Raw genomic sequence first — 72,089 nt, 5'->3', positions numbered from 1 at the left:
ATTCGTTCGCCTATAGGAACAAGACGATTATGGGATTCAAGAAGGGCACCAACCAAAGCGGTGTCTCAGGGGGATTCATATGGAAGAGACTTTATGAACAATTTCACTTGTTCATGATCAGGCTGAGTTGTGTGGGGTAACCTGGGCGGCCAAATTTCTCCATCTGGTGGCATACTCTTTGAAGGACTCACTCTTTTTCTTCTCAGCGCGTTCCAGATCGTCACGAGTAAAGGTGACGTCGAGGTTGAATTGATAATGCTTGAGGAATGCATCAACGGCATCATCCCAAGACTTAAAAGTATCAACATCTTTCGACATATACCATATCAAGGTTGGCCCCATCAAACTTGTTTGAAAGGTCTGAATCATGAGGGGTTCGTTGTCAACGTACTGGGTCATCCGCACATGATACATGTGCAAATGATGTCTAGGGCATGAGGTATCGTTATACTTTTCGACCCGGCATCTTAAACTTTTTCGGTACTTTGACCCGTTTGTATATAGACAAAGTCAAGGAGGAAGACATGTTGCGGGCCTTGTAGTTGTTTCAAGATCTCTTCGACCTTTGCAAGACGTTTGTCATGTTCTCATAGAGTAGCAGCCCGGTTCAAGCCTCCTTACGCGAGGGAAGCGCATCGTCCTCAGCGAGGCATTTGGTCAAGGGCCGGCGAGGCTTTGTCTTTTCGCAGATCATGGTGATAACACCACCTCAACCGCCGTGTGCGTGGGCGTGAACTTGCCCCGAATGGATTCCACCCGCTTTGTGAGATTTTGGATCGCATTGAGGACCATCTTCATCTCGTCTTCCATGTTATTGAGACTGACGTTTTCTTCCGGCCATTTTTTTTTTGTAACTACACTGCGGAAAACGCTTTGATATGAATGAGTATAATGCTCTATAAAGAATCATTCTATGACCTAGTCATATTATTATTACATACTTTCTTTATTTGTAAAGAAAAAAATGAGAAAAAGGTTTTTATTATTATCAACATTACAAAGGCGGCGCCCCGGGGTTCGAACCCGTCGCCTCTGACCGTGATGCTACATCCCCGGATACAACCGGGCCGAAGGCCGCGGTGAGAAGTGTCATTAAGGGGGCAAAATTTTTTTATTTAAAGCATAAAAAAAACGGCCCGAGTTATATTAACATTTATACAACCCATAAACATTTTTACAGAGATAACCAAAACCCCTAAACATAAATATTAGGAAATATAAAAAGGCCGGGACTTTAACAAAAAAAGTCGCCCTTCCTGGATGCTCATCCTATAAAACGATGGGGAGGCTGGCCTCCAGCGGGGCTGTATTTTCACGGACAAGCTCCGCAATAAGCGTATCCCCTCGTCTCATGGGTTCCACCATGCCGAAACTCTTCTTAGGAGTGGGGACGGTCAGATATCGAGCTCTTCCCATCGTATATGAATGCAATCAACGTAGGTAGCCTAACAAGAATAAATCAATTGAATAAGTAGCCGATAAAAATGAGAAGGGATAGAATATATACCTTTTCTTGAACCATGGCAATCACAACAACATGCACATGAGGAGTGAGGTTCGATTTCTATCTAGACCGGCTCAAAGAAAATGAAATTAAAAGGGTGCCTCGACCGTCGCGCCTCGCGTTGGTGTCAAGTCCTTTAACCTCGGCCAAATCGAAAGGAATATCTTCAAGTCACGCGAATAGCGGCTAAAAATATTTCTTTATAATTTTTTGAAATAAATTTCGGAGAAAAGAAAGGCAACCTCTACATCGCGGGCTCGCTTCAAGGTCGTATCTTTCTTAACACCATCCTAAAATGTCCTATTGCGGCCCAGGTCCGGAAACAAGCGTGGTTGTGTGTGGGCACAATGTAGTACTAAATCATTAAAGCATGCACAACAATTTATAAACAATCAATTTGAACTCGCAAGAACAAATAACACCTTAATGTTAGGGTCATACCTAGAATCCCCGCTGCCAAACAAAAATTATTGTTAAAAAGATAAAATTTTGGCTTAAGTCCACTTTTAAAAAAAAACAAGTCTCCAGTTGAGCGCCGGGCCTGTCGCGACCAACTCCCAAGCTTTTTTATCGAACAACATGCAAAAGAAGGGGGCTCGCACGTACGTGTTAAGTCTCGGTTCAGACTTAACTCGACTCTCCCAAGCCCATACCATCGCGACTTAGGGTTTAAGTTTTTAACATGCAAATGGTTTATACCAAGGAGTCGCCACTAATCGATTTGAGGTGGGTCGATTAGAAACCCAAATAGGATGATGGGAGAATCACCCTATTCCTACGAACCAGAGATTAACTTGAGTTCGGGACTTGGTTACACTAGCTGGATAAACTAATGCCCTTTCGGTACCTTTCCTACCCCTGTTCATTTTGAAAACATTTGTCAGCAATTGGAATTGATTTAGCGACCTTTCTCCTAACATGTGAGGTGATCAAACGAAAGTGCGTAATCGAAACGACGGCAGTCAGGAACACAACACCATGCACCCTAAGGTTCTAACCTTAACTAAGTCGATGACATTCAAAACACAACTCATGCAATTGTATTAAAACATGCATAATAATTCGATGGTAATAAAAAAACATGCAAAATACTATCATGTAACCTCAAAGCTTATTTAATTTAAACAAGACAAAAAAACATGCATAATAATATCACATTAAATTAAAACAACAAATATATCACATAATTTAAAAAAACTTTTTAAAAAAAATTCTGAAAAATATATATAATACAAAAAAAAATTCTTTAAATTTTTTTTTATATTTTTTTCGGCAAAAAAAATACAGAAAAAAATTAATTTTTTTAAAATAAAATAATATTATATTATATTAAAATGGGTCGGGTCGGTCGTGTCCGACTGGTCAACGGATTCGACCCGGGCGTTGACCCGGGTCGACGCAGTTTGAACGGTCTGCTTGACCGACCCGGTCGAGCCCGGTGAACCGGTCACTAATCGACACAGGCACTGTCATGGCGAAACCAAGCGACCCTGCACCAAATGACCCAGGCCTACGCAGCCCCCAAATTGGCCACGGGAACACCACCGAAGCCTGGCCGCCACCCCGGGCTCAGCCGTCTGACTGCCAGCTCTCGCCATGGCGAGCAACAAAAAAGCCTCTTTGAGGCGCTTATCGAACACACGGTGAACGGCTCAAAAAAAAGGAATCCCGCCTGTTTCGAGACCTCGCCGTCCTGGACAATCATTCTTACCTTTATCGACAACACGCGGGACGGCGGGCGGGGGCCCATTTGCTGAAAGGGCTGGCGACTCGCGCGAAACGGCCGACGTTGGAGTCCAAAAACCCGGGAGCAAAAACAGGGAAAACATAGCGATTCGGGTCGGACGACTCACCGATCGAGGCTGCCGGATGGTTTTCCGACGGCTTTGCGGGCACGATACGGCTACGGTATCCGCAAAACATACCCAGCCAATCCTCATTCTCTCTTTTCTCTTGGTCTCTCTCTCTATTTCTCTTTGTTTTTCTCTTTAGTTGGCCGACCGGGTGCTTCCAAAGGGTCGCTTGGTCGGCTTGCTCGGCGACGAGGCCGGGCCCGGGACCCCTCAGACTCCTCCGAGGTCTCTCTTTCTCGGTTTCTCTCCGATTCTCTGGGACTCTGCGTGTCTCTGTCTCTCTCTCTCTCTCTCCCCCCACTTTCTCTCTCTCTCTCTCTCTCTCTCTCTAGCTTGTATAGGCCGACGACCACTCTCACTCTCTCCGCTCAGTGCTCTGCTTTGACACGGCCTACACCGGCCTACACCCCACTTGAAGACTTTTATGGCCATTTAGGCCGATGTGGGGGCCGCTGGCTACGACGAAACACAGAGGGGAGAAGGAGAGAGAGAGATAGCTGGCTTGAAACGGAAGACGTGGATGAGCCTTAATGGGGGCCACCCCATTGGCGTGTTTCTTCTTCGGCTTCCTCTGGACCCGGATGGGGATAGGCGCGCTGGATCTGCTCTCGCGCTCGTGCTCGACGTCGCCGCAAAGGAGAACGAGGGAGAGAAAAGGACCGTCAAGCAGCAGGGGAAGAAGGAAGAGAAGGAAAAAAAAGAAAAGCGGCCGGCCTTTGGGCAGGGAAAGGAAAAGGAAAAGAAAGAAGAGTGGGCTAGCCCATGCGGAAAAGAAAGGGCCGGGTCACCACCACCCAAATTTTCGACTGATTTTTTTTGGTTTTTTATTTTTTATTTTTTTGATTTTTTAAAAAAAAACATTCTAATGGATCCTATTAATGCAAATGTGCCTAATTTCTATATGCAATGCATTTAAATAGAAATATTTTTTATTTTAGGAATTAAAGAAATTTAACTCCCTAAATTTTGTGTAATTAATTTTTGGGCAAATTAAAAATAAACGTGTCACATAAGGGTACTTGATCTGAGGGGGGATGCGCGATTTTAGGATTGTCCGGTTATGGAAAGGGACAACGGTGATGGGAACACCTCGGGTGGCTTGGGCCCACGAGTTAATGAAGGTCATGGCTCTTGCACCGTCGGTTACGCAGTGGCTCATGGCGATCCCCAGGGTGAAACCTCCACATCACCTTATCGAGAAGCAAAGATCAAAGAAGAAAGAATCATTTAGGAAGTATCTACAGATACAAAAATTTAAATCAAGAGAGCAGAGATAAAAAGATTCGATATCCTATAAAAATTTATATTATATGCCTACTGTTTTAGTTATTGAAGTTTGACCTCGTGTAGGGTAAATTTCCCAGTTTGATTATTGAGCTTAGTTGACATGCAACGGCTTGCTAAATCGAGCTAGAAGCTCGCAAACTCATGCTCAATCGAATTTAAATTACATATAAGAGAAAAAATATTTACAAATAGACTCAATTTATGTAGATCAACACCATAATATTCATTGAACATGTGGAGCTCGCATGACTAATAGTTATGGTAACGTTAGGTCTATATGTACCTAAGTCTCTGTGTCTACGAGTCTCCATATTCGAGTCTAGGTGTCCATCACTGAGTTGTTTTGATGATACTAAGCCTAAACTCGTGCAATTATCATATCTGTATGGAATGGTGAGGGAGGAAACTCATAATTCCAATGATCTCTGACAAATTATTAGTTGACCTGTTACCTACAAAGGCACAAAAATCTCTGAGAGGACAAATACATAAGTCAAAATGTAGAAACTGTTGCAATTTCTCGATAGAATGTCACTTATCTTTAGGTATCCTGTCCCATGCCGGTTGAAACACAAGGCAAACGACAATTTTAATTGCAACGATTGCGGCACAATGGATCTTGGGGTGTGTCGCCTTCTCTTTGCCAGGGAGCATAAGATAATCAACCTAATTTTCTTAGATAACCATTGATTAATTAATGATGAACCTATATCACAAGTCTAGTTAAAGTAGATGCATACAAAACCAAGATTCTTCAATACCTGAGCAGTCAGAAGGGAACTTCTAATAAATCCGTGATGGAAGGATCCGTGTAAACGAGCTTTCTTGAAATGTCCGGATCGAGAACTCGAACATCACCCAACATGTTGATATCACAGTCGGCAATGGCCTCGACAAAGGTCGCACTCCCTTTTGGTGCATGGCACGGCGAACTTACTTCAGGAGTAGTAGCCAACTTCCGCAAGTGGGTAATAATGGACCAAGACTTTGGCTAAAGCTTTTCAGCAGATCTCCGATGTCATCTCCGCTTCTCTCGCAGCAATATATTGCATGCATGGTGATGGGAATGGTGTTGGAACCAAAAGAATAATAATAAACTTTGGAAACTTGGAATAAGAGCACAAATAATTATTGGAGGGAGAACTTTTGTTTAGAATGCTTTGTCTTTGTGGCTTCGTGTTTGGCTTGATTTACAACTCACGACTTTATCCCTTTATATAGGAATTGAAGTTCACAAACTCCAATGATTACATTTCATAAAGAAAACATAACAATTCACAATCATTAAGAAAGACAATAAAACAGCTTAATCTGTTGAAGAAAAACGAAGCCACGTTGAAGTTTTTATGACTCTTCTTTAACGCTTATAGCTTCCAGCAACTGACGTGCTCAATCACACCAATAATCAATTTTATGTTTCTCCAACAGCCTCCCTTAAAATTGATTTTGGAATTCAACAACACCGAGCATCATTTTTAATTTTTTGAACGTCTCCGTCTTCAATGGTTTCGTCAAAATATCTGCAATCTGATCTTCTGACCTACAGAAATTAAGTTCGATCTCGCCATCTTTGACTCTATCACGAATATAGTGATACTTGATGTCGATGTGTTTTGTTCCTGCCATGAAAAATTGGATTCTTAGGCTAAAGCCATAGCTTCGATTTATTATCACACAATATTTTGGTAGGACCTGTCTGTTCATGCATTAATTCACACAACATCCTACGAAGCCATATTGCTTGACATGCCGTCGAAGATAACGCTATGTATTCCGCTTCAGCTTGTCGAAAGTGCAACGACTTGTTGTTTTTCGAGGACCAAGAAATTACTCTGATCCAAGAAAGAAAGCATTTCCGAAGTACTCTTTCGAGTCTCAATATCACCTGCCCAATCACTATCCCGTGGTAGCCCACCAAACTGAAATTATCGGTATAAGAATATAAATTCCATGATTACGAGTTCCACCGACATACCGTAAAATTCTTTTGCTGCAAAATGTGATTGGTATGGTTTCTCCATAAACCCGACTAATAATTCCCACACCATAAGTAATATCCGGCCTAGTAGAAGCCAAATATCTTAAACTGCTAACGATGCTTTTAAAATAGAGTGGGATTTACTAGTTCACCGCTCCTTCTTTCTTTAGCTCCAATCGTTCGCTACGGGAGTTCGTATTGGTTTGAGTGATTCCATCTTCAATCGCTTCAAAATATCATTAGCATATTTCAAACGTGAAATAAATATGCCATTATTCGCTTGCTTCACTTCAAGTCCTAAAAATAGGACATCAATCCTAAACTGTCATCTCGAAATGGCTAGTCATAGCCTCCCCGAATTCAGCAAACATCTTTGGACAGGCTCCACAGTAAATATCAAGTCATCAACATAAAGGCACACAATTATTATGTCACCGTTAGTATTTGACTTGATATACGTCAGGTATGCTCATACGGACACTTTTGAAAATCATGCTCTAATAGGTAAGTGTCAATCCTCGTGTACCACGCTCGAGGTGCTGTTTTAGCCCATATAATGCCTTTTTAGTTTGTAAACTTGATTTTCATGCCCTTTCTTCTCACTAACCACGCGGTTGCTCCACATAGACTTCCTCTTCAAGAACACCATTGAGAAATGCTGATTTCACATCCATTTGATGGATCTTCCAAGGATTCTGAGCTGCGAGTGCTAAGATCATCCGAATGGTATCCATTCGAGCCACTGGTGCAAATACTTCAAAATAATCAATACCTGGCTTTTGTTTGTAGCCTTTTACAACCAACCTGGCTTTATGTCGGTCCACTTGACCGTTAGGCTTGTACTTCGTCTTATATAGCCACTTGACACCAATGGGCTTCTTACCAGGTGGTAAAGAAGTTAACTCCCATGTGTCATTCTTTTTTTCAATGGAGTGGATTTCTTCATCCATTGCTAGGATCCACTTCTCATCTCGCTCTTTGCATCATCATAGGACACGGGGGTCACATTCTGCAAATAAACAAAAATTTATCATAGTTTCATCAGTGATTCCATCACTATCACTATCATCATTTCTTGTGACAACATAATCCTTGAATCTTGATGGCGTCTCCCGCAATCACTGTGAACGACGTATCGGCGGTTCTGAAACTCGCTCTTGGTGAAGAAAAAATGAACTACCAGACAAAGATGATGGATCTTCAATTGAAGATTTTTTGTCTCTCCCACCAATAGTTCTTCTTCGATGGTGATGCTTTCTGGTCAATCTTCCGGTTCCAGTCCCAGGCTTCATCTTCAAAAACCGGACATCCTCAGCATGATTACCTTCTCGTACTCCGGATTATACAAACTATAACCCTTAGTAATGTCACTTTGTAGCCGATGAAGATGCACTTCTGGCTTTTCTCATCCAACTTTTTCCTCCGTTCATCTGGTATATGGGGATATGCCACGCACCCAAATACTCGTAGGAACGAAACATCCGGCTTGTTGCCACTCCAAGCCTCTTATGGGGTTCTTCCAAGAACACTCCTTGTTGGACACCTGTTTAGCACAAATACAACACATGCAACGGCTTACGCCCAAAACTTTTGGGTAAATTTTTAGCCTTTAGCATACTTCTTGCCATTTCAAAATTGTCTGTTCTTTCTTTCTACTATACCATTTTGTTGAGGAGTATAGCTGGCGATCAATCGACGTTTCACTCCATGAAATTTACGGTATTTGTCAAATTCATTCGAAATGAATTCTCCCCTCTATCCGATCTCAACGTCTTTAAAATAAAGTCACTATGCTTTTCAACATAGACTTTAAATTCTTTAAATTTGCCAAAAGCTTCAGATTTTTCTCTCAGAAAATATACCCATGTTTTTCCGGTAAAATCATCCACAAAAATTAACGTGTACCTTTTTGTCAGGCGATTCCACCTCAACAAGGCCACGGATATGCGTATGTACCAACTCCAATGGTTGTTTTGCTCTTCGGCTTTTCCAAGCTGGAAAGGATTCTCGATGTTGTTTTCCAACAAGACATCTTTCGCATGGTCGATCCGATTTGTCAATCGTCAGGCATGCCGGTCACCATCTTTTTCCGGACTAGTAATTTTAGTCCACGAAAATTTAGATGACCGAATCGAAGATGCCACAACCAGTTTGTATTTTCATCATCGCTTGAAAAACTCAAAAGATTCTTCGTCCGAAGAGTCAAAGGGAACATTCGGTTCTTCGTCATTTGCACCATTGTAATCAACTTATCATTCACACCTTTGATGGTGCAAACTCCATTTTCAATATGGACTTTATGGCCTCTTTCGGAAAGTTGTCCAACACTTAACAAATTCCAAAAAAGTCCCGGTACAAAGAAAACATCTGCAATGTAACATTAGTACCATCTTTTGACTTGATATTAACGTTACCTTTGCCCATTACGAGAACTTTGGATTTATTCCCAAAATTAACTTCACCACGGCCTGTCTCGGCCCAATTGCGAGAATAACTCCTTTCGGCCAAACATATGATTACTACACCCAAGTATCAAGGTACCGAGATGTTGGTGTCCACGATGCTTGAGTCATCCTTCTTGCACGCTAGCACCTCATTTTCCTCGGCATCAATGGCATGTGCTTGCTGTTCTTGCTCGTACGCCACCTTTGCTTTACATTCGGATTTGTAATGTCCGAATTTGTTACACTTAAAACACTTGACCTTTGATTTGTCAAGTGTTTTATATTTTCCGGTGAAATTAAAATTTCCACGTCCACGTCCTCGACCACCTCCATGACCTCGGCCACCTTGATAGCCTCCTTGGCTTGATTGAGTGACCCGACTCTGCAATGCTTGCTCGGGAGTCGAATTGACGGACTTTTGATTCATTCTTTGCTCATGCGAGCACAATGAACCCATCAACCGCTCCAACGTCATGGTTGACACATCTTGCCTTTCTTCAATCGCCGCGACAACGTAGTTAAATCTTTTGGTCAAAGACTTCAATATCTTTTCTACAACTCGCACATCTTGGAGTTCTTCACCATTAACCCTCAATTGGTTAACAATGGTCTGCACACGATCAAAGTACGCCGAGATTGATTCAGAGTCATTCATACGTAAAGACTCGAAATCTCCTCGAAGTGTTTGAAACCGCACACGTTTGATACGATCATCGCCTTTGTAGGATTGTTGCAAAATATCCCACGCTACTTTCGCGGTTTCCGCGCTCGATATTTTTTCAAATATCATTTCCTCTACGGATTGAAAGATCGCAAACAATGCTTTCTGATCTTTTTTTCGAGATTCCACCAAAGAGTCTTTCTCCTCCCTTCTCAAAGCATCGAATTCTTCAGCATTGGCCACTTCGGTGTAGCCGTTTTCCACCAAGTTCCACAAATCTTGCGATTTGAAAAGAACTTTCATCTGGACGGACCAGTTATTGAAATTCCTCCCGTTCAACTTTGGAAGTTGTAACTGAACGGAACTAGTAGATGCCATTTCTAGCTCTGATACCAAATGTTGGAACCAAAAGAATAATAATAAACTTTGGAAACTTGGAATAAGAGCACAAATAATTATTGGAGAGAGAACTTTTGTTTAGAATGCTTTGTCTTTGTGGCTTCGTGTTTGGCTTGATTTACAACTCACGACTTCATCCCTTTATATAGGAATTGAAGTTCACAAACTCCAATGATTACATTTAATAAAGAAAACATAACAATCCACAATCATTAAGAAAGACGATAAAACAGCTTAATCTGTTGAAGGAAAACGAAGCCACGTTGAAGTTTTTATGACTCTTCTTTAATGCTTGTAGCTTCCAGCAACTGACGTGCTCAATCACACCAATAATCAATTTTATGTTTCTCCAACAAATGGCCCGGTTGAGGCTGGACAGGAAGTAAAATCCGTCGGGTGGGGCCGACTCCGGTTGGACCAAGACTGGTCATGACTTCTTCACGGTCACGGCACCGCCGGTCTTTATCATGGATGCCTCCATCGTTGCAGCTCAGAAACTTCTTGGATGAGAAAAGAACTGCATGTGATGGAAGCAACATATATTTGGTAAAAAATAACAAGTGAGTGCTCACTCAATGCAGCTGATGTACGACGGTTTGTTTTATCTAAATGTTAAAATATACATAACGTTGATGGATGGAGTTCATTATCATCATTTTTGGTCCATCTATACAGTGTGTCCAGGTGTTCTTGTGAAAGATTCAGTAGACTGGAGGCTAAGAATTTCTTTCATAAAGTACGTCTAAACTTTGAAACTAATTAGGTATCTTAGAAAGGGCAATCCTGAAATAAGTTAACTCTATCGTCTGACCATAAGAAACTATTTGATGAACTTAACCCTAGTATGTGTCGAACCAAGTCGATTGCATTGCATTATAGAATGGATCGAGCATCGTAAGGAGGAAAGCGAACCTTTATATTTGCCTTTAAATCCATCAATTTGGATCAGTTTACCGAATCATGCATCAAGGAGAGACAGTGATTCGATGCATATACGCTCACAGATCAAGACCCTTATAGATTATAGTTCTTCTATCAAGACCGAACGAAATAAGAAAGAAAAAGGAAAAAGAAATAACGAAGAGCTCCAAAAAGAAAATGAAAGAGGCATGTATACCTTGGGAAGCTTCACTTATTGAGGTACCAAGAAAAAATAGGGCTTTCGCAATGCACGTCTCTGGAGTCCCGACCAGCTTATATAGAGACATTTTGTGGTGTAAGATTGGAACATACATATGAACTGGTCCGGGGAAAAGGGCAGATTAGATCCCATCATGTTGTTGTTTGTCTGTACTAAATAATACTCTTGAATCTCACATTAACTATAATTAATAGATAACTAATACTCGTGGATTAATGCATGTTCTGTTGGCGAAGGTTTTTAAGTTTAACTATCAAGCCAAAATGCAGACTGCAGACACCATCTTCCAATCATCATGTTTTTGCCACTTCTAAAATGATTATCATGCCAAAGAGTGCAAATTATAATGCCAAGATTTTCGTTAACAAGTGCCCTGCAGATTTATTAAGCAATCGAATAAGAAAAGGTTTTGCAGTATCGGAGATTTATTATATGTCCATGTTATGTGTACCCATTAGTAGTTCGAAAATCGAAACGATTATTTGTAAGTATCTTAAGACGTCCGTTGATAAGACCGACATACTTTATAATACTACCTTTGTGTTAGCCAGTTTCTTTGTGATTCGTGCGTGGTTAGTGAGGACGGAGCGAGCAAGGTCTGACACAGATACTCCAACTGCTAGATCTTTCGCTGAGAAGAAGTGCATGAATTTGGCTGGCAAAGTTAGGTAGTTTACAAGGTGAACAACGCGTAAGATAAGGAAAAGAAAAAAAAATGAATAATTGATCAAAGCTAAAAATATAACCATTAAAAAACAGTAATAATTGTTCGCGCCACACCTTCCTTTCGATCCTCTTTTTAACTGAAAGGTGCATTTGATAATGCTTTTGGAGAAAGTTTTTGAAAAATCGCAAAGGACTTTGGATGAAAAGGTTTTTCCAAAATGCAATAGTATTTGATAGAGTGTTATTTAAAAATACATTGAGAAGCAGCTTAGACTTAAATGCCATTTAGACAAAACTGCACTTTGTAAAGGACTTTGGCCAGTTTTTTTTTTTTAAATCTCAAACCTTAGCATCCGGCCAACAACTAGCCGGCGCTAGATTGGCTTGTCAACAGCCAGATTTGGCCTCGCCGGTGATGTCGCATGAGTTGGGGACATTTCCGGAATTATGAAAGTTTAGCAAAGGCAAAGTTGGAAGAAAAAAATATATTTACATTCCGAAAATGCTCAAAACTCAAAGCACCTCCGTACCTACCTTAGGCTAAAGGCCTTTAGAGGCCATTGGAAATGAAATTGAATTTCGCCAAAGCTATCCAAAAAATTTGTCAAATGGTACTTGTATTTGCCCAAGGGCCTTTAGAGCATAAGGGGCTTTGAAAAATTGGATCCCGAACGCATCCTTCATCTGTTTAATTTTCTTCGAAAAGTATACAAATGAAAATTACCTCAAGCATGAAGACTTGACGGAAGAGGCGAACATAGATGTGCTGCTCTAACGCAAAATGATTACATGGTTTTAGCGTACCCTTACAATTACACTGTTCGACCAATACGCTATTTTGCTCTAAAACAAACTCTAGTCCCTCGGGATTGGTTTTTTTATGTTGAGAATAAGTCCCGAGTTTGAGGACGAAAAGGAAATTAGCCTAATCCGAATAGGTTTCCGATTGGAGTTGGTTTCCTATATGAGGTGGTTTGGGTAGGTTTCCTATTTTATATCCAAATCTCTTCAATATAAAAGGTAAGTTTTCTTCATGAAGAGCATCCACGAGGAGCTTGTGATCGTGAATTACATCCTAAGTGTTTGAAGCCATGAAAATCTTGTGTTAAGATTTTGTGAGATTTTTTGTGAGATTGAGAGATTATTTCGTGAAGAAGTATTGAGCTAAACAGCTGTGTGACTTATTGGTGTAATTTGGGGCTATGGAACACTGAGAGTGTTTGAGTGACTCAAACGTAATTGTAATCTCTATTGTATCGCTTGATTTATAGTAGAATTCAGTGTTGCTTTTCTCGTAGATGTAGGTCACATCGATCAAAACACGTAAATCTCGTGTCCGATTTATTTCATTAATTTATTTATTTTATTATTCAATCGCTTGTTTTCTGCAAGAATTAATATCACAACTAAAGCTTGGTTGAGTTGAAGCGAATTGGTAGCAACATAAGAATAGAAAGTGAAATCGACATATTTGATGGGAACGATTTCACTTTTTGAAAGATGCAGCTCAAGGATTATATGTACTAGAGGAATCCCACAAGTACCCCTACCTTGGAAGAAGGTAGAGTCGATGAAGCAAGCTAATTAAATTTTACATTCGGTTGATGTTATCTTGTAACGTCGTATTTAACATCGTGAAAGAGAAGACCGTTATAGAATTGATGAAGGCCTTGTCGAATATATACTAGAAGCCCTGTGATCAACAAGGTCTACTTGATGCGACGTCTGTTTCACTTAAAGATTGGCAAATAGGTGTCGGTAATTCAATGCAGTCGTTAGTCAATTGAGTTTGGTCAATGTTGACTTTGATGATGAGGTACATGCTTTAATTCTATTATCCTCATAACTGATAGTTGGAATACTGCTATTATTTTAGTAATTTCTCTAGGTCAACATGCTTAAAGTTTGATGAGATTCACGATTTGATTTTTAGTGTGGACATCCGTAGAAGAGAATTTGATTAATAGATGAAAGTAGAGGAAGTGCTAATACTTGTGTTAGCAGGAGTAGTATGAACTTGAACATATAAAGTTAGTCTACATTTGATAGTGTTGTCTGTTGGAGTTGTGGCAAGATGAGGCACCTTAGAAAGAATTGTGTTTAAACTAAAGAACGAGAAGGGAAAGTAAATTAGAGTTGTGTCTGCAAATTATGTTATAATTATAGCTAATCGTGATTCGGATAGTGGTGATTATGTCTTGTCTATCATTAATGATTTGTCGTATGATGGATGAATTATGGATTGTGGTTTGTTCGTTTCATGCTACACCAAACAATAGCCGGTTTACTACTTATTAATGTAGGAATAGTGGTAAAATGCAGTTGAGAAATAATGTTGAGTGCAATGTTGTGGATATTGGCGATGTTAGAATCAGAATGCATGATGATATCATGAGGACATTGACTGGAGTGAGGCACATTCCAAAATTGAAGAAGAATCTAATTTCCTTAAGTGTTTTGAATTCAATTTATTGTTGGTATACTTCAGAGATGGAGTTTTGAACGTTGATCGAGGTGTCCTTGTGATAATAAGAAAAATTAAGCACAATGGCCCATATGAGTTTTAAGGTAAGACAATGATGAATTTTGCCACAGAGACGTCAGATGAATCTATTCAAGAGTTTGAATTGTGTTATATGCGTTTGGGACACATTAACGAGAGAAGCTTAATGATTTTGAGCAAAAGAAATATGCCGTATGGTTATTGTGGTAAAGGAACGAAATGTAGGCAAATGTTGTAACTTAGATCAACAATAGAAATTGCAATAAGACTATTAGAGAAACCATGGGAATCGCATAATTTATTTACTCAATAGTCGTAGGCTGTCACGATTTCCTTTGAGGAAAAATGTCAAATTTATGCAAATCATAGTAGATGACTAATCGAGGAAGAACCGGATGTTTATGCTGATGCACAAGTTAGATGTTGTTGTTAGGATCATACGCTCGAGAGCTTTGATCGAAAAGGAGATTAATAAGACGATCAAGCATGTACGGACTCACAGTATGAATTCTGCTCTCAGCTATTCAACAAATTCTACATGAAAAAAGACATAGTGAGACGCTGCACTAGTGCTATTGAACTACAACAGGTTACACAGTTGATAAGCAAAATGTTACTAGAGACGGTCCATAAAATGCTCTCTAGTGCTGGTATGGCTAAGAATTTCCTAACAAATTCGCTTAGTGTGGCAAGCTACCCAATGAATAGGTCCTCATTGACTGTGATTAGATGTCAGACTCCTAAAGAAGTATGGTCGAGTAATTTTATTGATTATGCTATTATTAGAATATTTGGTTGCCCGTGTTATGTTCGAGTGGGTGATAATAAGATCGATAGGAGAGCAAGAAAGTGAATATTTTTGGGCTATGCACAAGGTGAGCAAGGTTATCAACTGTGGTGTTCAAACTTAAATTCACCAGTTATCTGTAGAAAAGTTATATTTGACGAGTTTCCAGTACTTTTGGATAGGAGTATTGTACAAATTTGGACAATGTTTGACTCGGGTGAAGTTGCAACTAAAAACTTATGAGGTAGAAGGTAGAACGTGATAATCAACACGAATGGTACTTGTAGCGAGGTGGAGCTTGTAGAGCCAATAGTCGTTGTAATTGCTAAGTTTAACAAGATGCATGTTCAATCTTCTGACAGATATAGATGCGAATTTTTGCTTTATCTGCGGTTAAGGAGATTGTGTTGGAAAATCCTTTGGAGCAGCTAAAGATGTAAGTGGAGATGGTATTTTGATGAGATCCACGATTATGGTAAAGTTCGAGCAAGGATTAGACTTGGAAAATCTCTATGTCAGTTGAGCCCATAAGGGGCCGTGAGAGAGTAGCAGCGAAGTTTGGATTTTTGGCAAAGCGATTGTGACTTTGTTCAAGCATCAAGTCAAGGTGGAGCTTATTGAGAATATGTCTCAAGCTTGACCTCGAAAAGGAAACTTTCCTAATTTGAATAGGTCTCTATCTGTAATCGGTTTCCTATTTGAGTGGTTACCTAATTTGGGTAGGTTTTTTTTATTTTGGATCTAATTCTCTTCTATATAAGAAGTGATTTTCTTCATGAAGAGCATCCAAGAGGAGCTTGTTCACATGAATTACATCCCGATTTTTTTTAAAGCCATAAAAATATTCTGTTAAGATTTTGTGTAATTCCTTTATGAGATTGAAAAATTACTTCACGAAAATTGTGGGACTAAATACTGTGTGAGTTATTGGGTGTAATTTGGGGTTGGGAAGCACTGAGAGTGTTTAAGTGACTCGAATATGCTTATAATCTCTATTGTATTGCTTGATCTATAGTGGAATTCTATATTACTCTCCACGTGGATGTAAGTCACATCAGCTGAACCACGTAAAACTGATGCTCAATATAATTCATTGTTTTGTTTATTCTATCATTCGATCGCTTGTTTTTTGCAACAATTTATTTTTCCTCTCCTAATCAATCCCCTATTTTAATAGAGCACATTCCTTATTTTTGAAGTTTATATTCATATTTTATTATAAAAGATCATTCAAATTCACTTCAAAATTGGGTACGTGCACAGTGCACGTGAAAAAGCTACTCAATGTAAATCGAACCCCAGCACCCCAGGGAAAAAGGCAAACATGATATTCTGCGATTGGTTGGATGGAGCGTCGTGTGGTAATAACTCGAACGCAAAATCAACATTGTCATTTGTGTTGTACAAAGTGGTCACTCTAAATCGCCCGGTTTGTCATTTTGAAAGAAAAAAAAGAAAATGATTGTTAAAAACAAAATAATCCTATTTCGCCAAAATTGCTCCCGCGACAAAATATCTTTCACTGAAAACCGTTATTCGGCTTTTAATGAGAGGAAACGGGTTCTGTGGCGATTCTGAACATGAAATATCCAGGTAGACAAGAAATAATTGCAAACTCTTACTTCGAACCAAACTGTACGAACAAATCGTGTCAGAATTTAATCGACGACAAAGCTTGAAAATACAGTCACTTTCGCAGGAACACACGTACACAAACTGTGCCGGAATTTAATCGATGGCAAAACTTGAGAACGTTCGAAGATGTAACTCCGGAATTTTATAGACGCCGCAACATCCAGGATAGAGATACACATTGGAATTTAATCGATGACGCGAATCGGAAAGCTACAACTAAGAAAAAATAAACTACAGTACAGGAAAGTAAAGATAATTAATTGAAAAAAAAAACATTTTGATTGATTTGTCCGAGGGGAGGAGGGAGGGTTTTTGAAGAGTACGATGTTGTTATTTAAAGCCTACAATCGACAATTATCAACGGAAGTTACAAACAGTTACTAAAGACATAACATCCTAGCGGTTTATAAAGAGAGATTACACATAGAAGTTACAAAAGGAGGTTACAAACGGTTACTACAAAGAAATAACTTCCTAGTGGTTACAAGAAATTATAAAAAGATATTACAAAAAGAAGTTACAAATAGAGGTTACGAATATTTACCGAACGGTTATCGACGATTATGTAGACTCCACTTTGTCGACGGTTTCTTTAATTCCACTACGTTAATGGTTGCTTTTTTTCAGTTGTATCCGATATTGTCGACTCCACTTTTTGTTGATTCATTTAAGCTGTCGATTCATCAAAATGTCGATTCTTCACATTTAACTAAACTCTGCTCTTATCGACTAAATCTATTACTCGTTGATAATAACAAAAAATTGATCATTTTTTAGTATAAACAATTCCGTTGAAAAGAAAAAGGATGGACGGACTGCGGTTTAATTAGCTACTCCTATTGAGTCGATTCCGTTCGCAATATTTCGAAATCGGATTGGTTCGGGTTGAATTAGCCATCATACCGAATCGTGTTCCCTCCTACAGCGGGCATGGATGGGGTTGATGATCGTACTTAGTAATGAACCTATGATATCTCCCTCCAAAAAATAACTTGGTACGCTACCCGAGCCACCGGCTGATATAGACTTTGTTATAAAGTTTTCTCGCTGAATTAAAGACTTGAATAGTCTGTTCGGTTTCAATGAAACCTACGGTTCGAAAACGGGCATCGACCACAGGAAAGATGAAGACGAAGCCAGGCCGACGAGCCGCTTTCGCTGGGCCCAACTTCTAATCAACCTTGGCTAGAAAGAAAGTAATCCCGAAATAGAATTTTTGATCCACATGGTGTCTTCAAACGAGGAGAAGGCAAACACTTCTCCCGCATTCTTAATACACATCCAAGTTTGGAAAGATCAATGTAGTTAAGACATTTAGTGCCCCCTAATAATAAGTTGTGCTGGCTCCATCCATAGCGAGTGAGGTGTGTCTGTAAGAGTGATTACATGATCAGTACTCCATTTGCGATACCCGTCTTACTGGGACCGCTAAATTTCCTCTTACTTGAAAATCAAATAAAGTTAGAATCTTGATTACCGACTACAATGTTAATAATGAGAGTGATGGTGCTAATAATTCGTATACGGTTGTTTGTTGCTAGAGAGACGGGGAGAAGAGGGCACCGGGTAATGGAATCGCGAGGATTCGATTATCATGAGTCTGAGACTGATAAATAGAATTGTAGCATGATAGACCATTTCCGTACTTCGGCAAGGATTGCTAAGGGGAGGGGGGCAGGTGGCAATGTTTTTTCTGTTTTCCTTTTTATAATTAGGAGACACAACCATTGAAGATGTTACCTAAAGGTCGAAGAAATACCTTGCAAATCTCATAGATCACTTAAGATTTTTGTCTAGTACATTATGTAACTTGCATTAAGTTCGATGGTTTGAACAAGTAACCTCTAAATTCCGAGTTCGAAATTTCCTCAACTCAATTGGCTGTGTCGACTTAGGGGCTTGTTGAACGTGCCTTCATCGACTGTGAGCACAGGCCTTATAGATTCTTTTTATTGGGAATGTTTTTTTTTTTTTAACTTTTCATAAATGTTGGAGCACTTACACTCAAAAATCTTTTAAGAGAATTCAATAAAGACGCGTAGACTTTCGAATAGTTCCTTACAAATTATTAATTTTGGATAAAACAACAAGTAAATGTCAAGGATAGATAATAAAAAGATAAACAACCCAAAAGCATGAGTTATCTGGCGGAGAGACCATATGTATGTAAAAAGATATTTCAATAATTATATAATCGATTTACTGCTCCAAATACACATCTTAGCATGATCTTTGAATTTCCTTTCACTTGAAAACCGAATAAAATTGGGACCTTAATTATCGATTCGAATTTTAATAACAGGAGTAATGATACACCAATGCATGTTAGAGAAAGAAGGGGAGAAGGGGGCATTGGGTACAGAATCGCAAGGGTTCGAATATCACAAGTCTGACATCAACATCAATAAAGCATACTTTGACATGATGGACCTTTTTCTTGCTTTGGCAAGGATTGCTAAACCATCACAGAGAGGGGATGATTTTTTAAAATAATTGAGAAACACGAATATAGAATCTGTTACATGAATGTCAAACAAGCACATTGTAAATTTCATGGATCGATTAAATTCAAACATTTAGCTTGTACAAGGGAGTCTAAGATAGAACAACTCACATCCCATTTGATAGTTTGAATAGGAAATCTCTAATTCTTGAATTGGAAATTCCACCACAACCCAATTAGCTGTGCCAACTTTACGGGCTTGCTGATGTTTTCGTTGACTACGAGCACATGCCTTATTGGTTTTTTAACTAGGATTGATTTTTTAAAATTTTTTTCATAAATGTTGGAGCACTTGCACTTTGAAATCATTTAAGAGATTTTTTTATTAGAGATGCCTAGAGTTGCGAATAGTTTCTTGTAAATTAGTAATTTTGAATTAAACAACATGTAAATGTCAGAAATAGAAATAGAGAGATAAATAAATAAACAATTCAAAAGCTTAAATTATTGGGTGGAAGATCACATGTGTACTAAGAGACATTTCGAAAATTACATAATCGATCGTCCATTTCTAATATACATCTTATCACGATCGTTAAATTTCCTTTCACTTGAAAATTGAATAAAATTAGGATATTGACTATCGATTCGAATGTTAATTACTCGAGTAATGATACTAATAATTCATATACAATTGCACATTGTTAGAGAAAGAGAAGGGGACATTGGGTAATGGAATCGCAAGGGTTCGAATGTCACGAGTCGGAGATCAATAAAATTGTACCGTGACGTGATTCCCATTTTCATGCTTTAGCAAGGACTGCCAAATCATTATAGAGAGAGGGGGGAACGATTTTATTTTATTTTTAAATAATTAGAAGACAGGACTACAGAAGTTGTTGCCTAAAGGCCAAGTAAAAAAACTGTGCAAAAATCCTTTGAACCGATTGAATTTTTCGGACTTTTGACTTCTAATAATAGTCTAAACATAGAACAGTTTGCATTCAGTTGCGTAGCTACAAGTAGCCTCTAATTTCACGGATTGAAAATTCCGGAACAACCCAATCGCGAGACGGTCCTCATCAATTCTTTACATTAGAAATGGCTTTCATACTCTCGAAATTTTCATAAGAACGTCGGAGCGCATACATCTCGACTTTTATTTAATCCGAAACACCCAAAACTCATTCGAGAGGTTTCAATCGAGCCACTTAGGGTCGCAAATAGGCTCTCCTAAAATTCCAAATTTCGAATAGAATAATAAGTAGAAGCGAGAAATAAAAATATGTATAATAAACAAAACGGGTGAATTAACAAAAAAAAACCCTAATTTTAGGTCAAGTTCCAAATTTACCCAAAACTTTTTTTTATCTTGGAAAAAACTCTAAACTTTAGGTCCAGTCCCAAATCTGCCCCGAATTTTTTTTGGTCTCAGAAAAAACCCAAAACTTTAACTTCAGTCCCAAATTTGCACCGAAATTTTATTTCGTGTAAAAAAAAATCAGCAAATTTTATTTATTTTAAAAAATATATTCCCTTTATCCAGTCCCAACTTCATGTGGCACTTCGACGTCGATAACAAATCCACATCAGCAAAGTAATGGGGTGATAGGTATATGCCGACGTCGCATTTTCATTTCGATAACAAATCCAACTCAATAAAAATTATTGACCGATCTAAGATGTGAAAGTTAGGGACGATAACAAATTCACCGAAAAAAACTTTTTTTAATATAAAAAAAACCCAATTTTTAGGTTGAGTCCAAATTTGCCTCGAACTTTTCTTTGCCTAAAAAAAAAGCCCCATTACTTTGTTAATATGAATTTGTTATCAACGCGGAAGTGCTACTATCGAGTTGAGGCTGGATCACTTTGAGTATATTTTTTAAAATAAATTGAATTTTGATGATTTTTTTTTATATAAAGTAAAATTTGGGGTAGATTTAGGACTAGATTTAAAGTTTGAAATTTTTTTTTGAGACAAAAAAATTCGAGATAAATTTGAGATTTGATTTAAAGTTGGGGGTGTTGTTTGGGAAATTAGGCCTCGAAAAAACCGCCGGCCCTAAATTATCCGTTTCTTTCAAAAAAACAAGAAGGAAGAAAAGGAGTGGGGGGTAGCCTCCCTGTCATTTTCAAGCTTTAATTAAAATACAATCGGGGAAACAAATCACGCGATTAATCCCGCCTGGTGGGTGGGTTTGTCTCTTCCTCTGCGGTCAAAGGGACGATACAATACATCGGCTTCGATTAGAGAGGCCCCTACTCCTACGACTCTATCCCGCCCTACTACCCCTAGAGAGAGAAACAGAGACAGAGACAGAGACATGGAGGGAGAGAGAGAGAGATTGTTGCGTCTGTGTCTGTCTTTTCTTTTGTACTTCGAAATTGGAAAAAACAAAAGAATTTTAAAAAATTAAAGGAAAAGGACAAAATCTTCAAGCCCGAAGAGAATCGCTGATAAGACATGAGCATCCCCCCCCTCCTCCTCCCTCTCTTTGACTCAGAAAAAACCACGAAAAGGAATGAAAGGTGGGCCCCACTCCCTTCCTTTGTCTGGCCCCCCTCCCACCTTCTCCCTTCACGCTCGCCTGCGGTCCGTGGTCTGCACGCTCCGGAAAAAATAGGGTTTTTCTCCTATGGTTTTTTTTGTTTTTTTTCGCCTTTGACCAGCATCTGACAAAAAGGTGGCTTGATCGACTTGACATAAGCAAAACTGAGAAAAAGTAGGCTTGCTTGCGAGCGTGATTGATCATGTAGTTTTTGAAGATTGAAATACTTTTGAGTAAGTACGTTTAATCAGTGTTTCGAAAGCACTTTTATTTTGTTAATCGTAACGTATGAAAGTAGAGTTATTTTTATTGTTCGATGTAATTTATTGCGAAGTCAAATAATTACTGGGTGGCAAGTCTGTTCACGTTTTTTGTCGCTTGAGGAATGATTACAAATAACCACACCTTTATTCTCTTTTACACATGAGTCTATGGCGTACCGATTGTACGTGGTAGGATGCTTCTTGAATTTGTGCCTTTTTCGTGCGACTATCGTACTATGATAAATGTTGTACGTTAATGACATGAGTCGACTCAATAGTTAAGAGAATGCATATAAATGCGAGGATTGGATGCTCGATACAAAAATCAATTCCTGTACTACCAATTATCGGGCCACCCTTTTAGATTTGAATTTGCGTTTTGCCTATTTGAGAAGTCAACTTGTGAACCCAAAGTTTAACCATCGAAAGTGAACTTCATAAAAAAAAACACTTTTGACAAAAAAAATCCGTAAAAAAAACACAAAAAACTGGGACTTGTTAAAAAGAGCCCTCTTCTAATGTAAGCAAGACAGTTTTAAAAGATGATTAGCCTTTTGACGTTGAGATACACCAAAGCGTTGTCTTAAATGATGTACGAGAAATAGACTGATAATGCTAATGAAAAATTTCCCTCTTTTTTTCTTTACATGTTGCCCGCGAAAAAAGTTGGCGTACATGTCATTTCATCACATTGTGTGTCAGTAAAAATAGATAAAATCTCGCTGTACTTTATAAATACGTACCTTGCATGTGTCTATCACATTGGGAGTAGGGTTTTGTAAATGGGTTTTTTTTTTTTGCCGGAAACATTGACATGCTAATGTTTCTTTTTCCTCTTTAGTATATCTATGAGTACATATTCGCTATGGTCAAGTAACCTTTTAGTTGATTTGATCCTGTTTCCAACATAAGCCAGTACATATTCCCAATTCCATGCACACTCATCATCAGAGCACAGGAACTCACCCAGCAACTTGAGGCAAACCTAATAATCATGTAAATCATATGGACTGGTCAGCCGCGACATGGAAATGAGAGACAGCATCTGCACGCTTCCAACCCTTTATAGCTGCTGTCTTGATTTACGCCCATTTGTTCGGGAAGATAGCGGGGAGAGGCAAATCTGCAGCTGGGGTCTTTTATCTCTCTCTCTCTCTCTTTCGAGAGCCATCGAAACATCAAGAGACGCTGCGACACAGCTCGTTCTTGATTCACCTGTCGGTCTGGCCAAAAGGATGGACAAGGTCTCTCGATTCCAACGCTGTACTTACGCGACTCGGTGAATGGCGCACGTTGATCTCTCTTTCGTGTTCGGAAGCATCGAGCATTGATTAGTTTCGTTTGCTTTCTTGGAAGCACAGGTCGAGCAGCAGCATGAGCATGGCTGTTCTGTTCAGTTGATCAATGCAAACACAATCCGACGCATATTGCTCGAGCACAGCCCACCGTCTTTTCCTCCTTGTGTGCTTGAAATACTGACAAATCTGATGTATTATTTCATTTTCCTACTCTTGATATCTTTATCTTTAACGAGAAAAATAATATTTTTTTTCTTCCACAGTCCGTATGGAAAGCGAACCCACCACCGCCACTGCTCTTGCATGGAAAAATGCAACGTTATTCAATGATTTTCGGTTAGTTGCACTTTTTGTCTCTTTACCCGTAATTAATGAAAGTTTGACCTGTGCCAGTCAAAGCAAAGAGCTTTTTTAATTTGATCATTATTCATCGAGGCATGCTTTGCTTACCACCTGGAGGGAAAAAAAACTTTGCAGAGAAAAGTAATCTCCAGGTCTTTATATATATTATAATTTAGCCTTTTCGCTCTCATGCACCTTTTTGACTATTCGAGATAGTTTTAAAAATATATAGATATTTCTCATTTAAAGTGGCTTATCTTTTCCATATTTTTAAAATCTACATCATTTTCTTCTTCCATGGAAAGTTTCTTCCATGGAAAGTTCAAATGTAATTATTTGAAATGACTTTAGGCCAACCAAACAACCCGTAATGAGATGAACGACATAACCCGTATAACAAATCTATTATGGTTGTAAGAAATATTAGTGATTATAAGTTACGAACATCGCTCACATACAAATATAATCAAAATTAAATATGATGGACGCTCATGTTTGTAGTCTATGAATCATAAATTCCAACAATAGTTGCGGGAAAACACGATAAAGTTGATGATTGCTTTTTGTGGATAAAGAGAGAAAATCACCTTAATTTTTTCCTCTAGAAAACAATCTAGCCATATATATATAAAACGAATGAGAACGCGGCTTATTTTTTCCATCTAAGTGGCTAAATGGAAAAAATTAATAAATCAATATGAATTGTCGCATACTCTTTCTTAATCAAAGTATTTCAACTCGCTCAGCTTTAACTATCAGAAATTATTACGATATACAAATATCGACGCGTAAGTTGATATATATTTCATCTATCATTTATTTATCGCGTAACTAAAGCATTAAGAAAATAGAAAACTTTTTTGCTTTGGCTCGATAAAGTAGAAGCAAAGCGAGCAGAACCAACTGCGACAACATGGAATGCCCATCACTCACGGCCATCAGTCATCCACTCCCGCCGTCATTGCAGAGCGGGAAACCTCCAGAGCCCCCACCACTCATCACCTTTCAAAGATAATTTCAATATATTACGGAAATTTGAAAAAAAAAATGAAAAACAATACAAAAATGAAAATTACATACCTATTATATTTAAATTACATCACAAATATTTATGTCGCATTGATATGTTATATATATATCCACGAAACCCATCACCCGCTTCTCTTTCTTGGGTCCCTCCCTCGGCGTCTTTATCCAAGAACCATCCTTTTCGTTCCCCCTTCTTTGAGTACCATTCTCTCTCGCCAGCGCTCCAATGTCTTCAACGTCGTCTTCGTCGGAAGACGGTGGCGGCGGCGGCGGGGCGGCGAGGAGGGGCGGCGACTACGAAGGCCCTTCGACCTCAAGGCATCGTCGCAGCGTCAACGAAGTTTGGCCCGAGCCTTTCCTCGAGGCCCTCGCGGCGCAGGTCGCCATTGACGCTCGCTCCGGGGGACGTCTCTCCGTCGCTCCTGCGCTCGTCAGCATCTTTCGGGTACGTACGCCCTCTCTTTCTTTCTCTCTTGTCCGTCGTATGGAGCTGAATCTGTTCGTGATCACGAGTGCCGTGAGCTAGGACGCAATTCTTGGTTTAAGTTTTATTGCTGGAGTCACTGTTTTTTCTTCGCATCAATCACTGGATCCCAACGAAAAGAAGAAGAGAACATAAAGTTCTCGGAACATCGCATTATTGACAAATCTCAAAAGATGTCAACCTTCTTGCTTAAGAATGAAGGAGAAAAAGAAGGGGACCTTTTAATGAGTTCAGCATTAGGTATCAACAGTTGTCGAGTAGCAGAAACATCAAAAAGCAACAAAAGTGACCAGTTGATCAATTCTTCCACGCGACAAAATTCAAATGAGTACGGGGGGGTGTTGCGATCGAGCTTCTATATGGAGAAGTTGGATTCGAGAGAATATAGTTGGATTTGGGATATGATGTTGATGTGTCTAGACATACCAAAGAAACTGAATTGGAACTGCTTTTTTCCTTTTCTTTCTTTCTATAAAGCGACTGGTTTTTTCCTTTCGATGGGTCCTTTTCTAACTAATCCATATCTTTTCTGAGGGTTGCTGTTTCTTCTTAGTAGAAAAATGGTGATGGGTGTTTTTTCCTTTTCCTTTGTCCTTTCCCTCTCTTCCTTTTCACTGCTTTAGAAATGCCTATTTCCGGGCCTCTTTCCGTATCTCAATGAAAAGGGTTTTTTTGGATCTGATTTTTTCCTTTTCCTTTTGTTTTTTTTTCCTTTGTAATTTTCCCTAAGCTCTAGAAAATCTAACTGCCTTTTGACTGAACTTTCTTGGTCCCTCCCCATTGAAGAATCCACTGGGAGATGCAGGAACTTTACTGTAACATGAGCTTTGTTGGGTGTTTTTTAATGAGTGAGGCCTCGGACTTGTGTCTGTGCCCCATACTTATGTAAGTTTCTCGTTTCTATATTTAGTTACAATACACAGATCAGAAGCCTCTCTCTCCCTTTTCAACTTTGCACAATATAGTGCACAAATTCTCCAAGTACATCTTTCCATTCCGAATTGCCCCTATCACTCCATTTTGAGTAATTTCGAAATCCATTACCATAGATTTGGACTGTCGGAGCGCCTCGCGTAGGGACCGGTCAAAAGCCAGCATGTGCAAGTGCAATGAGCAATGCCAAAAGGCACATGGAGCCCAATGCTTAATTTTTTGACGAGGAACTGGTTTTTCTCATGCATGATCCCCATATATCCTCTTTTGCCACCCTCTTCTGATTGAACTTATTACATTATTGTCTTCCTTGTGGAGTTGTGACTAAAGCATTCTTCCAAAAACAATTTATTGTTTGACAATGTCGCTCAATCTCTGAATGTTAGGGTTCCTTAAAATCTAGTTTAGTGGGATAGAGATTTACACGTCGGGTGTAGGTTAAGCGTGACATATATAGGTTCGGTTCTCTACATAGTCAATACTTCTGCATTTGAACCATTGATCTGGGTATTGAATAGGGATGGCAAGGGATCAGGTTAACCGAGTTATCGACCCACCCACAGCATATGTCCGATTTGATGTCCCACAAAAAAAAAGGAAACTCATAGAGGCATTAATGAATTTGCAATTTAATTGAAGGGCACCTCCCAACTCGAATCAAAGTACTCGTATTGCTAAAGTACCATTCTTGTTAAATGCACTAGATGGCGTAGGTACTTCTCATTATAATATTTCGACTAGGTTCTCCAGCCCTTAATTGAAAAACTCGTCTTAGATATAGATGGGTTGAGTTGTATTTAGGAGTGACTGGATTCGAATTTAGAGATAATAGGGTTAGCTAGGTGAAGTATTTTGTGAGGCGGGATTGTCTTGTGTGTAAGTTGGATTTTCTCGTCATCGAACCCTTTCCCGCCCAAAGCATTCTTATTAATAAAAATCCTTCATTGTGTTGACAAGGGTGGATCACACTTAGAAATTAAATGAATGAAAGAAATGGGAGGACACACAGGTGAGGAACAGTGGGTAGTTGTGACTAGTGTCAAAAGAGAAAGGGTGGAAAAAAGGAGCAAGTTGGAGGGAGAGAGGATCATTGAAGATTCGCTGCTTTTAACGAGAGACACAGGCCTTTTGGGTTAACCCACTCCTTTCTTTCTTGGAAATGAAAGAGAGAGAAAATTTGTAGGAGATAAGAGAGAGAGAGAGAGAGAGAGAGCACGCTTTGTGTTGCATATATCTAATCTTTGCACACGCTCTGACTCGCTGTCTCTCTCTAAATCTCTAGAAAATGCCCTGGTATTTCGCTTCCCATGTATACGAACATATGAGGGACCACACCGACAGTCCTATTTTCGAAGAGCTCGTGAATCATTGAGATCTTCCCACATTAATTTGACTCAAATGGATAGATCTCTTTGATAAGGTCTTCGTGAGACGTGCAGCTCTCGCTTCTACTTTGTTGCGGTGTCCTTTCTGCATCATGAGACTTCGGTAGTTCGTTTCCATGAATTTTTTAAGGCTCTCTGAACCTTTTTCAGATCTCTCATGCCCTCCTTTAACGTAGTGCAACTACTATGTATGGCCATCAAAAAAATAAGTTTTGTGAATGATCTGAGACGGATCTTGAATGAGTGTTGCATAGATATAAAGTAATTATTGCTTAATTGAAATGCGACTGGAAACATCAAATACCACCGTATATGTGTGGGTAGAGAACATGCCTCTGTTGTGCGGCTTGTGCCCTAGCGCTGTACCTTTCAACTGTGTAGTACAGCACGGAGCGATTAAATGACAGTACTGAGGAAGGAGTTGTCACACTCTAGAAACTGAACTCTGATATATCGTAGCCACAACTTATAGATTACAGGGTTGGATATTAGATATAGACAGTAGGAGATTGAAGGTCTCTCGCTACAACTCATTTGTTCAGTCAAATATACAGAACAAGACAAAAAAAAGATTTTTACAGTGGGAAAAAGTCATTTGTCGTAAAACCCCAACAACATAAACGTCTTTCGATGTATGTATTTATTAATCGCAATTCTGTTGCTTATTTTTTCGACTGACACAAATAAAGGGGAAGGCAAATCAGGAGGAAACAAACACCTGCCAAAAATCTATACTGCGACTAGTACAAGACTATATAGTATACACACTAGTTTCCTGCTGCCTCTAGTCCCTAGTCTCTCCAGTCAGTCTAGTCTGTCTCTTTCACAAAGAAAAAGAAAAAGAAAAACTCATTTAAACACTGTTTCACGCGCATGCATGCATGCATTTTTTTGCATTTGCTAATGTTTTCTATTTTTTTTTTTTTGGGTTATCAGTTTTGAGGCATTTGTTGGTGTTTTTGTTGGTACAGTAAGTTCGATCTTCTAAAACATCTTTGGTTATCACATTGATGTGCAGCCAAAGATGTTTTTTGAGATGTTCGTACATTTCTCTTTTCTGTAGCGTTTCCAAAGTGTGTTGACAAGTTTGCAACGGAAAAAACCTAGGCAAGGGTTAAGGGCTGAACAAAATACAAAATCCTTCTGCAGAAATGATTAGACAGAAAAACCCATATGGGAAATTGGTTTATAAATGACATAAACTATGGTTGTAACTCCTGAGTGATCGATATTTAGACATAACATGCAGTCAATATAAAAGTTTAATAAATTTATTTCGTGATTTATTTTTAAAATTAATTTTTATTTTGTTTGTTTTTATTTGGGTGGAGGTTTTGGGTCCTGTCCAAGTGTGTCCTCTACGCTGGTACACATTTATTAATGCCCCGGGAGCAGCATTTCCTTGGGTGATCAGGGGTTTTTTGGCCTTTTGACAGGCTTCGCTTTGCTTCGTCTCGTCTTTCGACTTCTGCCTTTTTGCCCCCAGCTGATGCCAACTTTGAGCTTTTTCCATGTCTTCTCTCTGATCGCTGGGATTTTGTATCTGATGTTGTCTTTGATTAATCTTGTGTTTTGCCTTTAGGGTTTTTCACTCTTTTTTACAACTGTCGCATGCAGTTCATGCTTTATTGATTTCCTCATCAGCCAAAATAGAATGAAATGCTTTCAGACCCTTTCCTCGAGTTTAATACCATTACTGAGCAATGTCCAGCCCTTTTTACCGAGCTCAGCACGGAAACCAAGTCCTTTAATCGTTAGGCTTAAACGTCTCCTTTTCTAGATGTGAGGTTAGGATTATAAATTGGTGGTTGAAGTGCCTTAGGAGCATCCTTCAAAGCATGACGTGATTATTTCCCTCAAAGATTATTTGAAGTAGATCTGTCTACTTTTTTGGGAGTGACCATTTTTCTTTTCAATTTGTTCAATATGCTTCTTGAATTTATTTTTGTCCGAGTAGGTCCTTGAACTATATAAATTTCTGCTCGAGTGAGTCGTCTCGTTATGTCAGAAGTTAACAGGATGTCAGAAGTTAACAGGAACGCTAATTCGGCCGTTAAGTTGCTATCAAGTGCAACGGTGGCATCGCGGCTATTAAAAAGCTAAAATGCAAACCATAATAAATATTTTTCAAATTTTCAAAAGAAAACGATATCCAAAAAAACAAAATGACAGACAAAAATGGACGAGAATGGAAGAGCAAGCTACTGTAGGTGGCAGCGCCACCCACCACCAGCGAAGAGCCGGCATACCTAAGCCCATCCGTCGCCACTTTCTGGCGGAGGATGATCCAAACCTCAAATGCAGCCTTCTTGGTGGCAAATAAATGGCCACGAAAGCTGATACCAAACACCTCTCGCAAAACCAAGCCCCTAGCGACATCATCCTACATCTCCTTGTTAACTTCATCTGAGCATGTACATGATCAGGGTTCGGTAGTGGAACAACTTATGATATACCCAAATCACGAACACCACCGAAGATAGCTTTTTTCACCATATTCATTCTCAAACTTCCATGGTCCCCAAAACGCCCACGTGCTTCACGCCAGATCTCACAGAAAACCCCAAGAAGCTGTTTGTGGAATCATCTGGCTTACAATCTATAGACTGCGACTGATCGACTTGGCCATGATTGCATGGCGAGCACGTAAATAATAGACTGCGACTCGAGCCATAGATCTTGCAAATTCTAAACAGAACTCGCCACTTCAACGGCTAGGGCTGCGTCCCTCACCAGAAAACCTGCAGGAGGGCAGACCTCGCTCAGATCCGAGTCAAGGGCACAACCCTTGCGCAGATCTGCCGCGGGCATCATATTTCACCTCTCCTCTTGTGTGTGTGTGGGAGGAAGTGCCGGCTGTGACGGGCCTAAGAAATGACGAGGGTCTGTGGACTTTTGCTGGTGGCTGGGTTCCGTCACCGTCGCCCAGCCACCACCTCCGTCTTCTTCTCTTCCACCGGCAAGCACTTCCTCCAACGTTTCTGTTTCTTCTCTTTTCTATTTGTTGTATTTACTTTTAGTTCCACGTCAGCAAAGAGTCGGAGGAGCACAATGATGTGGCATGGCATGGATATCCATGTACTGAAGTGGTGTTGAGGTGGATCTTGGTCTTCAGCTTTAACATTTCCGTCCATGTATTTGACGGAGAGACTAACTTGAACAAAATAGTGTACAGTTCAAGGATTCAATTGGATAGAAAGAAAGTTAGGACGAGATTGAACAAATCAAAATAGTTTGGGGATTATTGCCTTTGTACCTTCTGCTAATTAATATATTGAGTACAAAATCTTCTCTCAGTAAGAAATTAATGTTTTGGAATGAAGATCGACCTTGTTTTAGTGGGATCCACCAGCATATCTATATATGAAATTTGTGTAGTTCTCAAACAATTTAAGTTCTTAGGGTTAACTTTAATACATATAAAGAAGAGAATATCCAATAAATATGGAAAATTTGGAATCTGTCGTTTATTCTATGATTATCATGTTCGAATTTGGAATTGGCATTCATGTAGTTTTGCAAGAGTTCTGGGATGATATGTGAAAATAGTGTTCAATATAATTCTTATGAAATGATAATGGCAATTATCTAGATATAAGATGTGGTAATACTATTTTCCAGACCTCATGCTATAAGCAAAGTGATTTTATCTTTATTTTATGAAGAGAATCTGCGGGTTCTCTGTCGACTTGTCTATGATTGAAGAATTACTAGCTGAAGATTGTCATTTGGATCGGGTGCGGCTGTCTTCGAACCTGAAATTCAGTAGAGAGAGAAATGATGATTGATGAGTAGATTATAGACTCGAGCCTTCCTCTGTGATAGTATGGGTATATGATTAAATTCATAAGACAATCATTAATTCGTTTTAGTTTGGATATCTTAACAGATGAACTTACTGGACGATGAGATTGTGATTATTTGGGTGGAAGCACGCTAGTTGTACGATGTTGGAAGGTCTGAGATTTAGGAGATTTTAATATCTTGACAGTGTTTTAACTTAATTGAAATTGATAAATTTCTTTTCTGAACATTGTTACCTAGCCTAGGTTCTGATGTTTACCCTAATGATTTTGTGTTTTGTACTGTACGTGGAGAAATCGCATGCATGCATGATATTTAGTGTTCTGGTTGCCCATGGTGCCGGAGCTCCATTGTCATCTCTTACGTAGTTATTGATACTTCTCAGATCTTTTTACGTAGCTTGATACCAGCCGTAACTTATATATGCCTAAATGCGAAGTGCAGGTGTGCTCCACGTGGCGAAATGTTTCGAACTCGGATCCCCTGTGGGCCCGTCTCACCCAATGCATATGGGGCCAGACCCACCTCACCCATCCCACGTGGCATGACGAGTTCATCTTCCGTCATCGGACCGCTGCGAATTTCCGGTCTCGGCAATCTGTGTATGCCACCCTCCAATTCAACCCTTTGGAGGTGAACGAGCATCCACATGGGCTTATATGCCGCTGCCTCACCCTATCCGACCTCCACCTTGCTTGCGGCTTTGCCGATGGGACCGTTCGCCTCTTCGACCTTGCCACGCGCCTCCACGTCACCACCTACCAACCCCTCCACCAGGGTGGACTAGGTCTACACCCGCGGGCAGTCGCCGGCATCATCATGAGTGATTTGCGACTTGTGTTTGCCACACTGGATGGAGATATCCATGTGGTCATGATCGATGGCAGAGCCCCATTGCGTAGGGCCCACGTCGGTGATGTGGTCAATGACGGGGCATTGGTAGACTTCGCGGGATGCGGCAGGTGGTGGGTGGGACTCTACGCAGGAGTTCCGGGTCGGGCCTTCCGCATTTGGGACAGTAATACGGAGGAGCTAGTCTTTGTGGGCGGGACATTGACCGATCCGGAAGCGCTCATGGGCTGGCAAATGCTGACTGATTTGACACAGTTCGTGGGTCGTCTCCGCGTCACACAGCAAGAATCGGCCGTGGCAGCCACGAGCACGAGGGTAATTATCATTGACCTGAGAGACCAAGGGGTGGTATTGCATGATCGGAGTTACAGGAGAAGAGGGCTCATTGTAACCTCGGTCGATGTCAACGAAGATGCCTACATTGTCGTTGACACGCGGGGGCTTGCTGTCGTGCGCCATGTCGGCACGTCGGAGGAGATATGCAGGTTCAACGTAAGGGGGGCATCGCAAGGTCGAGTCATGGGGTGCATGAACCAGGGGTACGCGTTCATGTGCGTGGCGGGTGTAATTAGGGTCTGGGAGGTGGAGCGCGGGGCCAACTTGTACAACCTTGCGGAGGGGATGGGTGAGGTCAACGCGCTGGTGGCTAATGAGCGCCATGTGGCAGTGTACTCCAACGACGCCACTATACACCTGTGGGACTTCGGCGCAGAGTAATGTAGACTATCCTAACACCTCAGGTGTTGTACTTGAGGACTGACCTAATGGAGGGAGGCATGTGCAAAAGTGCTACTGGGTTTCTGCTTACTTCGGGAGGGGCGCGTACGCTGTTTTGGGGACTCGTTTTAGGGACCATTTTGACACTGATTCTGACTACCAAGGGGCTATGGGTTGTGTACAGTCTCAGGGCACACACGAACGGGGAAGTGATTCGCTTCTGTCCAGAGCTAGTGAGGTAGGAAGCATTCGACACTCTTAATCCTACGGCTTTGCAAATTTGTGTAGGTAATCCTGTTTTAGCTTTAGGGGGGCAATAGAGGGCAATAGATACGTCTAGGTGGGGGTATTGTTTAGTTCTGCTGCTGAGGGGGTGGTACTGGTAGGAAAGCGTAGATCGAAATTTGGAAACTAGGTGTAGTGATGTTTGTTCTACCGGCATTGTAGCTTTTTTTCTAACTTTCCAGTCAGTCTTCTTTAGGGTATTCTTTTCGGTAAAGCAAAGTCATTGTTGACTTCACATTTCTAATGGGTTTCATTCTTACATTCCATTTTGATTGATGTGCAAAGTTCTAACTTCTCAGCCTCTCCCAAATGGAATGCGTGTGGATGTATTTGAGTTGCTGGGTTTTTGTCCGAGTGTTGCCTAGGATCGAAGGGATGAAACAATCTTCGCCTCTGAGCTTCTGTCTATGCACCGTTCGCAGTCTCCATGAACTCCGTTCGCTGTCTGTAGTAAGGCGATCATTTCCGTGATTCGAACACTGATTACCTCCCTCTGAGAGATGGGAGGTAAGGAAAGTTGATCCATCGGCTGCTTGGAGCATTCACAATAAAAGAATGAGGAGAATTCAACATGCCAACATAATCTGGAGCTCGTTTTCGCGTGTTCTGCAGCAAGGTAAGTGCCGCACAAGAGGTCATCATCGTAACAGGACCCTACGGTGGATGCTTCCGTTTTGCTTTGGCCTTCTAGAATCATCAATCGCCGCCATTTCACTGCACAACTCCAGACATAAGAAAAGAGGAGAAGTCGGTATTGGGAAGGAATAGTAAATGACGAGAGTGGCATGCATGCATTAACTACGAAAGAAATACTCAAAATGGCATCTGAAGTTGTTTTCTCGATTCTTTCATCACAAAAGCTTTCAATACACAATACTCCGGATCTAGCCTCTTCAGAAGCTTTTGGCAAAGTACATTTCCAGTTTCTTACAAGACCGCCAAACAGAAAAAAAGATGGGGAACTCTCGAATGCTTGAGACTTTTACTTCCTAGCGGGCATATTGTAAACCATTGAATACTAAAAAATTGCTATCATAAGCAAACAATTGCCCAAACTAAACATCTATCTTCCCTCTGGCTGAAAACCCGAAAAAAAGAAAAAAAGATCTAAGAAAAGGAAGATGAAAAGAAAGCACAAGCTATTTACACATCAAGCATGCCCACACAAAATCATGCTTGAGCAATTCCTTTGGATAGAAACATATCATACACCCTATCCACTTTGCTCGGTTCCACTCTGAATAGGCCATGGGCATCTGTGTTTTTGGTAAGGTTGCCCCTCAACATCTCTATCGACATAACATGTAGCATCTTCAGATAATGTGCTGGTAAAATTCTGATCTCACCACAAAGACGTTTCTCCTACACGAAAGAAAAGAGCACTCAAACAGTCAAAATTTCTGCTTAAGACGAAAAATTGAAAAAAGCTGGCATTAAGACACTATCATTTTTCTAAATTCTAATGTCCTGCTAAGTAAGAGGGATCCCCACATGGGAGTCGCGCTTTATGACAAAACCAAGAAAAGGTACTTCGTCTTTCGATGGGGGGAGATTCTCAAGAAACATAGTGTTGCTAGTTTGAGAAAAGCAATTGGTTCGACAGTTTTCTGTAGAATCACTTCTCAAATGAAAATTTAAGATTTATAGTTCTCACACTCACAGTACTTACAGCTTCAGATAATAGATCAGCTCCAGGAAAATCGCTGATGTCCCAACCATCTAGGGAGCTGTGTAGAGTATCCAGTGATGTCCAAGTTGTGTCCTTGCCACTGGACTGAAGGCTCGAGAAGCTCCTGACAAGTCCTTGAGGGCTGCTCTCCTGCTCAACTTTGACATGACTAGGCTTTGGAAAGATTTTACCACTCGGACCAGCCTGTGAAATTTCCTTCATTCTCCGGGCTCCTTCTGCTTCCTTCTCTCTCTTCCGCTCAATAAACTTATTCGCCTCTGCAGCCGTTCGACAGCCAGCAGCTCGGGCATCCTACACGCTCATTAAAGAAAGAAATATAAGAGCGAGCACCACTATATAAAGCTAAGCAGATTGAAGTGCATCAAAGTAAAGGTAGAATTGTAAAGATGCATCAGAATTTTCCATCAAAGTTTGGTAAGGAGATGAAAACTTCCAATCTAAAAAAACTAGAGAAGATTAGATGTTTTTCCTATCCAACGAGAGTCAAAACTTCAACAAGTTCTCTCTGCAAATGGTGCATTTCCATTTTGGCATTGATGCACACTAATCTTATGAACTTCCAATGATCTGAGATACTCAAACAAAGTATAGCAAAGCTTGTGCAGTAATACAGAAAACGAAGACCATAAATGCAGAGTATTTTTAGGCCCAACTGGCTTTATAGTTGCATATATTGCGTTTCAGGTGGATTATAGTGAAAGGAACTAGCTCAATGTATGGCAGCGGACAGACCTTTAGCAGAAAATGGTCAAGCTGCCTAATCCACCATCAACCAAGTTTGTCACTGAAAATAAACTTGACGGAGCAATAGAAGTTTCTAAATATGGCATGACACTAATGAATGTGCATGGGCACATCGGCATGTCACAGAGAAAGTACATTTCCCATTAAAATTAGGAGCTGCAGAACTGCAAAAAGGGCGTACCCATGTTATATACTATATTTTTTGGTTTTAAAATGTGGAACTCACAGGATGAATCAGACGATACGAAAGGACGGGCTATTAATAGGCGTGCATCAGACCTGGAGTTCATGTATTCTTTTGACAATCCGATGTTCCTCTATTATACTCTTAACAAACTCTTCATGCTCTTCTTTCGAGTGAAACCGTGTGAAGACCTTGAAGCGCTTATATATCTCTTTCTCTTCTGGAGAGAGATTCTTCTCAAATGGGTCAGGGTAGAGCAAGTTTCTCTCCAGTATAAAATCCTTTCTACGTTTCCTCTCGTTGAGCCTGTCAAATATTCAAGATAGGGGCAAGAAAGGTAAATTAATCACCTCAAAACAAATGATAAAAGGACACTTCTCAACAGAACTAGTACCAGTACAGAGATTCCACCAAAAGACGGTCAAATAGATAGTATCATTTTGTACTACATGTCACATAGAGTCCAATTGGTAAAAGGCAGGTTGCAAATTCATTTAGCAATTATAACCAAAAATGATAATAGCAGCACTAATGGAAAATATTCAACAAGGTACAAAAACTAAATCTAGGGTCAGAATCAATGTTGTTCTTTTGGTAAGGTGGGTCAGAATCAATGTTCATACTTAAAACTTTAAATCAGTAAAATTTACTATCTTAAATGTACATGGCTAATAAAAACTATTTGAGATGTGTCAAAGTGCATAATCCATGAACCAAACTGTCCAAGCACCAAGGTAACATGTAAACAATAAAGAGAGTGGCTTATTTCCAGAACAGGAGAATATATCAGGAAGCGTGCTTTGTTTCGTCAATACCATTCATATATAAGCTTCATATCTATTGTGTCACGTTTCCTGAAAGTTTAAGCTTTTTAGAAAAATGATTTAACTATTATCAAAGCTTCGAGTGAATGTTGACACTCTTCTGGCCATTATGTCCGTTATTCCTGTTTGTCCCCCCCCATTGTCATTAAAAGTAACTACATCTACATCTTTTGTTTCATGTGTAAGGTCCAGCTTATGACAAGCTGGAGTGTTAATTTATTTAGCCGACATATCATGGACACTTTTACAAATAACTTATACTTTTAGAAAAAAATGGTTGTTCAACAAATTCTATTTTGATGTGAGAAAGCAATCATGTTATACAACAAGTACTTTTGCGAAAACGGATGCTACAATATGGTGCATGACTGAACCAGACACTAGATTGATGAATTAGTCGGTTCACGTGATGCATTCAATCATGTCATGACGCAATGCATCTGTCAAGTTCAGTCAGTTATAGATTCATTCGAGAGATTTGAGCTGGGTATTTCAACAATTTGGTCGAGTCAAATTAATCAATGCCAGATAATGCTTGCAGTACAAAGTTTGATATCCATTAATTGCTCACTGATGTCAACAACATTATAAAGATTATTTCAACATGCAGTGCCCACTATAGTCATTTTGGAATTGTATGCTGTTTGAATCAGCCTCTCACAAGTGCATATCTAGCAACAAAATCCATCTAGCAGTCGTTATGTAGAGAGCACAGAACCAAACCTTTTTGAATAGATGCGTAGCACTTGCAGCTTCAATTCACGCTCTGCATCTGTATCAGTATCCCTAAATTCCATATCAGCTAGTAACTGCTCTGCATCATTGTCATATTCAACCTCAAATTCCTGCCTCTTGAAATTATAACCACTGAACTCCGTTGCAGATGGCCCTTCATCCCCAGAAATTCTAGGCTTTTTCTCTCCAATGCTCCTGTCTATTTGAGATTCTGTGGAACAGAAAAGAAATAAATTCTAAAGCCACATTGAATGAATCATTCTTAGGCATATTGTATCGAATTGAAATTAGAGTTATCTAACCTCAGTAATCTATCTTATGCATAACAAGCAAACCAGATAAAACACACAAAGTCATCAGCGTGGACTCAAATCTTACTCTACAAGAGCCCTATTCCTCGTAGTTCTTTTTCTACATGAGCCCTAGGCTATCTATCAAGTAATACTTTAAAACACTTCTTGAAGCCAATTGAGGAGGATGCTTCCTCAAGTTAACAAACAGCCAGGTCAACAAGTTCCATAAAAGTATTACCTTCATCTTTAATTTCTTCCTTAGTATGTGAGATGTTGCATCCCCTCTTACCAGCAATTGAGCCGGAAGAAAGTACATGAACTGGAATTTCTTTCAATGATTCCATGGATCTGAATGAGCACATACAGAGGAATAAGTAAAAACTGCGGTATAACATAATAGTTGACAAACGATAGTGTTTAGCCGTACTTGAATTTTGTAGAAGAAGCTGACTCTTCTTTGAGAGGCTCCCCAATTGAAGATGACTCTGTTAAAGAAGAGCTTAAGTCACGTGCAATTTTCGGTTCTAAGATGAAAAGTTTTTGGTGAATCTGTGACTGTGAGCAAGTATTTCTGTGGCCAGTATGTGCCCATTACTAATGGGAAAAGCAGCTGAGCTTCAAACATGGATATATGATTAAAGAGACCGTGAAATTCCGGCATGCAGGAAATTGCTCATAATTGCTCTCTCTCAAGCTATAGCAGGACTGTAGGAGTCCTGTAAACCAGATTAGAAAACAATATCAATCAACTAATCCTGAAAGTACCTTCCTTTAATTCCTCTTGTCCTTTGGCCATAGCAAGAAGCTCCTCTCTGTTTTTGCCCATAACATGAGACAAGTCCTAGATGAATATGTGGAACATATCATAATTGGAAATACTGTGTCTAAAAGGTGTATTAGTGATTGAGTTATCATAAATCTAAGTAACAAATCCTTACCGGCAGAGGCCAGCAAGGGGAGTTCATATACATGGCACTGTAATGGGTGATGCATTGTGATTTGCTTTTAGATCCAACATGTTCGGCAACTTCCGCCCAATTACCAAATCCATACATTTCAATGCCCTAAATAGGAAAAACCGCTAAACCTTGTGAATATGAAACGCTAAAAACGGTGAACTATTTTGAAGTAGAATAGAAAACGTTAGTAACACCTCTAAAAGTAACATTTCTTCATCTGCATTCCAGCCTGGACATAGAAGTGGAAAGCACAAATTGTCCTGTTACAAAGAACAAAATCAAGATAAATAAACAAATGGATCAGAAATACTAATTTTTACAAAGAACATTCTAGTTTAAAAGTGTCAGCACAATATACATTCCATCATCACTTGTGCAATCACATTTGGAAGAGAAGATGGAGCACATGACTTAAAGTCCAGAGACATCAGACAAATGTAACCTCTAATCTGCACTTTACTCCAAGCAACTCCTTTCATTCAACAGGATAGAGATCGTTTCGAATTAATAGGGCTTTTTTTTGCAACACTAAAGTTTTGTTCATGAATGTCAAAGCAGTATAAAACTATAAAGTAGGCTGCTCTCAGCTCTCTTCACCTGATTATTGTTAAAATTTAAGCGAGAAGGGTGTTTATGCGAACTAAACAATTGTAGACCGTGTTAATAATACAACTAGCGTGATGTTCCCCAGCAGAGAAAAAAAAAAACTTCTGTTTCAGAGTCTACATATTTTCTTAGGAAAGCACTTGAAACTGTTTTCATCTCTTTCTCAAGAGACCATTCTTTCATGGAGTTTTCCAAGAGCTATAAACGTTATTAGTCATGACTATGCGGCATTGCATCACTGAATCAGTATCTCAGCCACAAGTGCAAGTTTATCACCATCAAGTTACTAGCCATGAAAGGAAAAGAGTCACGAAACATTAAACACTGGAATTTCATGAAGTACTCATCAAGGAAGAGTAAGCCATAATTTCATAGAAATTAAGGGATTATGCATAGTAATTAAGAAATTTCAATCTGATTCAGACTTGAGACTGAAAAAGTTTATTTTGTAGAGGTAGACGGACCATTATTGTAAAATGAAACTTGTATAGTGACGAAAAGAATTCAAGAAAGCACTATAGACCTGATTGATAAACTAAGACTAGAAAGCACTTTAACAACAAGAAATTGGAGAAGTGTCTTCATTGTCTAAGATGCTCACTTTCATAGAACAAAGGAGGAAACACAACAAATGAAAGATAACATAATCCTGGCATTCTCAATCAAAGGAAAGGAGATGACCAACCATGACCCGATATGGATGATTGCTCTTGTGGGGGATAATTTCAGCTCCAACAGAAAAACATTCTATGCAAAGGTCAAAATCTGGACAAGCTGCACACTTAATACGAATTTTTCCTGATATATCCTTGTCGCAGCAGTTGCAGTGGTAGGAAGCCCCTTTCTCTTCATTTCCCTGACCAATAGCTACATTGCACAGTGGAATTTTCAGCAAAATCAGAGACAGGAAATCTGTTTTGACCTACCTAAGAAGAAGTATGATTGTCAAGATTTAACCCTTTAAGAACGAGAGAAAAGATTGACAAGATTTAACCCTTTAAGAGCGAGAGAAAGAACAAACCATTCAATTGACCACTAATAGGTTAACCCACTATCTAGCTCGTCATATTGTAGGGCCGTAAGACTTTGGTCCTCTTATTGCCTTTAAGAATGAATTCAAGAATAATCTATGAAAAACCAATGCTTAACAATCAAAAAACAATTTCTAAATCCCATAAGAAAAATTGGGCACAACCGACTCAAACATGTGAGCAGAAGCCTGAAGAATAAAGAGAGAATTCATATCCCCAAAAAAGAGCTGAGAAGTCGCCGACAAGTACCTGTAGATGCAGACTCTGCATTTTCTGGACCACAGCCAATCTTTTTCCTCTTGGATCTACCGGAAAGAAAAAGTTCAAGTGAGCTTCACCAGCAATACATAGCAACGCAAAAATGTACACTCCCTTGAATTAAGGCCACACGGAAACGCGTTCGAATGAATTCCCAAATCTACCAAAAGGGACGGGACTAGTCGAAGTAGGTAGATCAAAGGGTACCCAACGAACGACCGCAGCTACGCGAGCGAGGCATCCTCCCAAAATGACCCGGGCCTCAAACTCGATTCTATCTCACAATGCTCACGATTATCGCCATTTCTCCAAACTCTTCAAAGAAGTAGAAACTAGAACGAAAGCCAGTTGATTTCAGAAGCTCTAGAGAACAAAGAGAGCACACGGGTCCTACGCATTCGAAGCAGGGAACAGCTCACGAAATCCTTTAAGCCTCGGGCTCTCTAGCTAATCGACATCGCTGGAGCGCAAACGAACGAAACCAATTACACACCGACATAATCCCCCTAATGCCCGACTCTAATCCCGCGGAGACAACTTCGTACTCCATGGAATTTTCCACCGACATCCAAACACATCAGTCCTAATCTCATAATCGCAACCAAACCTCGTATATTCACGAACACACGCACACGCACACAAAAAAGATAAAAAGTGCACGTAGGGACTGGGAGCAAACGCGGTAAGCAAACCTCTGGTTCGGATCTTCATCGGCGGGGCGAGAAGCCGCGCGAGAACGTCCCATCGGAGCCCAGACACTTCGCCCGATCCCGGATCGAGGTCGCGCGGCCGCCCGAACGGTATCCCTCAGCCCGCGACCGCCGGCGCGATGCGGATCGATCGAGCTCGCTCCGGAAGCGTTCGCGTCATCGCATGCGCTTCCGTCGATGGAGATCTCTGTCGCGCTACTCAGTCGCGGCGAGAGAGAGTGCCCCCAGCCGATGGCAATGTCGTAATTTTCGTCTTTTGCCGGGGTTTTTCTTTATTACTTTTTTTTCGGCTAATTTACTATTCATACGCGGATTTGGGCCTTTTGGGCTTGGTGATGTAAACGGGTCGGGCAAAAAGATCCGAACCGAATTGAGGTTTGGGTTTGGAACTAGGCAAAGGTTTAGATTGGGGTTATTAATTTTATCATGTTGGAGCTTAATTTGTACACCAGGTAATCATAAACCGCTTCGACTAAGTATGCCTCGCCGCACAATAACTTACCAAGAATCGCAAGAGAATACGCGATGAAAAAGGGGAAGAGTTTTGGATACGATTTATTAGGATTAGCGCGAATCAAAAAAGCACATTGTTGGTCACAAAGAAAAGAAAGAATCTGCCAACGGGAGGGAAGAATCTGGTGAAGAAGATCTAGACGACGTGATTTTAAAGATTCAGGAGTCCGGAGAGCTCAAGTTTCAACTTATGACAGATAATATACCAAAGGGACCCTCCTCATAAGACCGAATCTTCACTTGCCTCTTAATCTATTTAGGCCTCTACTAAGATGAAATTCCATGGCAAAGCATAAGTGAGGTCTGTGCAAGCTTTAATTTGGATGCTTTTAGTCCGAGAAATAAGAAAATCAAATCAAACATTCTGGGACTCAGATTTGGTCTTGTCGGTGCGTGTCGGAAAATAAGTGCAGTCTATTTCATTTTTAGGAAGAAAACTCGGCAGTGCCACATAAAAAGTCACATGAACTGCAAAAGGATGAATCCTCTGTTCCTTCGGGTCGACATTAAGCTTACAAAATTTTGCGACTAACTATGTCGGAAATCAGAATATGCCTGGCAATTACCGAACAAGTTGAGTGTTCACAATTCCTATACCTTGAGCCTACACATAAATTTTGTGCCTAATTTTGCTGGAAATCAGAATATGCCTGCAATACTGAAGAGATCAACTTGCGTTGCCCACTACTAAATGTTAAAATATGCTTCTGTCTACTCCTTTCCTCCACTTATACCAAATGTTGATTCCCTAAAAAGACCATGCATTCGTCAGCCAGTGTTGACACCACCAATTTTCATTCCTTTTTCGCAAGCCATCAAACTCGAAGATCGTGCCTTCCTTTCTGAGAAATATTCTTAGGTGGAAGCGCGAGTACATTGGCGACCCTGAAATGGGCAACAGCGGAAATGCTGAGAAACCCAAGAGTTTTGGAGAGAGCACAGTCCAAGATGCGGCGAGTCTTTTCAGGAAAACTGAAAGTCGGCGAGGAAGACCTCTGGGAACTACAGTACTTGAAATTAGTCATCAAAGAAACTGTACGCGAGCATCCTCCTTATCCCTTCATTATAGGAGAGTCAAGGGACCGATGTGAAGTCCGCAGATACGAGCTACCACAAAAAACTAGAGTCATCATCAAGGCATGAGCACTCGGAAGCGATCCAGATCGATGGACAGGTGCTGATCGTTTTATACCAGAGAGATTCGAAGACTCTTCAGTTAGCTACAAAGAGACCAACTTTGAGCACATACCATTTGGGGCAGGTGTACGGGCACATTATTTTGGTCTTACCAGTATTGAACTCCCGCTCGCACAATTGCTCTACCACTTCAATTGGGAGATCCCTGGCGAGATCAAGCCAGAAGAGTTCGACATGACCTAAGTATATAAAGCAACCATTAAAAAAAAGACTGAAATGAACTCACTCGCCATTCTTGTCACTTCATTTCAATAGAAAAATTATTTAGAGCGTTCCGGGGTGTGTGCGTGTTTTTTTTTTTTTTTTTTTCTGTTCCATCGCTAACTCTCCCCACTCTGATTTTTGCTCTGCCTCCTGCAGAGCGCGAGAGTCAAATCCCGCACTTGTAATACTAGCTTTCTCACTTCCCAATCTCTTTACCAGCAGGGCTGTATGCCTATTGACATGTTCCGGGATATGTTGAGAGAAGCTGAAAATGGCACGTTAATGAGGATCCAAGTTTAACTACTGAACTTTAATTTTTAGCGAAGGATCATGAATTCTCCTTGAACTCGACAATGTCATTGCCGATCATAAGGAGAAGAAAGAATTTGACATTAGGAGGCAATGTGCTCTTAAAGATTCAGGAACCTGGGGAGCTCGAGGTTTATCTAACGACCAATCCCATCAAAGCAATTCTCGTGGTAAGACAGAGACTTCAAGATCCAGTAAGTGAACTAAAATAAAGCTTGTACACGCTTCAGAAGAAGATCGAGTATCGAACAATTCTAAAGGGTCCCATAGCCTTGTTCATCTTTTTCGAAAGACCCAACAAATTAATATGTTTTGTTAACCAAATTTCTTGGCAAGCAACAATTTCATTTTTCCTACTACAAGTTAGAAAATTCTACCTCGATGCTCCATATGCAGCAAGAAAGAAGTATGATCAGGTAGCCCCAGTAATTACTATGGCAAGTCGGTAATACACTGTCCTTTGGTAACAACATAAGCTGTGATTATGTTCCGGTATTCCAAGAACACCTCAGGTGATATGCCATCATATAGGACTTGCCTTTCTTTTCCCTTTCTTCTTCTTTTCCTTTTTTCTCGCTCTCTTCGTCCCTGTGCGCCCTAACTTTCCTTTATAGCGTCCACTTTTTCTTGCCTTTTGTTGACGAGTCAACTTTTTTTTTCTGCCCAATCGACTCAGTCAACGCCACTATTACAATCACTGCCCATTTGCACGCGAACTGCCATTGCCGGGAGATATAGGAACGTAGTTATATGTATAACTGTTGTCCCATTTTGTATTTGCAGTTTGTAAAGAAGTTGTGATCAGACCATCTTAGCAAAAAATTCAATGGAACTCGCGGTGTAGGAACATCTTCATACGAAGAAAGAGATGTGAAGTGGGAAGAATGTCATTTGTCCGAAAGAGATGACCTGATGTTTGGCCCAGTCAATCCTCAATCTGCATTGCTTTCATCATTGCCGACCTGCAGCTCCACAGAAAGTCTGAGGCTCTTTCTGCGGCATGGTAACCAGTTGAATGGGTTTTGTCATCTGGTCTCTGGCTGATCAGGTGTTCGATTGCAGAGAGAAACACCGCCTGACAAGGAGACCGCACGCACGCATTCACTCGGAATTCAAGTGTTAAAAAGATAAGAAATCCAAGATTATAGAATATTACACAACGAATATAGACATCTAATATGATCCTACACCCATTTTCTAACCAAACCTCACATTTTTAAAAGCACACATTCGTTTAACAGAATAATCTTTTAAAATAATTGAGATTGATCTCACGGAATTTTATATGGTATCAGATCATAAAGTCTTAAGTTCAAATCTTTCACGACACTTTTCTAAAACAATTGTAGTGGCCACACAAAATTCTAAACTAACCAGGTGAAATCCAATATTATATACTTTTATTTCAGCTTTTATTGGGAGAAGAAACGGTGTTAGGTGTATAAGGCGCTAAATAATGACATTTCCGTATCTTGCATTTTATAAGCTAGCGTGCTCTTTGGGGTGCAAGAATTTCAAGTCAAGAGACATCTCTGTCCATGTCTTATCATCCTTGATGATACGGCCCAAACAAAGTTCAAAATAAATTTAAAGAATGACTTGGAAATTAGGAGGGCAACCGTGACTCTTAAGACTTCGATTCATTCATTTGTAGTCCGGTCCACCCTTGGAAGAGTCAAGCAGTCCATATCTTGAGGTGTTATCTATAACGGAGGAGTCGAGTTTCGCAGTCAGTCTCGAGACTACGTCATGATCTCTAGCAGTCTTGTGAAGGACGATATAGACTGTATTTTAGAACAGTTGCAGTAGTCTAAAAAATTTCTACACTAACCGGGTGAAATCAAGTATTATATACTTATGTTTCAGCTTTTATTTGGGGAAGAAACGGTGTCGGGCGTATATTTTCAAAGTGCCTAAACAATGACATTCTGTATCTTGCATTTTCTAAGCTAGCGTGCTCTTTGGGGTGCAAGAATTCTAAGTCAAGAGACATCTCTATCCATGTCTTATCATCCCCAACGATACGGCCCAAACAAAGTTCAAAATAAATTTAATGAATGACTTGGAAATTAGGAGGGGAACCGCGACTCTTAAGACTTCGATTCATTCTTTTGTAGTCTAGTCCACCCTTGGAAGAGTCAAGCAGTCCATATCTTAAGGTGTAATCTTAAGGCTGCCTCCCACCGTTGGTCGCCGTTGCCCGCCCCCCACCGTTGACTGCCATCGCCCAACACGGGCCACCTCTTGCCACCGCCCAACACTGGCCGTCTCCCACCATCGGTCGCTGTCGCCCGCCCCCCACCGTTGCCCAACATCGACCACCTCTTGCCGCCGCCCAACACCAGCCACCTCTACCTTCCTTCGCCGCCCACGTCCCACTGTTGGTCGCCGCCGCCTGCCACCCGCCCCCCACTGTTGACTGCCATCGCCCACCTCCCACTGTTGCCCAATACTGGTCACCTCCCGCCGGCTCTGGCGAGGGCTAGCAGCCCTCGCCTCTAGCCGACGACCCCGTTAGCCATTGCCGCCGGCGCCGCCCCACTGGCGATGGGGAGGCAGCCACAGGCGGGGAGGGCTGGCTGCCAGGCCTGCCCCCTTTTTTTTTTAAATCTAATTTAACTAAAATTTATGTTAAAATTATTTTTGGACGAAAATGCCCTTGGTCGGTCGGAAAATTTGGCTGGCCGGCGAGCCGATGGGGTGAGGCCTCCGGTGGGGTGAGGCCTCTATTTGAAACTGTTATAACCACTTTAGATCCTTATTTGAGAACATAAATCCACTTCAGGCCCTTATTTGACAAAATAAGAGCACTTCGGATCCTTATTTGAAATTTTCTCTCACAGCATGTGCTGGATATCACCAGAACGAGCTGAATATTAGCATAATACCTTTTCTACCTACGACGAGATTCTTGTCACAAACTTCAAGGTTATCATTTTGAGATTCTTAATCTCATTCTTTACAGCTAGTAATCTGGAATGGATTGCCACTTTAAAAGATTGTGATTGACTATCAATCTTAAACTTTATCTTCGCAAAACAATCAATCATGCGGGATATTTTGGTTGATGGACAATCATCTTGAAGGCAATATTATTTCCATAGTTGAAGAATCTTCACTTTTGGAAACCAAGATTTGTTTGTATGGGCGACTAAATCGACGGGATCTCTAATTGTTCAATCTCAACGTCTACCTAATCTTCTCAACAATTGTATTAGATTGGAAAGTGGTCCTTGAAGATTGTCGAATGGGAAGTTCGGATGCTAAGAAGTATAAAAGAAGACCAAGGCGCCGAAGAGCAAGAAATATCAAGAGTACATCATTCCAAATTTCGAGAGAGCTTCACATACTTTAAATTGTCTTCTCATAGCATATTATTGTAATCTCTTGAGAACAGTGTTATAAGTATATGCTTAGGTGTGAGATAGTGAGATATATCAGTTTGAATATTAGCAACACCTATTTTGTGGAGAAGTGCTTGAATATTAGCAGGCGTGTACCACTGTAACTTCTCATCAATTATAGTAAAATCCAACCAATAAATTATTAGCGTGGGAGAGTAGACGTATGTTTACACTAAGCTGAACCACTATAAGTTCTCTGTGCAAAATCTTCTATCCCTTTGCTCAAATTTACTTTATTTGAATATTATCACAACTCTGATCATATTCACACTCTGTCTCATTCGGTCACTTTTGGCACTTTTAATTCCGCAATTCTTTGCCAAATTTTTTAAATTTACCTATCCACCCCACTCTAGGTGATATTATTAGCCACATCAATTCTTTCTTCGAATAGAGCTATTATTTCTTTCCTTCAAGTCTTTAGAGTGCGCGAGCATGGTACCTACGTACTGAAGCTATACTTGAACGCACTGAATGAATGTAAATCAATGCACCTTAATCGTTAGATCAGGTCGATTCCACTAAAGTCTATCCGTGAGACCAATCTAACCTGACACGCGGTCCCACTCCCTCAATCCTCATCCTTACGAAAAATTTCAGTATTGTGCTTTTTTTTTCTGGGATCACAGGAAAAAAAGCGCAGACGTTAAAGTCAAGGTCACCGAAGAATTTTCAGAGGGTCATCAATTCTAGCGTGGCCCAGCACTTTTCTCGGTCCCCACTAAGAGCTGTTTACGCAAACGAAAAAATCTTGCCGATGACTTTGGCTGGCATGAAGATGAAGGTCTCTGTATACAGGAAACTGACGTGGGACCGTGAAGAAGAAAAAAGACAAAAGATCAAAGGAGAGAACCCACCCGGTAGCCACAAGTTTCTTTAAGACTTTTAGAAGATGAATATATTGGATGGACAAATTATTAAAACAAACTGAAAATCAAGAAGGGCTAAATACAACATTTTGAACTTAACCTTAAATAAACCATGCCAAAACTCATCCCAGATGTTTTTAGAAATGACTTTAAAAACCAACCTTGTTGATTCTCTTCGTAAGTCCCAACAAATTAATATGTTTCGTTAACCGAATTTCTTGGCAAGTGACGATTTCATCTTTTTTATGACAAGTTAGAAAGTTCTACCTGGACGCTCCATTTGTAGCAAGAAAGAAGTATAATTAGGTAGCCCCAGTGATTATTATGGCAAGTGAGCAATACACTGTCCTTCGGTAACAGCACAAGCTGTGATTATGTACCAATATTTCAAGAACACCTAGGGTGATATGCCATGATATAGGACTTGTCTGATTGTGTAAACTAATCAAGTAGTCACACATCAGACTATTTTCCTCCTGCTCAATCCTGAATCACGAGACGCGCTATGCAAGAACAAGTCATATGCAAAGAGATGCAATTCAACACGCTTCATTTATTGTCAGAAGACAAGATTGGCCCAATTTGCTTTCCTCCATTTCCATTTCCATTTCCATTTCATGGTCCAAGTCAAGCTGAAGTGAGATTCGCTGCTCGTTCTAGGATCTGCCCGCATACTGAAGGGGTTTCTGTCACGTGGTCCCCTACTGATGATGAAAGAACAATTATGGAGAAGACAAAAAGCTTGTCTATATAACAATAGTATCTTCACCGTTGGGCTTCTTGTATATCCCAAGTCGAGAAGTATCCTTATCCCACTAACTAGTTTTGCAGAGTACCACAGAATAAGTGTCCTTTTACTTCACCAACATGATAATCTTGCAGTTCTTGCTTTTGCTGTTAAGAGTTGTTGCATCTCTTTCTCTTAATTCAACCCAACCACGATGCCATGCAAATGAGAGATCTGCCTTATTGGAGTTCAAGGCAACCTTTTTCACAAAAAGGCCTCCTTGTTGTGATGAATCATCGGATAAGCATGTGAAGCTTGAATCTTGGAAAGCAATCGGGGAAACTACGAGCAATTGTTGTGATTGGGATGGTGTTGAGTGTGATGAGGCGAGCGGTCACGTGATTGGCCTCGACCTCAGTTGCAGTTGTCTCACCGGTTCCATCAACTCCAGCACCGCCAGCATCCTCAGTCTAGTTCACCTACAAAGCCTTAACCTCGCTTTTAATGGCTTCAATTTCTCTCAGGTACCACTTGAAATTGGAAACCTCGGCTCTTTGCGTGAATTGAATTTGTCCAACTCCAATTTCATAGGCCACATCCTAACTTCACTGGGCAACTTGACCCAACTCACTCATCTAGACCTCTCATTTAATGCATTCTTCGGTTCAGTCCGATCAATTGAAAATCTAACTTTACTTGCTCATTTAGACCTGAGTATAAATTCATTCAGCGGTAAAATCCCATCAATTTTAGGACGTTTTGCTCGACTTAAGCATTTGGATCTTGGCAGTAATGATTTGACAGGTAAAATTCCATCTTTTCTAGGAAACCTTACCAAACTGAACTATTTAAGTTTGGTAGGGAATGAACTCATGGGTGAAATTCCATCCTCTCTACGGAGCTTCATGCAGCTTACTTATTTGGATCTGAGCTTTAATCAATTGACAGGACAAATCCCATATTTCTTAGGAAACCTTGTTCAGCTTACCAGTTTAGCTCTTTCCTCCAATCGATTGACTGGAGAAATCCCATCGTCTTTCCAAAACCTCCAAGAGCTTGAGTACTTATTTTTAGACACAAATGAATTAGAGGGGGAAATACCAACTTGGTTAGGTAGTCTGGCGCAGTTGGGTTATATTAACTTTTCATTTAATAGCTTCCACGGCTCAATTCCAAGCACAATCACTCACTTACAGAATCTCGGCGTTCTTGATCTAACTTCAAATAATTTAAGCGGCACAGTGGAGTTAGATATGTTTTCAAAGATTGAAAGCCTCTTTGTACTTAAATTATCATCCAATAATTTGTCGGTGATGATTAAACCCAACATATCAAAAAGATATTGGGTACTAGGTCTTGGTTCATGCAACTTAAATAGTTTCCCAGAGTACCTTCGTGGTCAAGAAGATCTGTATCAGCCATTTAAAGATCTGTATCAGCTAGATCTATCCTACAACAAGATCAGCGGTCAAGTGCCCGAATGGTTCTTAAATGTAAGCACAAAAGAGCTGGTGTATTTGAACCTTTCTGGTAACTTCCTAACTAGTTTTGGACAGGATCCCGTTACCTTCAAGTGGACAAAGCTTGTCAGTGCAGATCTCAGGTTCAACCAGTTGCAAGGATCACTTCCGATTCCCCCTCCCAAAATCTTGAACTACTACATTTCAAACAACAGACTCTCTGGAGAAATATCGCCAGTTATATGCAATCTAACCTCGATTCGGATGATTGATTTGTCCAATAATAACTTGACTGGGGTGCTTCCGCGGTGCTTGAGTAATTTGAGTGGTTCTTTGGAAGTAATGAGCCTACAAAGCAACGGCTTTAATGGGAAAATTCCTCAGTTGAATGGGGACAACTGTGCATTTCTCATGATTGATCTGAGTTATAATGAATTGATGGGGCCACTGCCAAGATCACTCCGTAAATGCAAGAATTTGGAGTTCCTGAGTTTTGGAAACAATCAGATTAGAGATGTTTTTCCTTCGTGGTTGGGATCACTTATTGGCTTAAAGGTACTTGGATTGCGACATAACAGATTTCATGGACTAGTTGGGGAACCGACAGATGGTTTTGAGTTCCCTAAGCTGCAAATCATTGATCTTTCTCAGAACAATTTGTCCGGTAGCTTGCCATCCGGGTACTTCAAGCAGTGGACTGCCATGAAAGTTTCTGAGAGAGTTCAATCAGACTACATAGGCAATTTTATCCAGGAAGCAATGCCGTTCTTTCCATCCTCAACCTTTGACTACTCTATGAGGGTAATTATCAAAGGCATCCAGATGAATTACTTAAAGATCCAAGAGTACCTCACATTGATTGATCTCTCAAGCAACAACTTCAGCGGAGTCATCCCCGAGACCATTGGAAGCCTAAAGCAACTAGAATTGCTCAACCTTTCCAACAACATGCTCTCCGGTCCTCTGCCTCCATTTTTGGCAAACCTGACTAATTTGGAAGCGTTGGACCTTTCTCAAAACCAGCTCTCTGGAAAGATCCCTCAGGAGTTGACGCAACTCACTTTCCTTGCGATCTTCAACGTATCTTATAACCGTTTGACCGGGCCGATACCGCAGTCACTGCAGTTTGATACATTTGGAAACAACTCCTACAGGGGAAACTCGGGGCTATGTGGCACTCCTTTGTCTAGAAAATGCAGAGATCCCAAAGCATCGCCTCCATCATCTCCGACGTCCGAAGAAGATCAAGATTCGGGGAATGCAATGGAATTAGACTGGAAAATTGTGTGCATGGGGTATGCAAGCGGGTTAGTGATTGGAGTGGTCCTTGGGAACAGCTTCATCACAAGAAGAAGGGCTCAGAGACTTGTGAAGAATTTTGGCAAAAGAAAACAAAGGCGGAGAAGGTAGAAGAGATGGTCCGAAACAAGAGGAATACTCGACCGAAATCTATTGTCTTACTGTGTTTGAGTACCTGTGGCTGTAACTTTCTCTTAAGTTTGTCTGCTGCTGTATATATGTTAACTTAGTCTATATGCATTTTGAATAAAGCATTCTGTAATCACACGCGCAGGAGACATAAATCAGAAAATAAGAAAGTTGGGTAGAATGGGACTTTGTGGTTGAGGCACATCTTCAAAAAAGCCTCCATTCCCGACCGCTCCCTTTCACATTAATTACGTTGAAACCGTTAATTTTACACCAATCGGATAGAAAAATTAATTTTTCCTGCTTATCTATCATTGATTTCACAAAAAAAAAACATATTGTTAAAGTGATTCATGTAATAAATAAAGAGGCCATTACTAATTAATTATATTAGTTGAATAATAAGCAATTATTTAGTTACACATATCTGGCTCATGAAAAATACAAAATTTGTGATCGTTTGATATAGAAGATAAAGAAATATTCCTATTTTTTTTTTATATTTATTGGTTAAAGAGCTTGTAATACAAAAATATGCATACATACATAATCCTTCTATAGTTGCAGGTAGCATGTCTTAGGACCTCTGCTAAGAAGATCTACAAACAGGGCGGTATATTACTTTGTCTTACCACTTGAAGGGTGGAGAAAGCATCCGGGCGATAGTTCGCATGTTTTTTTTTTGGTCGAAGCGATAGTCCGCATTGACTTGGACCTAGATGTGAGGATTTAATTGAATCCGAGCTTTTTTTTTGTGCTTCTCTGTTTCCTAATCCTTCCATACGTGAATCCCCTGAGCTCCATTGCATGTGCTTCCGGTGAGGGAGATCTCTGTCGTGCTACTCAGTCGAGGAGAGAGAATTTCGTCTTTTGGGCTTGGTGATGTAAACGGGTCTCGAAATGAAAATCCAAATATATTCGAATTGAGATTCTGGTTTTGGACTAGACATGAATAATGGGTGGGCCGGCATAGGACCTAAAACCTTGCCCGTGATTGGAAAACTATTAATTTTCTTGATGAAATGATCGGGCCTGCATGAGCTTGGCGGGCCGGGTTGGATGTGTCGAGCCCGAGAGAAATTACATGCCTAGACCCACCCAATTTGTGCTTCGGGCTTGGGCGGGCCGCAAAGCCCGTGATCAGATCCCATTTTAAACCGAATTCATTGATCTACAGATACTAATACCGAAAAGTGTCGAGTACTTTACAAACTGGTTTAGAAAACTGGTCCTCTGAACAACAACGTTATAGTAGAGGGGGAAAGAAATGGAGAAAGGGACAGAGGAGGCAATGGTTTAGATTGGGGTTTAATTTTTGCATCTTTATCATGTTTATGCTTAATTTGTACACTAGGTTTTTTTTTTTTTTAGGTCAGAGTACACTAGGTTACCATAAACCGCTCCGACTAAATATGCTTCATAGTACAGTAACTTAACAAGAATTATGAGAGTGTATGCAATGAAAAAGGGGAGAGCTTTAGATGACTCATTACGATTAGTACGAAGCAAAGAAGCACGTCAACTGGAAAAGGGTCGAGATTGTGTCACAACCGCTATTATAGCTGGTCTGGAACAGCGCGATTAACCTGACTCGAGATCTAAAAAAATGATCCTTTGTCAAGATTAAGCTCAAGATAATTAATGTAGTACAACTAGTCGGCCTATATTTGAAGGGAAGTCTGATCATGCAAGTTAGATATCAAATTCTCCTTCACTACTGCCCATTTGCACGCGAGTTGCCATTGCTGAGCGATTTAGGAAGATAGTTATAAGTACAATTCAGCCTCGATAGTTGACAATTCATGCTGTCAGACTGGTGTGTTGCGGTTTGATAAGAAGTTGTAACCAAACCATCTTAGTGAACAATTTGATGGACCTCCCAATGTAAGAACATCTTCAAACGAAGAGATGTGAAGTTCGAACTCTCTCATTTTCGCCTAAAGAGATGACTTTGACGTTTGGCCCAATCAGTCTTCACTCTGCATCCCTTTTGTCATTACTATTTGAGTATACGTGTTGAATGATAAACAATCATTTAATTATATATATCGCCTCATAAAAAGGCTACAAAAACGTGAACTTTTTTAATATGAAAGATAAAGAAACATACATTCCTATTTCTTATAACAGGATTTGATCATTAGCTTTGCGGGCCGCTCAGGCATTCAACTGACAGCTTAAAATTTTAGAACAATTAGTAGTAACTTTACGAATTTTTACATGGTATCAGAATAGAAGCAGTTGACGGTGATTCCATAAAATTTTACAACAACCAAGTCGATTTCTATATTATATATTTCTATTTTAACTTTCATTTGTGAAAGAAACCGTGTCGCTGACCTTATGTATCATGCTTCTTCTTCTTCTTTTCGGTTAGCGTGTTCTTTGGAGCGCAAGAATTCAAAGTCAAGAGACATCTCTGTCCATAGCTCATAAAATAACATCCTTAGTTAGTAACTCATTTGCAATTGGAAAGCTACTTTTTTGGAATATTTGAGGAGCTGCAGATAGCACCTGAAGCACATCCCAGGGCGGTAAGACCCAAACAAAGTTGAAAAGAAATATAAAGAATGACTTGGAAATTAGGAGGACAATTGCGACTCTTAAGACTTCGATTTATTCTTTTATAGTCCACCGTTGGAGGTGCTATCTGGAATAGAAGAGTCGAGCGGTCCATATCTTGAGTTGTTGAAGTGATTCATGTAATATATAAATAGGCCATTTCTAATTAATTATTTAAGTTTAGTAAAAGGCAATTATTTATTTAATATAGAAGATAAATAAACATATTCCTATTTATCGTATGTATTGGTTAAAAGAGCTTGTAATACAAAATTATACATATATACGTTCATTATCTATCTGTAGTTGCAGACGATTAGCATGTCAGAGGACCTCTGCTAAGAAGATTTACAATCAGGGCGGTTCATGATTTTGCTTTGTCTTCCCGTTTGAAGGTTGTGGATAGTATTCGAGCCATAATTGGCATTGGCCTGTAGCTAAATCCAGAGCATTTAATTGAATCCAGGCTGCTATACACCTCTGTTGAGGGAGAAATTACATACCAAGACCTGCCAAATTTGTGCTTCGGGCCTAGGCGGGCCGCAAAGCCCGTGATCAGACCCTGTTTTAAGCCAAGTTCATTGATCTATAATTATTAATACCGAACGGTGTCTGGTACTTTAAAATCAATTTACGAAACTGGTACACTAAACAACAACGTAATAGACGAGGGTGAAAGAAACGGAGGAAGGGACAGAGGAGGCAATGGTTTAGATTGGGATTTAATTTTTGCATCTTTATCATGTTCATGCGTAATTTGTACAATAGGTAATCATAAACCGCTTTGACTAAGTATCGCTTCATCGCCCAATAACCTACCAAGAATTATGAGAGAATATGCAATGAAAAGGGGAGAGTTTCATATATGACTTGTTACTATTAGTTCAAAGCAAAGAAGCATATCAACTGAAGACTTTGTCAGAGTTGCTACAATAGTTGGTCTGGAACGGCACGATTAATCAAACTTGAGAACGAGAAAAGCAATACTTCATTGTGATTAACCTGAGATAATTAATGTGGAATAATCACCAAAAAAGTCCTAAAATTATTGTACATACGTCAATTCTATTTTAAACATTTTTATTTGGCCAATTTAGTTTGGTTTTGCCAAAATTGAACTTCCACTTGCTCAATTGCTCTACCACTTTGATTGGACACCACAAGAATTTGACATGACCTTGGTATTTGGAGCTACAGCTCGGAAAAAAGAATGACTTGAACTTAATTGCCATCCTATAACGTTTCATCCCAAAGCATTGGGAATAGTATCAATGACTATTTTGCACTCCCTGTCCTTGTGAAAGAAGATTTTTCCATTGAGGCACTACTTATACAATAAGACATTCTTACTACGAATAGGGCAATCCTTTCTTCCCTACAAGTCTGCAAAGCGCAAGAGCATCGTTCCAACGTATTGAAGCCATACTTGGATGCATTGAATGAATGTGAATCAATGCACCTCAGTCCTTAGATAAGGTGGATTCCACTAGAGTCCATCTGTGAGACCAATCTAACTCAACGCGGAGTCCACTCCCTCAATCCTCATGCTTACGAAAAATATCAGTATTGTGCCTTTTTTTTCTGGGTTGTTGACACGTGATTTTTGCCAGTTCGATAAATCGGTGCTTAAAAGGTAAATGCACTAAGATAATGTGAAAATGGACAATAAGGTGAAATAGTAAAATTATTAGAAAATGTGTTTAAAAAAAAATCGGGCCGGTTCAACCCGGTACGACCGAACGGGCCCTTTTCCTCCCCTCTCTTATCTCTTCCAATTGGGCCTAAGCCCTTTTTCTTTCTCTTTCTTTTCTCAATTTGGCCCGGGCCCGAGCCCTTTTTGCCCTGTCTCTTTTTAGCCCAGCCCCTATTCTGTCTTCACCCCCCCTCTCCTCTCTCTCACGCTCGTTCACAGAAGCGACGAAGACAAGAAACGGAAGCGACGAAGGCAGAAACGGCCGACGAAGAAGGTACGAAGGACAAAACGGCCAGGACAGAGCAGTGCGCCGCAAGGTCGAGCGGAGTCTGGCAGGCGGGTACTTTCCTTTGGAGTGAGGTGAGCGGGGGAAAAAGAATGAAGAGGGGGAGAGCTGGTTTAGAAAAGAAAGGAAAGAGGATTGAGGGAATCGGGAGGGGAAGGCAGAGAAGAATCGGGAAGAGAAAGGGGGGTGTTCAAGAGGAGAGCGTCTCGGTCCCGTTGTTCGTATGAACGACGACCGGGCAAATCTCTTCCCCCTCTTTGTTGTTCATTCGCTCGCTCATTGTCGCCGGTTGCCATCGCCGGAGGTCTCGTGATTCGGTGATTCGCCTTCTCGGACGGAGAACAGTCGCGGGAACCAGATTTTAGTCGACGAGAAGAGACGATCCAAGCTCCGACGTCGGTGATTTCCCACCATTCCCGAACCAGATGCCGTCACCGTTAGCTCTCCCTCTCTCTCTCTCTCTCTCTGCTGTGTGTATGTATGTTTCATTATTATATCGCTCCAAAATTTTTTTAGCCGTTAATGATGCTTTGGCCGGAGGTTATTTGTCTCAGTCATCGTCGGTAATAGACCGGCGACGGTCGGAATAGCCGGTCGACGGGGTGTGAGGCTGTTGGTGATCGTCGGCATTGACGGCACGCGACGACGGTCGGAGATTGACAAGTGTTCGGCGTGATCACGGTGGAAGCGGCTTCGTTGATGAAGGCGTGTGGAAGGAGTTCCCGTCGTGAAGAAGACGTCCCAGGGCAGACAAAACAAAAATAGAAAATAATAAAAAGATCCGAAAATATAAAAATAAATAAATAGGACCGGGTTGGATTCGGTATTGGGTCGAGAGCTGGGTCGGATCGGAAGCACCCTGGGCTGGAGGTGTTTTTGAATTGGGCCGAACGTGTGGGTTTATTTTAGTTTGGGGCTTGAATCGTTTAAGAAAAAATCAGAAATTTGGACTTGGTCTATCATACCAAGGCCACATTTGAACTGGGCCTTAAGGCTGGCCCGATTTGACCCAACCCGGACGTTCGGGGTCAGGGTCGGGCCGGCAATTCGGACTTGGTTCCCCTGACCCGATCGGAAGTTCTATTTTTCAGATTAAAAATTATTAAAAAAATAAAAATAAATTCAGAAAAAATTCAAAAATATAGAAAAAATTTAGGAATTAGTTTTGACTAAATTTCACTAGATTTTAGTGTTAATTCTAGTTTGGAGCTTATTTTGCATAAAAAATGTGAAAGTCTTTTTGGTGAGAGTTGAACTCAAAAATTGAATAAGTTACGAGGCTTTTGATTACCTTTTCTTTTTTAAGAGGCAATCTTTAGGTCGTGGGTTGCTTGTTTTCTATTATGATTATTTGATTGCGCACTTTTAATAAGTTGGTCATTATTTTCCATTTTTAACTTGGTTAGGATGAACTTTAGGATCTTCGATAGCTGCCCTGGCACGTTGGTTAGTAAATAGTCAAGTTTAGGTATTGAAAAGGTATTAGTTAAACAATTAGTGTAATCAAGTCCTCGATTTTTAGAATTTCTAGTTGTGCATGCATCGATTGCTCATGCATTGAGACAACATTCCCGCATTTCGATTAGGGTTTATAGTCAATATTAGCTAGTGGCGACTCCAATTGAATGCCTGGATTAGAAAAACCAATGTCGCGCAATATATGAGGCTTGGGAGCGCCTCTGTCCTTAGATAGATGAGCCTTTTAGTTTGTCTTTCGAGCGAACCAATTGATGTTCACGTCTATTGATAAATACCTCTAAATCTATTTCACCCTAAGGGGCGGCCCCTCGAGAATATTGGGGTAGGTCACGACAGGGGTCATTGGAAGAAACGCACAAATGCTAAAGTCAAGGTCATCGAAGACTTTTCAGAGTGTCAAGAACATCAATTCTAGTCTGGCCTAACATTTTTCTCGGTCCCCACTAAGGGCTGTTTATGGATACGAAAATATCGTGCTGATTGGCTGGCATGAAGATGAAGACTTCTGTATTTCCCAGGAAACTGCAGTGGGACCATGAAGAAGAATAAAAGACGGAAAAGATTGAAGGAGAGAACTTAGCCAGTAGCCACAAGTTTCTTTTAGACTTTAGAGGACGAATATGTTGGATGGACAAATTGTTAGGACAAATTGAAAATCAGGAAGTGCTAAACACGACATTTTGAACTTAACCTTAAATTAACCATGCCAAAACTCACCCCAGATGTCTTTGGAAATAAGTTAGAAAGCCAACCTCGTTAATCCTTTTTGAATGACCCAACAAATTAATATGTTTCGTTAACCGAATTTCTTGGCAAGCGACAATTTCATTTTTTCTGCGACAAGTTAGAAAATTTTACATCGATGCTCCATATGCAACAAGAAAGAAGTATGATCAGATAACCCTAGTAATTACTATGACAAGTCAGTAATCACTATTGCATTGGTCTCACAAATTTCTAAATTAACCAGGTGAAATCCAATATTATATGAGGAGACTAGCAAGGATCACTTAAAGGGGGTGAATAGGTGATTTAAACAATTTCTGACCAATTTAAAGCGGAAATGAAAAATCAAGAACAAAGTCTGAACAACGTTCAGATTTTAAACAGTCTTTGATATAAATCGTGCAAGTGTGCAATGCAATAACTAAAAGAAGCTTTAAGAGGTGAGAAAATCTACACACAAGACGTATAGTTATTTGGCTTAGATCAAGCCTGCGTCCACTCTCCTATGCTGGCAGCTTACAGGCTGTATTCCACTAGATGATTAAAATATATTACAGATTTGGAATGATAACACTTTGTGAATGATAGACCACTCTATCTCACTCAATAACTCTTACAATGTGTCTCTCAAGATCACAGATTTTAGCTCACGAAGGACAAGTAACAAAGTTTGGAGTATGCTCAGACTTTGGAATTGTAGATTTTGAATTTCATCTCTTTTCTTGCTCCTCGATACTTGATCTCCTTTTATACTCCTCCACTTCCAAACTAGCCGTTGGACAGTCTTTAAAGGATCATCTTCTAATCTTCAAGTTGTACAGATTTGTATAAAGAGTATTGAGTAATCTGAATCCCGCTGAATCTGGTCACCCATACAACCAAAATCTTGGTTTCCATAAGAAGAGCCTTTCCATTTAAAAAGAAACTTGCCTCGATGTTGATTATCAATCAATTTAAGATAATTTGTATTATAAATTTCCTTTGCAAAATAGCCTTTGAGATCGAGTCAATCAAGACTTTCCATTTGTGAAATCCAAGCCAGATTACTAGCCGTTATGTACGTTCTGAGTTTGCGTCAAAGTCTGGATATAGTCTGGTTCTATATAATTTTATCTCGCATTCAGAACTTATGTCAGGATGGGTAGAATGGGTTGTTCTCTAAAGTCTGAACCTTCCGATTCCATTATAAAGTTTGAACTTCTTCTTCTGCCATCTAGGTCTGAATTTTATCTTTTGCAGTATAGAATATGAACTTCTCCTTCTGCCTTATATAAAGTCTGAACTTCTTGAAGTAATAAGTTTGCCATCTCCAAAGTATAATTTTATAGATCAAAATACTTCAAAGCATTTATCAGACTTACAAAATACTCATGGACTATTTTGTCAACTTCAAAATCTATTAGGAGGTTTTTTCAACATTATATTCTTCTGTTTCAGCTTTTATTTGGGGAAGAAATGGTGTTGCGCGTATATTTTCAAAGCGCCTAAACAGTCACGTTCCGTATCTTGAATTTTCTAAGCTAGCGTGCTCTTTGGGGAGCAAAGAATTCTAAGCCAAGAGACATCTCTGTCCATTACTTGGGCACTCGCAGGCTGTGAACAGTAGTTCCTAAATGACCAAATCAATGATACTTTTCCATCCTGGTTGGGCTCACTTGTCGTCGTGCCGATCTTGGCAAGCTAACAGATTCCACGGGGTGATTTGGGGAACTTGTAAGCAACTCTAGTTTCCCAAGGCTTCAGATCATCGACCTATCCCAGAACAATTGCCTGTAGCTTGCCATCTAAGTACCTTGAGCGTTCGATTGCCATGAAAGTTGCAGCGGCAGATCGAGCGGACTATTTTGGGCAACACAGATCTGTAAATCATAAATGCCATCAAGAACCTCTGTCACAGGCTCTGCCCACGATACACGACCCTGCAACTACTCTATGATAATGACAAACAAAGGCTCCCGCAACTAAAGTAACCAAGTATCTACGAATATCTCACATTCATCGATCTTTCAAGCAACAGTTTCACAATACACACGGTGGGCATTGGGTCAGCAAATCCAAGTGTGAACACGTGACCTTGAAGTTGCCACCCATTAGAAATTTAATAATTATAAATCATCCACATAATATAGATCAATATAGTTTCATTATTTGTGGAAAAAATTTAAAAAACAGTTGCTCAAAGCAGATATTTGAAACTGTCCGCAACGCAGCACGAAACTTTAAAATCTCACTCCGACTAAACTGTTAGTCTAAATGACGAGCCTTCATTACATTTCAAGACTGAAAGAGATTTCATAAGGTCCTAATCTATCATTTCCATATAATTTCACATCTTAACAGCTCTTAAATTGGATCCCGCAATTCAAATATCACATAATTTTAAATTTATGATCTAATTTCAATAATTATTTTGATTAGATGAATAAAAGACTTGAGTTTTACGGGTGTTACGAAACAAAGTTAATCCGCCCCGACGAAAACTCGCTGGTGGGTACATGAAAAACCTTTCTTTTCTTCTTTTATCTCCTTTCTTTTTCTCTGTTTATTTAGTTCTGTGCCCAGAATCAGATTCTGGGTAGAAATGATTTTTTTTTATTTTGTGCCCGGAAATAATTTCTAAGCATTTGAAAGCGTTTGGTAACTGCCCAAAATTTCTGTTCTTAGAATAGAAAAAGAACAGAAATGCATTTGGTAACTACACAAAATTTCTTTTTATTAATAATATTTTGAATTTTTTAATATTTATTTATTTTTTTTTTCTTTCTTTCCCCTTCCTTTCTTGGCCATGGCCGGCCGCCGGCGCCGGCGACTGGCCACAGGCCAAGGCCGGCGAGGGCGTCGCGGCCCTCGCCGGTGGCGACGGCAAGGTCAGCCTCGCCTTGGCTGGGCGAGGCTCGACCTCGCCCAGATCTGGCAAGGCCAACCTCGCCGTTGCCACCCAGGTCTGTCGCCTGGGTGGCGACGGCGAGGGGGACCCTCGCCAGCCACCAGCGAGGGCCGCGACGCCTAGGGGTGAGCATGGTCCGGGTTGGGCCGGTCCACCCCCTAACCCTAGGACCAACCCACACAGTGTTGGTCCTCAATTTTGGGACCGAGGACCGCCCGTCGGTTCCATGGACCCGCCCGGGAACCGGACTGCCGGTCCGGTCCGGTCCGGTTCCCGGGCGGGTCCATGGAATGGGTCCCACCAAGTTTTCCTGGACAAATAAAAAAAAAATATGTGGACCAACATCGGATCAACGGAACAAAAAGAAAAGAATATAACTTTCTATACAATTCCTATACTATGATCGATTCTATTAACCACATCATCCAAAAATCAAGTGGGTACCCATCAAATGAGTGTCTAGAGATAAGAGAGCAGAGAGTTATGAGTGTCTAGTTACGTTTTTCTTTTTTCTTTTTTAATTTTTTTTGGTTAGATTTTTTTAATTAAAATTTTAAAAAATAAATATATTATTATTATATTACCGGTCCGGTCCGGGTGGGCGGTTCCACACCGGGAACCGGGAACTGGACCGATACCCACCGGCTCCAAAAAATTGGAACCGGGAACCGGACCGGTCCCCTTGGGAACCACCGATTCCGGTCCGGTCCCGGGCGGTCCTGGGCGGTCCTGGATTTTTTGCACACCCCTAGCGACGCCCTCGCTAGCCCTGGCCTGTGGCCGGTCGCCGGCGGCCGGGCCGAAGAACAACAATAACCAAAAAAAAGGAAAAAACCAAGAAGAATCAGTTTTGCAAAATTGTTCCAGAATCAAGAAGCTACTTTTTTTTTTATTCTTGATTCTGTTCCAAAACTGATTCTGGGCACAATTTTTTGCAGCACAATTTTTCGCAACATTATGCCTGGGCACAAAAAATTTAACAAACGGATTTCTATTCTCAAACTGATTCTGAAAATAAAAAAAATATAATCAGTCACTATTTGGTAAGTTGCCAAACAGGCCTTAGTCGAAGCTGCACTTTCCTCTTTACTGCTTTTATCTCTCGTGGTCTTCTTTTTCTATTTTCTTTTTTTGCCCACACTTTTTGACCTAGTCAAAGTCCTCGTATTGCATCAGCCATGACCCTTGAATGGGCGAAGGCCAAAATGGTGAAGAGCCCCAGAGTAATGGAGAGAGCTCATTCTGAAATTCAGCAAGTTCTTTGAGGAAAAGAGGGGATCGACGAGCAAGGCATCCAGCAACTACACTACTTTAGATTAATCTTAAAAGAAACTCTACGCTTGCATCCTTCTATTCCCTTCATCACGAGGGAGTTAAGGGACAGAGGTGCAGTCTCCCGAATACGAGATACAGCCAAAAACTATAGTCATCATCAATGCGTGGGCACTTAGAAGAGATCCTGATAAATGGAATGATGCCGAATGATTTCTATCAGAGAGATTTGGAAAACTCTTCAGTTACCTACAAAGGGACTAACTTCGGATACATTCCATCTGGAGCAGGTAGAAGGATGTGTCCCGGCATATTATTTTGTCTTGCCAATATTGAACTTCCACTTGCTCAATTGCTCTAGCACTTTGATTGGAAGCCATAAAAGTTTGACATTTGGAGCTACAGCTCGGAAAAAGAATGAATTGAACTTAATTGCCATCCTATAACGTTTCATCCCAAAGCATTGAGAGTAGTAGCAATGACTATTATGCACTCCATATCCTTGTGAAAGAAAGATTTTGCCACTGAGGCATTACTGATATAATAGAACACCTCTTACTGCGAGTAGGGCTATTCTTTCTTCCCTGCAGTGTCGGCAAAGTGCAAGAGCATGATACCAATGTACTGAAGTGTACTGAAGCTATACTTGGATGCACTGAATGAATGTGAATCAACGCACCTCAGTCCTTAGATCACGTGAATCCTGCTAGAGGCCATTTGTGAGACCAATCTAACTCAACCCAAAGCCCACTCCCTCAATCCTCATCCTTACGAAAGATATCAGTATTGTGACTTTTTGCAAGGGTTAGAGAAAAAAACGCACATATGTTTAAGTCAAGGTCATCGAGGACTTTTCAGTGTATCGAGAACATCAATTCAAGTCTCGCCTAGTACTTTCCTTGGTCCACACTTAGAGCTGTTTACGGAAACGAAAAATTCCAGCTGATTATTTTGGGGAAAAGTGCCAAAAAAGTCCTAAACCTTTTGCATTAGTGCCAATTTAGTCCTAAACCTTTTTTTGGTGCCAATTCAGTCCTAAACCTTTTGCATTGGTGCCAATTTAGTCCTAAACCTTTTTTTGGTGCCAATTAAGTCCTAAACCTTTTAAATTGGTGCCAATTCAGTCCTAAACCTTTTATTTTTGTGCCAATTTAGTCCTTCCGGTCAATTTTGACCGAATTTGCTGGCGTGGGCGCTGCGACGGCTGGCATCACCGGCGCCGATGTGGCGCCGACGTGGACAAAATAAATAATATTTTAATATTTTTTGAATTTTTATTTTTTTCCTTTTTTTTCTTTTTTTTTCCACTTTTTTTTTGGTTTCTTCTTCATCGGCCGGTCGCCGGTCCGGCGATCGCCAGGGCGGTGGCCGGCGAGCTCGACCTCGCCGGCCACCGGGAGGGCGGCCTCGCCCGGCGAGGCCGAGCCTCGCCATGGTCGGGCGAGGCTCGACCTCGCCGGATCTGGCAAGGTCGAGCCTCGCCCGGCCCGCGGCGAGGCCGAGGCCGAGGCCGGCGAGGCGAGCCTCGCCATGGTCGGGCGAGCCTCGCCATGGTCGGGCGAGGCCCGACCTCGCCGGATCTGGCGAACGCTCGACCTCGCCCGAGATCCGGCGAGGTCGGGCCTCGCCCGACCATGGCGAGGCTCGCCCTCGCCCGCGCCTCCGGCGAGGTCGGGCCTCGCCATGGTCGGGCGAGGCTCGCCCTCGCCGCAGCCTCCGGCGAGGGCTCGAGCCTCGCCATGGTCGGGCGAGGCCCGACCTCGCCGGATCTGGCGAGGTCGGGCCTCGCCCGGCGGCCGGGCGAGGCTCGACCTTGCCGGATCCGGCGAGGTCGAGCCTCGCCCGACCATGGCGAGGCTCGGCCTCGCGGGGCGAGGCCGCCCTCCTAGTGGCCGGCGAGGTCGAGCTCGCCGCCACGGCCTGAGCCGCGTCGCCGGACCGGCGACCGGCCGATGAAGAAGAAACCAAAAAAAAAAAGTGGAAAAAAAAAGAAAAAAAAGGAAAAAAATAAAAATTCAAAAAAATATTAAAATATTATTTATTTTGTCCACGTCAGCGCCACATCGGCGCGGTGACTCGCCGCCGGCCGCCAAAGGCCCACGCCAAGAAATTCCGGTCAAAATTGACCGGAAGGACTAAATTGGCACAAAAATAAAAGGTTTAGGACTGAATTGGCACCAATTTAAAAGGTTTAGGACTTAATTGGCACCAAAAAAAGGTTTAGGACTAAATTGGCACCAATGCAAAAGGTTTAGGACTGAATTGGCACCAAAAAAAGGTTTAGGACTAAATTGGCACTAATGCAAAAGGTTTAGGACTTTTTTGGCACTTTTCCCGATTATTTTGGCTGGCATGAAGATGAAGACTTCTGTATTTCACAGGAAACTGCCGTGGGACCATGAAGAAGAATAAAAGACGGAAAGATCAAAGGAGAGGACCTACCCAGTAGCCACAAGTTTCTTTTAGAGTTTTAGCGGACGAATTTGTTAGGACAAATTGAAAATCAAGAAGTGCTAAACCCGACATTTTGAACTTAACCTTAAATTAAACATGCCAAAAACCTGATGTTTTTGGAAATAACTTAGAAAACCAACCTTGTTCATCCTTTTTGAAAGACTCAATTGATAATTACACTCCAACTAAACCGTTACTCTAAATGATAAAAGCCTCCATTACATTCCACGACCAAAATAGATTTCTGTCAAATTCCACGCTCCACAACGTCCTAATCTATCATTTGCATGTAATTCCACAGCTTAACAACTCCTAAATCAGATCCCCTAGCTCAAATATCACATAACTTCGAATTGATGACCTAACTCCGATAATAGATGAACAAAAGGCTTGAATTCTTACTAACCTTGGCTTGGTGAGGTCTGCATAGCGTGAACATGAGAAATCTTTGTTTTCTTCCCTCTCCTTTCTCTATTTCTTCTCTCTGTTCATTGGACCAAGCTGTGCTTTTCCTCTTTCTTTCTTGGGTTAATACCACGAAAAATCCTAAATTGGTACACCTGATACAAATTTACCAAAAACTAATTTTTTGACCACCAAAAATCCAAATCTAGTACATTTGTGACAAATTTACCTTCTGTTAAACTGGATTAATATCACAAAAAATCACAAACTGATACACCTATGACAAACGGAGAGTAAAACCCCGAACTAGTACACACGTCAACCGTCATGTGTCATCTAACTTAGAAATTTGATGGTAAAATTAAACGGAAACTAAGGCTCCGTTCGTTTGGCGGAAAATATTCTCCCGGAAAATATTTTTCGGGTTTTCCGGTGTTCGGGGCGGAAAACATTTTCTGTGGGAAAATATTTTCCTTCCCCCCTCACAAAATAGCCTAAGTCTATGGAAAATGACTTCCGCTTCTTCAAAAGCGGAAATCATTTTCCTGAGCTTCTTCTTCTTCTTCTTCACTACAGGTCGCCGGCCGCCGCCACCGCTGCCTTCGCCGCAGCTCGCCCAGCCGTCGCGCCGCTGTCCACGGCCGTCGGCCGCCGGCCGCCGCCGACGCCGCCGCCGCCGCCGGACGTTGGCCGCGGCCGCGGCGCCGCCGCCGGCGCCGGCCACCGGTCGCCGCGCCGGCCGCCGCCGCCGCTGTCGCCGGCGAAAAATATTTTTAGAAACTTTTTCATATTGGTCGCCGAACACCGGAAAATTATGTTCCGGGAAAATATTTTCCAAAAGAAGAATATTTTCCGCCAAACGAACGGAGCCTAACATAGAATGAAATTGTCACATGTGTACCAGTTTTGAATTTTTGGTGATCAAAAAATTAATTTAGAATAAATTTATCATAAATATACCAGTTTGAATTTTTTTTTAATATTGATCATTCTTTCTTTTATCCATCGTGGTCTTCCTTTCCCTTTTTTTTGGCCCACACTTTTGACCGAGTCAAAGTCCTCACGTCACGCGAGAAATCTTTGTTTTCTTCCCTCTCATTTCTTTCTTTCTTTCCTCTGTTCACTGGACCAAGCTGCACTTTCCTCTTTCTTTCTTTTATCTCTCGTGGTCTTCTTTTTCTTTCTGTTTTTGGCCCACACAGACAGTAGGATTGTTGATTAAAATCAACTCACTGCGTTAGAGTAAAGCATGAGAACGACATCGGAGAAGAACTTGTCTATATAACTAACATCTTCATCATCAGGCCTCATGTACACTCGAGTTGGCAGAGTGAGTTTGAGAGTAGCACTAGATTTGCTAAGGTAACCATGGAAAAAGAGTCATTTCACTTCAACTATATGATACTCTTGCTTACTCTTGTTGCTTCACACTCTCTTGCTTCAACCCTACCACGTTGCCATGAAGACGAGAGATCTGCGCTGTTGGAGTTCAAGGCAACCTTCTTCACCAGACAGCCTTGGTGCTGTTACAGCGTCACTTCAGATGAGCGACCAAAAATTGAATCCTGGAATGCATCAACAGGGAAAACTCAAAGCGACTGCTGTTTTTGGGCTGGTGTTGAGTGTGATAAGGTAAGCGGTCACGTGATCGGCCTCGACCTCAGTTGTAGTTGTCTCTCCGGTAAAATCAACTCCAACACCAGTATTTTGCGTCTTCTTCGCCTAAGACGCCTTAACCTTGGCTTCAATGACTTCTTTTGTCATATTCCTCCGGCAATTGGAAATCTTGGTTCCTTGACTGACTTGAACTTCTCCGGCTCCTACTTCATGGGCCACATCCCACGTTCGCTCGGTAACTTGACCCGACTTGTCCATCTAGACTTGAGTGACAATTTACTAAATGGTACGATTGCATCTTCTTTTGGCAACATCTTCAAACTGGAGTATTTGAGTCTATCCTTCAACGAATTTGGAGGTAAAATCCCATCTTTTTTTGGACGTCTTGGTCACCTGAAGCATTTAGATCTAAGCGGCAATTCTTTAACGGGTGAAGTTCCATCTTTCTTGGCAAATCTGGTCCAGCTTAAGTATTTAAGTCTAGGAGCCAATATGTTAATTGGGCAAATTCCATCCTCTCTCGGGAACCTCGTCCAACTTACTAGTTTAGATTTAATGTTTAATCAATTAACAGGCGAAATCCCGTCTTCCATTGGAAATCTAGTTCAACTTGTCAATATAGATCTTGGATATAATCTATTAGCGGGTGAGATTCCTCTCTCTTTCCAAAACCTCCAGGAGCTTAGGTGCTTAACACTTGCGTCAAATCGATTAAGTGGTGAAATTCCATCCTCGCTGGGGAGACTCACCCAGTTGATCGACGTTCACCTTTCATTCAACCAATTCCATGGTGCAATTCCAAGCACGATTTTCCAATTACAGGGTCTCAGCACTCTTTATTTGAATTCAAATAACTTGAGTGGCACAGTGAAGTTAGATAAGTTTTCAGAGGCTAAAAACCTTCGAGAACTTGTGTTATCCTCTAACAAACTGTCATTGATCGTCGAAACCAACATAACTCACCGGTACTTGGTTCTAGGTTTAGGTTCATGCAACTTAAATAGTTTCCCTGAGTTTCTACAAGAACAAAATGATTTGCATTTGCTAGATCTATCCGACAATAACATTTCCGGTCAAGTTCCTAAATGGTTTCTGAATGTGAGCACAGAAAACCTCTATAGATTGAACCTCTCTGGCAACTTCCTAACAAGTTTTGCTCAAGATCCCGTTATTTTCAAGTGGAAAGAACTCTTTGTAGCAGATCTCGGTTTCAACGAGTTGCAAGGATCAGTTCCTATTCCCCCTCTTGAAATCCAGCACTACTTCATGTCAAATAACAGGCTCTCTGGAGGAATATCGCCACTCATATGCAATCTAAGCATTATAGAGATGATCGATTTGTCTGATAATAATCTGACTGGGTTTCTTCCACAATGTTTGAGTAATTTGAGTGGTACTTTGGAAGTAATAAGTCTACAGAGCAACAACTTTATTGGAAAAATTCCTCAGTTGCATGGGAGCTTCTATATGATTGATCTAAGTTACAATAAATTGCAAGGGCCACTGCCAAGATCACTCCGCAAGTGTAACAACTTGCAATTCCTTAATTTCGCAAACAATCAGATTAAAGATGTTTTCCCTTCATGGTTGGGCTCACTTCCAGGATTGAAGGTACTTATATTGCGGTATAATAGATTTCATGGATTTATTGGGGAACCGGCTGATAGAATTGAGTTCCCTACGCTGCAAATCATTGACCTATCTCATAACAGCTTTTTTGGTAGCTTGCCGTCCAAATACTTCAAGCATTGGATTGCCATGAAAGTTTCTGAGACAGATTCGTCAGGCTACATTGGACATAGCAATGGGTCGGTCTGGGATTTCTCTCCATTCGTAACCTTTGACTACTCTATGAGGGTAATTGTCAAAGGCATCCAGACGAATTACTCAAAGATCCAAGAATACCTCACATTGATTGATCTCTCGAGCAACAACTTCAGCGGAGCGATCCCCGAGACCATCGGAAGCCTAAAGCAACTAGAATTGCTCAACCTTTCCAACAACATGCTCTCCGGTCCCCTACCTCCATTCTTGGCAAACCTAACGAATTTGGAAGCATTGGACCTTTCTCAGAACCAGCTCTCCAGAGAGATCCCTCAGGAGTTGACGCAACTCACTTCGCTTGCAGTCTTCAACGTATCTTATAACCGTCTAACTGGGCCTATACCCCAATCACGGCAGTTTTCTACATTCGAAAACAACTCCTACAAGGGAAACTCGGGGCTATGTGGCACTCCTCTGTCTAGAAAATGCGGAGATCCCAAAGCGTCACCGCCATCATCTCCAACGTCTGAAGAAGATCCAGATTATGGAAGTGCAATGAAATTAGACTGGAAGATCGTGTGCATGGGGTATGCAAGTGGGTTAGTGATTGGAGTGGTCCTCGGGAGCAGCTTGATCACAAGAAGAAGAGCTCAGAGCCTTGTGAAGAACTTTGGCAGAAGAAAACAAAGGCGAAGAAGGTAGAAGAGATGGTCCGAAACCAAGGAATACTCAACCGAAATCTTTCATCTTCTGTGTTTGAGTACCTGTAACTTTCTCTTAAGTTTTTCTCTTTTAGATATTAACTAGTCCATATGCATTTTGAATAAAGCATTCTGTAATCATACATGTGTTGGAGGACACAAATGAGAAACGTCTATAAATAACAAAAAGGTCGGGTAGAATGAAACTTTTGAGCCACGTTACGTTATCACTAAACTCCGTTCCTTCCACTTCCTTTCATAAAACCATAAATTTTTACACCAATATGTTAAAAAGAAACTTAATTTTTCTGTTTAACTAACATTTATATCCCTAAAAAAAATTCTTGAAAGTGATTCACGTAATATGTAAAAGGGTTATTATTAATTGATAATATGTGTTGAATAATAAGCAATCATTTAATTAAATATATTGGCTCATAAAAAATACAAAATGTGAAATCTTTTAATAAAGAAGATTAACAAACATACATTCCTATTTCTTATATGTGTTGGTCAAAGAGTACGCAATAAAAATATACAATAACACAAAATTCAACAATACCACTTTAAAACAACTATATGTATCATCATAATTAGATTTCACAACCAAATTGATGTAACGCTTTCACGAAGCATTTCACATTTTTAATTTGTTTCAGAAAGCAATTACTAAACTAAATTAACATTTCTTTAAATATGAAAAGCAATGCAAATCACAATGCGAATCCTAGAAATGAAAATGTAGTCAATGTCCGATCCAAGATTCTTTAAAACAAATGCTCCAGACAGTTTCACTTTCTTTCCAAAATACCATGTCATGCCATGCTTATCTTATACTAGTCGGCGTTTTGCTTACTTAGCGTTGAGGCTGATTCACCAATAGAGAAGGCAGGTTGGCCTAGATTGGGAGATAGGAGATTGAGGTCCTGGGATAGGAGTCCGCAACAGAAGCTGAGTGGATTTCAGGGCGTTACACTGGCCAAGTACCAGAATGGTTCTTAGATGTGAGTAAAGAGAAGCTATTGGTTCTGAACTTTTCTATTAACTTCCTAATGGGCTTTTTGCAACCCCTTGATGTTTTCAAATGGAGAGCGATTAAGACTTTAGACCGCAGCTCCAACAAGCAGCAAGGACCGCCTGAAGTCTTCCTGACAACCGTCTTGCACTATCTTGTGTCGTATAACGGACTCTCTGGACAAGTTTCGCCGTCATTTGCGAATTGAGCTCCATACGTGTCCTCGATTTGTCTTGCAACGCCGTAACCGGTGTACTACCACCAATGTTTGAGCAATCTGAGTGACACTTTGGAAGTGATTAGCCTATGAAGCAACTTCCAAGGAAGAATTCCTCAAGTCAAGAAAACGAGTGTGTAATTGATGATGATTGATTTCAGTTATAATCAATTCTGTTTTTTTTTTGGTCGAACGGTTATAATCAATTCAAGGGCCATTAATCATTACCTGGGGCACTCGCAGGATGTGAAGAGTAGGAGTTCCTAAATGTGCAAGATGACCAAATCATTTATACTTTTCCATCCTGGTTGGGCTCACTTGTCGTCGTGCTGATCTTGCAAGCTAACAGATTCCACGGGGTGATTGGGGAACTTGGGAGTAACTATAGTTTCCCGAGGCTTCATATCATCGACCTATCCCAAAACAATTGCCGGTAGCTTGCCATCAAAGTACTTTGAGCGTCGGACCGCCATGAAAGTTGCAGCGGTAGATTAAATGGACTATTTTGGACTACCCAGATCCGTAAATCATAAATCCCATCGAGAACCTCTCTCACAGGTTCTGCCCCGATACCTCACCCTTCGACTTGTTGAAATACATGTATGAGTTATGTTAGAAAAGTTCTACATCGGAAAATTGATGTGGTATTGAGCAATTAATATATCCTAATTGGCCCATAATTCATTTGCTTAAGTTTTTGAGTGAAGGTGGGTCTAACTTGATATATTGACGCGCTCGAACTTGGGCTCTCTCTTAGCGATCTCCCTAAGTGAAGGTATAGGGCTTTTAGTACGCACTTCCAATAATTGGTATCAGAGTCGATGGTTGATTGGTAGGCCTCCAATCTGTCATGATGTTTGGTGAATATCTTAAGAAAATAATTTTATACGATGAACGCTTGTTTCGAGTGGAAATTTATTCCCTTCCACATTAATTACTTAGAAACCATTATATTTTTCACAAATCATATAAAATACACTTAATCTTTCTCATTATCTGACATTGATATCACTAAAAAAAATATTTAATTTCATAAAGGGGTCGGTACTTAATTAATTATATATGTGGAGTAATAAGCAATTATTTAATTTCACATATTGCGGCATAAAAGTAGAAAATGTGACATCTTTTAATATAGAAGATAAAGAAACATACATTCCTATTTCTTACATGTGTTGGTTAAAGAGTTTGCGACATAAATGTAGAATGGCTCAAAGTCCAACAATACTGCTTTCAAATAACCATATGGACCGTCATAACTCATTGTATAATCAGAGTTCACAAGCCAAATCACTTATCACATTTGCGAAGCATTTCACATTTTCAATCCGTTTCAGAAAGCAATTATCAAACTAAGTTCACATTACTTTAAATATGAAAAGCAACACAAATCACAATGTTGAAAACGTAGTCAATGTATGATCCAGGTTCTACACAACAAATGCTCCGAACACTTTCGTGCTTCTTCCGAAAACCGTGTCATCCCATGCTTATCTTATATACTCATCGTTGAGACTAGTTCACCAATAGTATTGGCCGATTGCCCAAGATTTGGGAGATAGGAGATCGAGGTCCTGGGACAGGAGTGCACATCAGAAGCTTCGTGGATTTCAGGGCTTAC

The 72,089-nt window shown here is 40.6% G+C and overlaps 3 protein-coding genes across 5 annotated transcripts; 2 read left to right on the top strand and 1 right to left on the bottom strand.

Annotated features, from left to right (window-relative positions):
• The first annotated feature begins 24,993 nt into the window (after nt 1–24,993).
• LOC115680610 (transcriptional regulator STERILE APETALA) lies at nt 24,994–33,333 on the top strand. Its single transcript, XM_030604428.2, has 2 exons — nt 24,994–25,230; nt 31,836–33,333. Exons 1-2 carry the CDS (start codon nt 25,012–25,014, stop codon nt 32,958–32,960), a joined length of 1,344 nt encoding a protein of 447 aa, XP_030460288.2. The 5' UTR covers nt 24,994–25,011; the 3' UTR covers nt 32,961–33,333.
• Nucleotides 33,334–34,055: 722 nt separating this feature from the next.
• Nucleotides 34,056–41,526, bottom strand: LOC130134741 (transcriptional adapter ADA2a-like). Of its 2 annotated transcripts, XM_056302400.1 has the most exons (12): nt 41,262–41,525; nt 40,561–40,616; nt 39,966–40,147; nt 38,869–38,934; nt 38,654–38,779; nt 38,481–38,556; nt 38,143–38,200; nt 37,954–38,063; nt 37,411–37,633; nt 35,959–36,169; nt 34,915–35,226; nt 34,056–34,607 (listed from the first exon to the last, which is right to left on the bottom strand). In XM_056302400.1, exons 1-12 carry the CDS (start codon nt 41,312–41,314, stop codon nt 34,416–34,418), a joined length of 1,665 nt encoding a protein of 554 aa, XP_056158375.1. In that variant the 5' UTR covers nt 41,315–41,525; the 3' UTR covers nt 34,056–34,415. The 2 variants fall into 2 exon arrangements, with proteins under 2 accessions (XP_056158375.1, XP_056158376.1); XM_056302401.1 differs by lacking the exon at nt 38,143–38,200 and having other exon boundaries at nt 38,481–38,527; nt 41,262–41,526.
• A 7,017-nt stretch (nt 41,527–48,543) lies between these two features.
• On the top strand, nt 48,544–69,374 carry LOC115680636 (receptor-like protein 7). Of its 2 annotated transcripts, none has more exons than XM_056321448.1 (2): nt 48,544–50,744; nt 68,610–69,374. In XM_056321448.1, the coding sequence occupies exons 1-2, from the start codon at nt 48,643–48,645 to the stop codon at nt 69,235–69,237; spliced, it is 2,730 nt and encodes a 909-aa protein (XP_056177423.1). In that variant the 5' UTR covers nt 48,544–48,642; the 3' UTR covers nt 69,238–69,374. The 2 variants fall into 2 exon arrangements, with proteins under 2 accessions (XP_056177423.1, XP_056177424.1); XM_056321449.1 differs by lacking the exon at nt 68,610–69,374 and having other exon boundaries at nt 48,900–49,026; nt 49,842–51,526.
• The last annotated feature ends 2,715 nt before the right edge of the window (nt 69,375–72,089 follow it).

Source organism: Syzygium oleosum, unplaced genomic scaffold, assembly GCF_021117445.2.
Source record: "Syzygium oleosum isolate NSW1041296 unplaced genomic scaffold, Sole_v2.1 Sole_v2.23, whole genome shotgun sequence".
NCBI lineage: Eukaryota > Viridiplantae > Streptophyta > Magnoliopsida > Myrtales > Myrtaceae > Syzygium > Syzygium oleosum.
This window is presented reverse-complemented; position numbering and strand designations above follow the sequence as displayed.

Coding starts and splice junctions, on each gene's coding strand:
- LOC115680610 (XM_030604428.2), top strand. CDS start 25,012: ATGTCTTCAACGTCGTCTTCGTCGGAAGACGGTGGCGGCGGCGGCGGG. Junction 25,231..31,835: donor CGCTCGTCAGCATCTTTCGG/GTACGTACGCCC, acceptor TGCGAAGTGCAG/GTGTGCTCCACGTGGCGAAA.
- LOC130134741 (XM_056302400.1), bottom strand. CDS start 41,314: ATGGGACGTTCTCGCGCGGCTTCTCGCCCCGCCGATGAAGATCCGAAC. Junction 38,935..39,965: donor ATCATCCATATCGGGTCATG/GTTGGTCATCTC, acceptor TCTTTGTAACAG/GACAATTTGTGCTTTCCACT. Junction 38,064..38,142: donor GCTTCTTCTACAAAATTCAA/GTACGGCTAAAC, acceptor GTGCTCATTCAG/ATCCATGGAATCATTGAAAG.
- LOC115680636 (XM_056321448.1), top strand. CDS start 48,643: ATGATAATCTTGCAGTTCTTGCTTTTGCTGTTAAGAGTTGTTGCATCT. Junction 50,745..68,609: donor CCGTTCTTTCCATCCTCAAC/CTTTGACTACTC, acceptor TCCATTCGTAAC/CTTTGACTACTCTATGAGGG.